Source organism: Lathyrus oleraceus, chromosome 5 (genome assembly GCF_024323335.1).
Source record: "Lathyrus oleraceus cultivar Zhongwan6 chromosome 5, CAAS_Psat_ZW6_1.0, whole genome shotgun sequence".
In the NCBI taxonomy this organism is placed as follows: domain Eukaryota; kingdom Viridiplantae; phylum Streptophyta; class Magnoliopsida; order Fabales; family Fabaceae; genus Lathyrus; species Lathyrus oleraceus.
Window position 1 is genome coordinate 652,787,009 of NC_066583.1, and position 72,089 is coordinate 652,859,097.

Below are 72,089 nucleotides of genomic sequence, written 5' to 3' on the forward strand. Positions count from 1 at the left end.
CAACTAAAACACGCGATCCTTATACCAAATTAAAGCTAGGGTGATATACATCACCCCTGTAACCTTAGTTTTCACTCAAGATCCTTATGGAAGAAGAAATCTGAGGTTGAAAATCTAGGTGTTCAATCTGAAGTTCAACAATTCATGAAATTAAAGCCATCATTGGCTTGCCTCTCACACGAGGACTTCAGAAAACCAAACCAACACAAGCAATGCACAATATATGGTGAGATTCGAAGCAAAACCGTTGAGCTGCAAACCTTTGAAGTGCAGCTTTGATGAGCACGATCCAGCCAAATGCTTGCTTGCAGCTTGATCTTGATGTATGATATGAGAGTTAGGCTTAGGAATTAGTATTGATAATCAACTGATGTTGTTGAAAATCAAACTTGAAAAAGAGAAATTCAAATTCAAATTCCTTTGGTGAGAGGTTGGGAAATGATTTCAGCAGGGATTCAGGCGCCTTCATGTTACCAATCAATGAAGCAAGCATGTCTATTTATAGCTACAACAACAAGGAATGTGTGAGCAAACTCGTGTGCATGAAATTGGGTCCTCCATGCATGGGCCAGTACAGGTGCATGTGAGGCCCAAAAGCTAATGCAAATGCAAGCTGAAATGATAATGGAATGGTTTGGACGTGCAATTTGCATTACAATTGCTTGTGTATGAAGATTTAACATGAAGTGCATAAATGGTCACAAAAGTTCATCTCTTCGAAAGTCCCATTTGGAAAATCCAAACATAGGCATGTGAGTAATGGTTGGAAAGGTCTTTACATGAGGAACAAAATCTATGTTGAACAAAAATCCATTTGGAGATTCGAAATTTATGAAAACTGGCCATGAAGTTCAAAGTACAAAACATGTATTTGAAAAATTTGCCAAAAAGGACCAACTTCAATCCCTTCTGTTTCAATGATGCGAGCCTCAAATGACAAAACCTTCAACGTAAAAGTTGTAGATATTTCCAAGACAATCAATTTGGACTTACATTTTGCATCATTTGGAGTTTTGATGAGAAAGTTATGGGCACTTAAAGTTGGACTTTTTCAAGATTCAATGGCTTTGGTCCAAAGTGACCTATAATATTTTGTATTATCACATGTGTTTCTTTTAGGGTTATGAAATTTTGTCCAACATAAAATTGAAGTAGACATCATAAATTTTCCAATTCACTTGGTCTCACCTCAAAATAATAAACAATGAAGGAGTTAGGTCCTTGGGAAGTTGACCCAAAATTAGGGTTTCAGTCAAAATGACCTATAATGTTCTGAAATGAATGATGAACTTCCAAGTTTCAAATGAAATTTTGATGAACATGAAAGTTGTTCATATGGTTCTTAATAACAGTTTTTCTCTTGGGGTCATCTTCATTTGACAAACACATAAAAAGTTAGGTCTCAGTGGATTTCAAAATAGTCAGATGATTTGACTGATCAACTTCTCAAAGCCAAACTTCAAATCTTGATGAATGAATGATTGAGGATACTCACATAAGCACATATATGCATAAAATTATGAATTAAATAACTTCCCTTGATTTAATTTTATCATAGGTTGAGGTTGCTTCATGAGCAAGGCACAGTCAATGCACAATTGAATTAGGGTTTCCTTGGGAAACAATCCTCAAGCCCTTTGGTTTATCTTGATCAAATTGACAAATTAAGATACTTGGGAGACATATATGATGATTTAGAGCTTTGTGGACCATTGTCATGCTTGCTTTCATCTTCATCTAGCCATTTCTTTGAGTATAGGGGCCTCCTAGGAGCCTTGCATCACCTGACTGCTTGAGCTTCAAAACAAAATAAGTTAGTGACATATTTTTGTGCTTTTGGTTATTAAACAAGATAAGAAAAGAAATAATATACAATTCAAGCATGCTTGGTGGTCTCAAAGCACTCACACAAGTCCCAACACTAGGGTTAAGGAGCCACACATGCTATGATCCTTGAGACAATGCAATGAGCAATGATATGATGCCATGAGGGATCTTATGGTCAAAATTAGGGTCTTGCAATATCAATAAATTTTAAAGTGATTACCCCTTTCTGAACATAGTCTCTAATGAAATTATGTTTTATTTCTATGTGCTTAACTCTGGAATGCAAAATAGGATTCTTACTTAAACATATGGCAGCAGTATTATCATAGAAAATAGGAACGTTACTCTAAAAAATTAGAAGGTTTTCAAGTTGATTCTTCATCCAGAGCATCTGAGTAGTGCATAGTGATGCTGATATATATTCTGCTTCTGCAGTGGACAGAGCTATGGTTGATTGCCTTTTGCTAGCCCAAGATATAAGATTATTTCCTAAGAACTGACAGTTCCCAGATGTACTTTTACGTTTCATTCTGTCCCCTGCGTAATCTGCATCACAATAACTAGAAAGCCTATACTCTGATGGTTTCTCATACATCAGACCCAGGTTAGGGGTTCCTTTCAGATACCTGAGGATTCTTTTAACAACTATTAAATGAGATTCTCTAGGATCTGATTGGAATCTGGAACAGAGACATACACTACACAGAATATCAGGACGTGTAGCAGTCATATAGAGAAGAGAGCCTATCATACCACGATAGAGCTTCTGACAAACCTTCTAGCTAATTTCTTCTTTTTCCAGAATGCAAGTTGGATGCATAGGTGTCTTAGTAGGTTTGCATTCATCCATTTAGAATTTCTTCAGAATGTCTTTTATGTATTTACTTTGATAAACATAGGTAGCTTATGAGGCTTGATTGATTTGAATCCGTAGAAAGAACTTTAGTTCTTGCATTAAGCTCATTTCAAATTCTGCTTGCATTAGCTCAGAGAATTCTTGACATACAGAAGGGTTAGCTGAACCAAAAATAATGTCATCAAAATATATCTGGCATATCATGAGATCATTTCTAATGTTTTTACAGAAAAGTGTGGAGTCAACCTTTCCTCTAATAAAGTCATGTTCCAGAAGGAAGTTACTTAATCTATCATACCAAGCTCTAGGAGCTTGTTTTAAATCGTACAGTGATTTCTTGAGTTTAAAAATGTGTTCTAGACATTTAGAGTTTTCAAAACCTGGAGCTTGATTGACATAAACTTCTTCTGATATATAACCATTAAGAAATGCGCTCTTGACATCCATTTGATATAGTTTGATAGAATGGTTTACAGCAAATGAGACAAGTAAGCAAATGGATTCTAACCTGGCGACTGGGGAAAAAGTTTCGTTGTAGTCAATGCCTTCTTGCTGATTGTACCCTTGTGCCACCAGTCGTGCTTTGTTTCTGACTACTTCTCCCTTTTCATTCAGTTTGTTTCTGAACACCCATCTGGTTCCAATAATATTAGTTCCTTTATGCTTTGGAACAAGATCTCAGACGTCATTCTTTGAGAATTGGTCTAGCTCTTCTTTCATAGCCAGAACCCAGTCATTGTATTGAATTTCCTCATCACAGGAGGTAGGCTCAAACAGAGATACTAGTCTTAGAGGAATTTCTTCGGATACTTTGAATGTTGACCTAGTTCTGACTGGTTCATCCTTGTTTCCCATAATCAAATCTTCAGAGATGTTGGGGTGACTTCTTGATTTCTTCTGGATAGTTGAGGCTTCAATTGTATCTGGACTTTGTTTATCAGATACTCCTGGTGCTTTAGTCTTTTCGTCAGAACCTGCAAGAGTAATCTCCAAATCTGCAAGTTTCTCAACTAGCTTTGACTTTTCAGGGTCAAGCTTATCATCAAATCTAACATGAATTGATTCTTCCACAGTTCTGGTTTTTGTGTTGTATACTCTGTAACCTTTAAAGCGTTCTGAGTATCCTAACATAATACCTTTTTGTGCTTTTAAATCAAACTTGTTCAGATGTTCTTTAGTATTCAGAATAAAGCAAGAGCATCCAAAAGGATGGAAATAAGAAATGTTGGGTTTTCTTCCCTTGCACAGTTCATAGGGAGTCTTTTTCAGAATAGGTCTTATAGAAATTCTATTCTGAATATAACACGTTGTATTTACTGCTTCATCCCAAAAGTGCTTAGCCACATTTGTTTCATTGATCATGGTTCTGGCCATCTCTTGGAGTGTCCTATTCTTACTTTCTACAACTCCATTTTGTTGTGGAGTTCTAGGACAGGAGAAATCATGGGATATTCCATTAGATTCAAATAGTTCCTCAAAAAATTTATTCTCAAATTCTTCACCATGATCACTTCTGACTCTGATGATTTTAGAGTCAAATTCGTTTTGCACTTTAGAACAGAAGCTAGTGAATACAGAGTGAGACTCACTCTTGTGCTTTAGGAATTTTAACCATGTCCAGCGACTAAAGTCATCAACAATAACTAGTCCATATTTCTTTCCATTGACTGACGTTGTCTTAACAGACCCAAACAGGTCAATGTGAAGAAGTTCCAAAGGCTTAGAGGTAGAAACAATATTTTTCTTTTTGAAAGACGTTTTTGAAAATTTACCTTTCTGACATGCCTCACATAGAGCTTCTGAAGAGTACTTCAGTTTAGGTAGGCCTCTGACTAACTCGAGTTTATTTAGCTGAGAGAGTTTTCTCATGCTAATGTGGCCCAAGCGTCTATGCCATACCCATTGCTCTTCATGAACAGACATCAGGTATTTTACATTTTGTTCTTTTAGGTCTGAAAGATTTATCTTGTAAATATTGTTTTTCCTCTTGCCAGTGAATAGGATTGTTCCATTGTTCTGATTAATTGCTTTACATGTTTTTTGATTGAAGATTACATCATAACCGTTATCACTTAATTGACTTATTGATAACAGGTTATACATTAATCCTTCTACATAGAGAACATCAGATATAGGGGGAAGAGTTCCATTACCAATAGTTCTGGAGCCTCTAATTCTTCCTTTCTGATTTCCTCTGAAACCTACGAAGCCAGCATCTTTAAGTTCCAGGCTTTGGAACATATGCTTTCTTCCCGTCATGTGTCGCGAGCATCCAAAGTCCAGGTACCATGATTAGTGTCTTAAATCTGCTGCATAAGATATCTGTAACATAAACAATCTTATCCTTTGGTACCCAGAATCTTTTGGGTCCTTTATGATTAATTTTCCCCAAGTTTCTTAGAACTTTGGGTTTTTTAGCATTATCAAAACGTTATGCTTGTGTATGTGTGTAGTGATAAGAAAAAGGAGATTTAGGTTTGTCATTTGTGGAAGATTTATCTTCACTGGGGACATACCATATTCCTCTTTTATTATTCTAACTTACTCCATAAATCATGGATACCATTCTGCTCCTTTCTATCCCATTTTTCAGAAACTTTTGAAAAGATTTTTCATATTCATATATCATTGTGTTAGAAGTTTATAGGGCTTGAGATAGTGCTTCTTCAAGTTTTAAACATTGTTTATTTGTGGAGTCTCTTTCTTTTATCAAGGTTTGATTTTCATCTTTTAGTTCTGAAGCAGTTATCTCAAGCTTATCACATTCTTTGATAGTTCTTTCAAGAACTCCTCTTAAAGCCTTAAATTTTTGTTTAAGTTTCTGATATTGTAGCGGGGTATTCGTTACCATTAGATTTATTGACTAAATCCAAGGTAAATCATACAAAGTCGAGTCGCCACCGCACTTCTATTTATCCAAAGGAATGGTTAGAAAGCGAACAAAAACCTAAAAGTTTTATCGAATCAAAAACTAGTAAAAATGTCAGAGATCTGGGTAAGGGGGTTGGTTATGCAATGGGAAGGTATTAGGCACCCAAAGCATCCTAGGTACTCCTAGGGAGCCCTTTTCACATTTGTTGTAAGGTTGTTTTTTTTTTTGTGAAAATTTATTTGTGCAAACATGATTGAAGGGATGAGAAAAGAATATACAATTTTATTTACATTTTGTGTTTGAATGGATAAACCCATTGCCTACGTACCATCTTAAAAAAAGATTAGGATCAAAACCTCGTAGTTCGGGGTAAAAAAATTCAAAAAAAAGTTGGTGAATTGATTGGTCCAAAAACCTTAAGGTCTTTTGTTATCAAAGGGAGAAAACTCAACCTAAAACCACAAATCCACCATGTGAGGATAGCTTCAACATGCTAGTGAGGGGTTAACCCTATAATAAGCATGGAAGACTCATTGTCCATCACTAAGGATAAAGGTGAGTATTATATCTACCTCAAGGATAACTCAAACCTAATAGCTAATGGTTATAAAAAAAGGTTTGATTAAGAAGGTGGCCATTGAAACCACAAAAAGTATTTGAATGGGTTGTATTTACCAATTAAAAGTATTTACAAAAATATGGTTAAAGTGGATTAAAAGGTTCAATTCAAAATAAGTGTTATGAAAAATAAGTTTGAAAATCAAAAGCATAAGGCTTAGGTTTCTAATGTTGAAAACAAAAGTTATTGTTTGCACAAAAAGTTTTGGCTTGGGTTAGAATGGGGAGAAAAAAAAGGGTTAAATTCCTAAACATACAAGAGATAAGGGAAAAGAAAAATAAAACCACATTAGGAGTTTCCCTCTTGAGATCATATTGATGATCCAAGTAGCTCCCATCCTTTGGAATAAGCAGTCACAAACAAATATCTCAAGCCATTAAGCACAGGTAATCGGAATAAACCTCCAGGTGGTATCCCACAAATAAAGTGGAACACCAGGCCATCTCTACAAGAGTCATGTGAGCCCTCACAAAAAAAAAACTCAACAAACAGGTTAGAGAAACAAGATAGGGTAATCAAGAGTTGCCCCCAAATCAAAATGTAACCACATGAATCATGCCATTAAAATTCACAAAAAAACTCACAAAAAGCAACCAAGGGTAGGAGGCCTAAACCTCCTGTCAAACACATGCATCAAAAGGGTATCAAATTCACCCATAATACCTCATATGTTCAGAAAATTCAAATTGAAGGCATAAAGATGATGGATATAGGGCAAACCTGATTGGAGAGATCAAATGAAATTGAATTGCATTGTTGGGTTTGCAGAGCAATCTGAGGGTTGATATGAGAGGAAATTGGTTCCTTGCCGATGAGTTCCCTTCAGCCTCTGGAGGTTGCTCTGAACTATGTTAGCTCTTCTCTCACTTTCTTTTTCCTGCCAGGGTAATAGGAATGGAATCTCTTTTGTTTCACTGAAACTCTGAATTTATAACCTGGTTTTTGTGGACCTGTGGGCTCAAATGAGAGAGGCCCAAGTCCAAAAAAATTTTTTGTTATATTTTTTTTATTTATTTATTTTTATTTTATTTTATTTTATTTTATTTCATTTTTTTTTATTATTTTTATTATTTTTATTTTTTTAGTAAACAAAAGTAAGAGAAACAATGATGTATAATTCAAGCATGCTTGGTGATCTCAAACCAATCACAAGGAGTCCCACCCAAAGGCAAAGGGAACCAAGATGCTCATGATCCTTGAGGCTATGCAAATGCAATGTTATGATGCCATGAGGGATCTTAGGGTCAAAATTGGGGTCTTACAGATATGAGTTTAGAGTTTCAGAAAGGCATGATTCAAGGTCAGAGCGAGAAAGATCAGAAAATACCTCTTCAGAGTCAGATTCTCCATCTGATGTATTTCTGGAGGTGGTAGCCATGAGTGCAACATTTGCCTGTTCTTCAGAGTCTGATTCAGATGAATCAGATCCACTATCGTCTCAGGTGGCCATCAGTCCCTTTTTGGTTCTGAATGAACTTTTCTTGAAATCCTCTCTTCTGGAGCTTCCTTTCTTCAGCTTGGGACATTTGTTTCTGTAATGACCTGTTTCCTTACATTCATAGCTTGTTATTTCTTTGTTTGACTTACCTATGAAAGTTGATTCTGAGTGATCTCCCTTGGGTCTTGTTCTTCTGAAGTTATTATTCCTTTTTCTCCAGAGTTGTTTAACTCTTCTAGTCAAAAGGGATAACTCTTCTTCATCGTTAGAGTCTTCCTTTTCAGAGTCATCATTGTCTTCCTCTTCAGCTTGGAAGGCTTTGCTTCTTTCTGGTTTGCGTCTTTCAGATCTGGACTTTAATGCTAGAGACTTGATCTTCTTTTGAGGCTCATCTTCCTCAAGATCTATTTCGTGGCTTCTGAGTGAACTGACGAGTTCCTCAAGGCTGATATTGTTCAGATCTTTGGATAACTTTAAAGTTGTGACCATGGGTCTCCATTTCTTTTGTAAGCTTCTGACTATCTTTTTGACATGATCTGCAGTTGTGTAGCCCTTGTCCAGAACTTTGAGTCCTGCAATTAAAGTTTAAAATCTAGAAAACATTACCTCTACAGCTTCATCGTCCTCCATTTTGAAGGCATCATATTTCTGAATTAGAGCCAGAGCCTTTGTTTCTTTGACTTGAGAATTTCCTTCGTGAGTCATCCTCAGGGAGTCAAGTATTTCTTTAGCAGTTTCCCTATTGGTGATGTTTTCATATTCATTGTAGGAAATGGCACTTAGTAGTATCGTTCTGGCTTTGTGATAGTTTTTGAATTTGCGCTTCTGATCATCTGTCATTTTGCTTCTGGGGATGGCAATGCCAGCGTCAGTCACAGGTGGTGTGTAGCCAATTGTGACTATATCCCATAGATCAGCGTTGTAACCCAGAAAGAAACTTTTAATTCTGTCTTTCAAATAATCAAATTTTTCTCCATCAAAGATTGGAGGTTTAGCATTGTAACTATCTCTTTCATTTGTGTTGGCCATAGTTTTTCTCACGTTGGATCTCTCTACACTGTTAAGTGTTTGATTAGAAAATCAATAACAGAGCCGAAACTCTGATACCAATTGAAGGTAGAGAAAAACAAGAAAGGGGGTTTGAATTGTTTTTAAAATAAAAACTTTTTGAGATATCAGACACACACAGAATAAAAAGGAATATGACACAGAATTTTATACTGGTTCGCTTGAAATTCAAAGCTACTCCAGTTCACCCTGCCAAGGTGATTTTTCCTTCAAAAAGGACTTAATCTACTAATCTTGAAAGATTACACAAACAACCGTCTAAGAGAATAATCCCTTAGCCCTCTCAAGTATTCAAACTGCGCAGAGTCACTTGAGGAAATATCTTAGCAAAAATTATGATTTGTAATGCAATGTGCTTCTAACAAAAGCAAATATTACAAAATTATAAGACCAATGGCTTTTCACGTAAGAGCAGCAGCTCGTGAAAAAATAAGAGAGAATGAATGAGAGTTTTTGTATTCTGTGTGTCTCAGGTGTGTCTTCTTATGAAGTATTCAGTCCTTTATATAGGCGTTGAGAAGAATCGTTGGAGTGATGACATGATCTTGGTCATTAAAGAATGTTTATTGTCATTACTCTCCTTGTTTCTTTCTAAAACAGTTTTGTGTGCGTCATAATTTCCTTCTAGAAATACTTTCTTTCTAAAACTAGATTTCTTCATGGTTACGTGTTCTAAACCGGTGAATTGTATCAGAGTCTTGTTAGTCAGAGTTCAACTTCAGAGCTTGCTTTTATCTGACCACATCAGAGTTTCTCTATGCTCTTGACTTCTTCAGAATCAGAGTCTGGATTCAGTCTTCTTTGCTATAGTTGCGGACTTCTTCCTAATTTATTGGTACCTTTGTCGATCATAGTCAGAACCTTCTGGACGCGTTTTCTCAGAGCAGCATCTGAGAGTTGAATTCTATATCTGATGTTTTTATCTATCTGATTGTTTAATCAGAGTCCTGCACACTTAAGAAATTTTTTGTTAGAGTACCATTTTTGTTTCATCCGTTGTTATCATCAAAATCTTAGAGATACATTGTAGAACCAACTTTGTTCTTACAGTATTCAATGTAACCCCTTTCCATGTAAATTACCATTTTCAACTCTTTGTAAAGATCTATGGAGTCTTATCATTTACAGACCACCATTCTATTAAATAAAGTTGAGCTTTTATCCAATTGTTTCTACTCTTATTTAATTCAGCCAAATAGTTTTAAATTTTATTATGATCATTTTGAAAATTAAATTTTTAATCAAAGCATGTTTCTCTTAAATATAAAAAAGCATTAATCAATCGATTTCATTAAAAGGGAATATCGGCAGTAGTTTGAATGCAGTAAGCCCTAAATGCGGAGCATTATTGGTTCTCCCCAAAGCAGTAGGTGTGATTCCTCTTTCACCCTCGGCAACATGTTTAGTGCCCGGTGTTTGTTGTTTTCCCCCAGACGATTAATTCGTCGTTATCCCTAACAGAGTTTATGATTGTCCCCAGCTGAGTGCGAACATTCGTTGCAGCAGTTTGCATGATTTCGGCAGAGCTCTGGTTTCCCCACCAATCGCCATCAGATTTGCTCCCAGTCAGATTTCTCTCGTTGTTTCTGAGCAGCTATTTATATTTGATCCCCTACAGGGTTGTCTCCCATTTGATATGGTGTTGACCTAGAATTCCCCGCCGAGTTAGTAGAAGTTTCCTCAACAAATATCAGATCTTCTCCCCCAGCTAGGGTCGAGCCTTTTGAGATGTTTGGTCTTTTCTCCAGCAGTTGTTTCCCTCTTTGGTGGATTGGCCGAGAATTGTATCGATGATTCAAATTTGTGACATTTTTGTATCCGTTGTGATTGGTTTGTCAGCATAATCATCATATATACATATACATGTACATATACACTCATATAATTTCATTTTCGCATTATTGCACTTTGAGATTCTTGTAATTCTTATCTCCTGCCATAGTGGTACTTTATCCCCATCCAAAACTGGTGTGTCTGTCCTCTTTCAGTTGTAGAGTGTCATCCCCTTAAGCAAAAAGACTTTAACCTTTCTCCATTCCCCACCGAGTTGTTTCCTCGTGGATGGTTATTATTTCAATTTCCTCCCCAGTTGATTATCTGGATGGAATCACTCCCCTTGAGTTATATCCTCATTGGGTTGAGTCTTAATTAACTGTTTCTTTCTAGATCTTACCTAGATAGATATTTTTTGGTCCCCTAAGAGTCTATTACCCAGTAGCAGGTAGTATTCTTCTTAGTTTGCAGTTTGTTACTTCTCACCCAATACCCAGCAAAAGTAACCTCTTTCCTCCCCAGTGGATTCGTTTTCACGTTTCTCCAGGAAGTATATCCTTGATATGTTCATCCTAACCGATGACAGATATTTATTCCCCTTTCTTCAAGTTTATCCTTGATATGTTCATCCTAACCGATGACGGATATACTCATCTGTGGTGTTCTACCCAGTAAAAAGGTAGTTATTTGTTTCCTAAAATGTAAATCCTTGATATGTTCATCCTAACCGATGACGGATTTCCTTCTCTTTGCGGTCTTCTGCCCAGTAACCGCTAGTTGTAAATCCTTTTTTTCTCCCCTTTGCAGAGTTTATCCTTGATATGTTTATCCTAACCGGTGACGGATTTGCGGTATTCTATCTAGTAACTGATAGATGTAATCCCTATTCTTCCCCTCAGAGTCCATCCTTGATATGTTCATCCTAATCGATGACGGATATTCCTTTTGATGGTATTCTATCCAGCATTCGATAGATGTAATTTCTATTCTTTTTGTTCAGGTGGTTTATCCTTGATATGTTCATCCTAACTGATGACAGGTATCCTCCTTAACATCCCCAGACAAGTCTATACTTGATATGTTCATCTTAACCGGTGACAGATTTTCTTTCCTTTGAGTCTATCCTTGATATGTTCACTTTAACCAGTGATGGATATTCTCTCCTTTTGGTCTTCTGCCCAGTAACTGGTAGTTGTAAATCCTATTTTCAACTCTTCCCCAGTAGGTCTATTCTTACCCAATAATCGATAATGAATTCACCTTCTGGAGGCCCTCAGTGAGTCGTCCTTGATATGTTTACCCTAACCGGTAACAGATGTCCTCCATGTCAGATTTTTATTATCTCCTTACCCAGTGACTGGTAGTGGATAATATATTTCTGCTCCTCCTGTGTTGAAGATTGTTTCTTCCCCAGTTGAGTTGAGTGCGCATTTTCTTAGTGAAATCGTTGTTTCCTGCATGGTTCGAATATTTCAGTTTTATTCTGATCTATCTGTTTCCCCTGCAAATGTTCTTTCCCCCGACTGAGTCTTTCCATTTTCGTGGAATTCCTCATGTCCCCCAGTAGTTTTTTAGTTGTAGCCTAGCCTACGCACAACCCTTTATCCCCCAGAGTCTCTATCTCCCCAGTGAGTTTTCCTTACGGAATGCATAACGCTCCTGCGGATTTTCAGTCTCTCTTAATTCCTTTCCTTTGTGAAAATATTCCCCCACAAAGAGTTTATTTTTAGCATTCATATCATATGCATCATGAGGTATCTTAGGAACCAAAATTTGTTTCTATATGTTGTTATTTAAGCCCATACTACTGAGTCGATATGAAGATTTTAACCTTCACCTCCTCAGTTAGAATGTCCTTAAATAGGGGCAGCTGTAAGACCCTAATTTTGACTCTAATATCCCTCACGCTATCTCATCATATGCATTAGCATTGGGATCATACCTTGGCATCTTCCTTCCCCCCTCATCCATTGGGTTTGTATTGAGAGAGATCACCAAGCACCATGTGATTGCACCATACTTTGTATTTTATCTTTTACTAACCAAAATACCAAAAATATGTCTTTGCATTTGCCTAACTTTTTTGTAGGTAGGACACTTGATCACCTTTGATCTATCAAGTTCATGTATAGGGTTTAAGACCCTCATTGCTAAGAGCTCAACCAAGAATGGTCCACAAAGCCTCTAGGAATCATATATGAGTCCACATAATCTCTACATGTTATTTTGATCAAGATTTCTTCAAGATTTTGGGATTGTTTTGCCTTGGAAACCCTAGTTCATCTGGGTATCTTGTGTAACTTCTTCACCAAGCTTCTTCAACAATTGATCAAATATTTCAAGGGATACTTCATATTTCATCATCTTACGCGTATATGATCTCCCATGAGTCCTAAAAGTCAAAAGAATTGCAAGTTAGCAAGGTGGTTGATGGTGGTTGACTAGAGGAATTCATCTGATCAAAATTGGGGTCCCCTAGACCCTATCTCCTACAATTTTCATCATATGAAAATGATTCCAAGAGCAACGTTACTCCTTATGACATTCCAAACAACTTTCATGTTGAGGTCTAGAGCTAGTTTTTCTTGGAAAGTCGTTTTTTATGTTGAAAGATTATAGGTAATTTTGTGTAAACCCTAATTTGGAGGTCAACTTCCCAAGTCCGTAACTTGCTCAATTTTTATGTGATGAAAGATTTACAAGTTGCTCAATTAAATTCAAGGTGTCTACTTCAACTTTTATGTTTGGAGGAAGAGCTAATTCAACTTTTATGAGCATGTGATATGAGGATACATTATAGGTCATTTTGGACCAATACCATTGAATAAGTGATTTTCCTCAACTTCAAAAATGCATAACTCATTCGTTCCAAATCCAAATAAGGTCATATTGGTAACTATTTTGAAGTACTTTTAAAGAGCTACAACTTTGATGAAGACACTTTTTTCATTTGAAGCACACATAAAACGTTAGCCAAGGTGGAATAATAGAACATATGGCTTGACACTTAGAAAACATTTTGGCATGTTGAAATTTCCAAACTTCCACCTCAAAATTCATCATGATACAAGCTTAAAATGGATAAGTGTTCAACATTAGAGTTGTTCCTCTTGATCTAGCCTTTCCAAAGAGTCCAATTTCATCCATTTTGGACAAGGTTTGAGGGGTCTGTGCATGGTCTGGACATGGCTGCATCATTTGGCAATGATCAAACTTCAAACAGCTGCACACTTTTGCCTTGTATCCCAATCCACTTTCCGACTCAATTGCATGTGATTATGGACTTAATTTAGTAGCTTCATGGGCCTGTACACCATGCAAATATGCATCACTCAATTGTCAAATTTGGAAATATTTTGGAAGGTGAAAATAACACTTGAATTTGCTATAAATAAGAGCCCTTGGCATCAGAAAGAAGGACCCTTGCGCGCCAGCTTTGCCTCCCATACTTGAAACCCTCACATTTGAAAGGAAAACCTGAGAATATTCATTTGAAAAATGAGTTTGAGTCTCATTGTTTGGAGATTCAGAAACTCCAGGATCCAAAGCTTTGTATCAATCCTATGCCACTTCTGCAAGCTTCCTAAGCAAGATCAAGCACGAATTGAAGCAAGAGAGATCAAGTTCTGCACAGCATTGAAGGTACTTTCCAGATTTTTTCTTCTCTTCGATTCTCTCTCATTTCTCATCAATTCTCTTGGATCCTTGGTTGTCTGAAGTCCTACCAATGTAGGCAAGAAGATTGAGTTGCTTTGAGGTCAAATCGAAGCAACTCAGTTCATGTACCTCAAATTTCAACTTCATGTATCTCTCAATATACTTGGAGTTAGGTTGAATTGAGGTCAGATTCGTGATCAGTGCCATTTTCTCTTTAAGATCATGTCCTTCTTTTTCATTTTTGTGATGGTGATGAATGGACCAGTCCGACCAAGGTCGCCTGAGAAGACGATCGACGTTTTGCTCCGGCAATGAGGTGGCGTGGTCCAGAGCCACATGATCAGTTCAATTTGTTTTAATCTTAAGTGTTCCTTTTGAATACCAATTGTGTGGCGCGCTGACTTGAGTGTACCATGGAACGCGTGTTTTCATCCACTTGATCTGCCACCTCAATTAATGAGGGAGATCAAGTGGTCCACGTATTTTCTGATTAATTGATTTTCATTTTATTTGTTTTATTTTCATTAATTCATATTAAATTTAATATTGATCCAAAAAATATGAGAGTTTCACCAAAAAAATTTAAATAAATTCCTCTTTCATTTTCTGAATTAAAATTATTTTTTGGATCATTATTAATATTTTTCATGATTTAATTGATTTTGTGAATATTTTTAATTGTTTAAAAATACTTTTAAGTTTCCAAAAATTCTGAAATTTTTTCTCCAAGGTCCTTTGACCTTGTTTGACCTATGATAAATCTCATGGTCATTTCTTTTGTGTTTTGATGAGGTTTTAGGAAATTGACCAACCATAATTTAATTTAATGCATATTTTTATTATTTTTAATTGCTTAAATATCCAATAAATTATGTAGAGCCATTTTAATTGACTTTGTGAGTTAGACTTGTGTTATTGGACCTTGGTCAAGGTTGATTTGACTTTGCTAGGTTAAGATCATTGGATTTAGGGGATTGATGGAATGTACATTTCATCTCCCAAAATGAATGAATGATCTTAATTTGGTAAAAGTCCTCCTTTGACCAATTTGTGTTTGATCCATTTCTCCTCCTTCTTCATCTCATTCCCCTTCTTTATTCATTCATGTCATGGACCTATAATATCTCTATATCCCAAGGCTAGTTGATTGCAAAATCAATATAAGTATGGATGAGATTAGGTCCCCCACTTTGGATATTCTTTTTGTGTGTGGTATGTTTCATGAGCATAGTCCATTATACTATGTCTCTAACATGCATTAACACCAAAATTCTATTGTTCGGTCTCAAATAGTTGTGACTTCTACATAAGTTCAATTACTATTGCTTAACATAGCGTTAAATTTTGACAGAAAAGGCATATCATTCTAGTTAGTGAGATTGTAAGTCTCCCCTCTTTCATGGTATTGTGTGGAAACTTGACTTTTTTTCCTTCCTTTGGAAGATGTCTTGGTTCAAGGGTTCATGCTTGTGATAAGTGGATTGAGTGTTCTCCAAAGAATGACTCAAACAAAAGCAAAACTAACTTCTAATCAACTAACAACTAACATTTAATTTCAAGTCATTTACTTTTATGCACTTTAAATTTTAAGCTTTATCCATTTTTCATTATTCATACCATTCAAGTTGTTTACTTTAATGTTGTTTTTTCTTTGTCCACTTGGATCATATTTTGTGATATATTGTGTTTGTATATACTTGTTTGTTTGTGTGGTCTTTTGACCTTAATGTACATAATAAGAACAAAAATTCTAAAAAATATTTTGTGTGGATTGTTGGTTTGATCTGAGACTATTGGACCTAGAATTTAGGCAACACTCCTTATGCAAAGGACTTGGCCAATGCCAACTTTCATGAAACCAAGTGCTTGTGAAGTGAACCTTTATCTGATACAGAATGGAAGATCTATTTGAGTTCATCTACAACATGATCATTGTGAAGTTGTTATTTTGAACATGTGTCTTATGCCATCTTTGAAGTCATCTGATACATGGGAAATCTTGAAGAAGATCATGGGGTTACTAAGCTTGAATGTGGATATCTTTATTTGATGTCTTGCTCTTCAATTTGCTATTTGTATATTGATTGTTGCTTGACTCTAAAGTCCAAGGAAACTTTGGGTTTCTATATGACATTCTTGTCTATTGAATTGCAGCCCATTGGTCAGATCTTTTCAACTCTTAACTTTTAAACTTATTCTTAGGATTAGTCTCTTCATCTCCTCCCCACTTCTTTAATTTCAAAATCTCTCCCTCTTTTAAAAATATTCTTTGTTTGTATCTGTTTTTTAAACTTTGACCATATTACAAATTAAAAACCTTGGCCTTATGCTATTGCATTTTCAAACTTTTTCTTAATCAAACTTGTAAATAAACTTAATTATACTTGACTTAAAATTTCAAAAGACAAAAGAACTAAGACTCATTTAAACCATTTTTAGATCTTTTGTGCCTCTTTCAAACTTAAATTTTTATTAAAAGCAATGCACTCACTTTAAAATTAATACCACGAACTACGAGGTTTTGATCCCTCATTTTTATGTTGGTACGTAGGCACAAGTCCGAAGGTATTGTCAAACACAAAAATATAATTAATGAATTCTTTTCTCATCCCTTCACTCTATTTATTGCAAACATCTTTTGTACAAAAACAAATATGCACACAAAAAAGGGCTCCTTAGGAGTACCTGAGACACTTTGGGTGCTAACACCTTCCCTCTATGTAACCAACCCCCTTACCTGTAATCTCTGATATTTTATTAATTTTGATTTGAAAACTTTTTATTTTTGGGTTTTGTTCGTACTTTTCCCTTTTCCCTTGGAAACAATAAAAGCGCGGTGGTGACTCTGGTTTTATTGACGTCTAATTTATCCATAGCTTGATGGTCATGAATTTACCGCTACAAGATGATGTTGAAGACTTGATTAATTTTGTTTCATCGAGAACTATTCTAACTTCAATTATGATGTTCTAGCTTTCTATTCAAGATATGTTATCATGGTTGGGTGTTGATAGTTGTTATTCATGATATTGTGTAACAAGTTGTGATTAATTTTGACTAAGTTGTTGCTAATGGCACTTTTTCAAATTATGGCAAAAAGGGGGGAATAATATGGTGTTGCTGAGGTAACACGTGTATTTGTTTATTAGTGATTATCTGAGTAAATGTTAATGTTGTGCTAATAATAGATAAATTTTAAAGAAATCTCGAAAGATGAAGGCACAAAGAACGTATTTTATAGACTTCCAACAAATTAGAAAATCGTGTCTGAGTAAAGTGTCATCCCTGCAGGAGTTACCACAATAAGTGCAAACCTGACATTTGATAAAATGCCTCAAAATTTTAAAATTTAGCAATGATTAGTCATCATGAGAAATCCAAAAACCACAATAATTTTACATAAGAATTTTAAAATGTCAATTTTAAAAGACATTTGAGAATCAATATTTTAGGAAACATTTATTCTATGTAAAATATAAAATTTCAAGTCAAAGGCAAACTTTTGTGAAAAGCAAAATAAGTTCAAACTCGCTAGAAGAATGTAAAGTTGGAATACAAAATAAGTTCATAGTTTAGCATAGGTTTATGTATTGACATTGTTTTATTGGTAGTTGATTGCACCTAAATTATTCTCCACACAAGAAAAAGGGAGCGTGCAATTTGTTTAATACGCCAAGATGCATGTTAGATGTTGTTTGAGCAGAAAGTTTTGGAGGTGTAATGTATGGCAACAAAATCTTGACCATTGCTTTGAATCATGGGCCTGCTCTGTGGTGTTAGAGAAATGGAAGGAAATTTGTTACAGCAACAGCAACATTTTTGTATAAGCCATTCCAACCTGTTGTTATTGAGGGGAAGGGTTAGTTGGTGTTGTATTGTCATCAGGCATTAAACCCATTTGACTTGACTGGTGAGTGTCTTCAAAAAAGAATGTGATAAACCTTTAACCTACTAGTCAAGAAATTCATTGAAGCAGATAGACATAGATATATGCTTGTGGAGTAAAGAGAAGAGATTGATCATACTTACAAGTCCTTGAGGCATGTACTCTTGGATTCCAATTCTGGAGGATCTTGGAGATCGACTGAAAATACAGATGGCAAATGCAGAAGGGAGAGATTTTCAGGAGACGAGAAAGGTGGTGATAGAGTTGAAGAAGCTGAGAAAGAGTATCTATTGTTTCCTGCTCCATAACTAATAGGGAGTGGAGAGGGAGGTGTAGGAGGTGATGATGATGGATACTCCCACTCTAACTCCAAACTCGTATTATTAATCAACAACATTATTAATATTCATTCACAAACACTCTCCTTTTGCTTCTATTTCAAAGGCATAACCTAACTACCGGTCAAGCCAAATATACCAACCATCACTCCGTCAAACCTTAGTTACTGTTGAGTTTGACTTTCAGCTTGACAACACTTTAGACCGCACTCACCTACACTTTAAATATCTAATTGATGTGAATTCATAACAACCATCTCATCCCGCAGAGTAGTCAGAATTACAATAAACACTCGTAACTAATTGAATTGACGCAATGGATTCAGAAGCTTTTAATTAAGCTTCGTCTACTTAATAGTTTTATATATCAACATGAATATGTACCATATAAGGTAAGTCATAAAGGTTGTTTCTACAGTACCTAATGAAACGTACAAATTTTACATTTTAACAAAACAAACTATTCCATCGCTCTTTAAGGGCTTCATAGGCCTGAGGACAAGGTACAGCCAACAATCCATGTTTTCCATCAATACAGGTTTCAGTTGCTAGGCTCAGCCTTAATAATGTATTGAGTGCCTTGTCAATTGGCATTTCCACCTGGCAATTTCAAACAGTATAAGAATACAAGTTATGCAATGATTATAGTCAGTACTACTGCTGCATAACAGGCTAAAGTATTAACTTCAGATACATTACCTTCACTTTAAAAACTTCATACATAAATCTCTCACATTCCTCTCCAACACTTTGCCGAGAAGTGACCTGACGTAAGGAATGTTACACACGTTTTATGTGTCACGGAGTGAAATATCATTACTAACAAAAAACACTACTTCAAGTTGGGAGAATATTTAACAAACCTGGCCCTTATCTGCTTTGAGCAACACTGCATAAGCCAAAATAGCTTCCTTGTACTGCACATGAAAATTTTGGAAGAAACAAGTTTACGAAGTTCAAATTGTATAGTAATAATAATGAGTTTACGAAAGATTATAAGCTAGACTAAAGAGTTTGGCAATCACAATCAACACAATTTTAACCATAATTCAAATACAGCCTAAGTCCTGGCAGAGAGTTGTCGTCTTTCAACACATAATCAGAATAACTACACAGTAAAATATAAATGTTGTGCAATGGTATAAAATTATACCTTAAAGTTGATAAATAAAATTGTTACTTTGATAATTTCATGAGGAAAAATATTAAGCACCATTGATTTAATCAATTGATTCAGCAGCATTGGTTGCCCCCTTCCCCAAGAACATCAAAATTATAGATGGAAACTGAAAATGTAGATAACGGAAAGCATGAGAGAAAGCTTCTCACTTGCTGCTGTTCAGAAGCATCTAAAAGAAAATGCACTGAACCAAAGCCACTTGCTAATGTCTTTTCATAAAGTGTCTTGTTCACTAATAGCTGCAATATAACAGTTTTGACAATTAAGATAGTTTCATTTCCATAGACTGCTGAATGTAGAACTATATTTTTGTGTAATAGCACAAGAAAATATCATGTTAATCTACCTGATACCGATCCCATGTCTGTTTGTAGCCTAGAGCCACACGACTCCCATATATTATTAGAGCACTTACGGCAACTACGTCAAGTAATACAGCTGATCTGACATAAAAAGGAAAGTAAAATATTGTAAACAAGTGCTCTAACTTCTAAGCAGGAAAGAAGTTTCATAAAGTAGAATACAGAAAAATAATTCGGTTTATGCTCATATGCACCATAATCTGATCTGGTTTATGTATTTCTTACTTTTGCATGCTCATCCTAATCCATGACTTCAAAATTTTAAATCCAAATATCTAAAGCTATATAATCAATATACAGACAATTTGTTAAATACTTGTTATGCTAAACTAAAAGTGCAACAAGATCCAATAAATAAACAATTAACTATTTCTGAATAAAAGAATTAGTCTGCATTGATTGGTATATGGACCTATGGTGTAAATGATGTGTTAAACAAGACATAACACTATCTAGCATCAGATATAATTGAGCCTAACTGAGAGAAAACTAGAACCATACTTAAAATTGAAATTCAAATGTACATACGGGGAAGATAAGACATTCTCAAATTTGTAGTTTATAAAATATGCCAGGAGTCCCAAAATTGTGGCAATATCCAAGCGCACCTATAAGTTTGCAGATAAAAGTTACAACACTAAACAAATAGGATAATTCAAGGTACATTTACAAATTGCATTCTTATTAAATTATTACAGAAAAACAAATGAAGTATGAATTCAATCTAACATTATCAAGAAAGTTGTGTCAACCGTCAAGCATTATTATCATTCATATTTTTTAAAGACTGGATTGCCCAGACAAGTATTGGCTTGTAAACTGGAAAAGGTTCCGACAAAAAAAGTGTTTGCTTTGCTTGGGGAAAATTTAGTAACAAATAGGAGAAAAAGCTCAAATAATATCATGATTCATCATAAATACGAAATAAACATATAGAAACACTTATAGACATAGCATACAACTTTAAAAAAGAATTTAAAACTAAATCAAAAACAAAAGGTGAGAGTTCTAGAAAATTTCTTACGGTGTCAATGATGCGGAATGATAGCTTTTTATGAGGGAAAACCACCTGCAAAGAAATTAAATATCATCCGAAGAATCAAACATATAAAAATCCAAAGTTACAACACCAAGATGAGTCTTCTCATCTGACATCATACGGCCTTTGTAGTGGCAAAATAATTACCGCTAAATCTGGAAAAGGAATTCTCTCATAGATCTTTAACTGCAATGATGGAACCTCAGCTTTATCTTTGCCATTGGTTTCCCCATTTTCCTCAGTATACAATAGAATTAATTCCTCAAAGGCTGGTTCCTATTTCGAACGTATAAGATTTGGATCAATTTTCCAGAATAATTATATCACTCCTAAAAAAAATTGCTCCCAATAAGGAACTCTATCAACTATTGCATTGCAACTATGAACTAGCTAATTCCTTGTCTGAGAATTTGAAAACCTCTCTAAATCGTTATTCATAGGAGAGCATCATATTTTTATAAGTAATAATCTATCTTCGACTTTTCGCCAAAATGCTGAAAAAGGAAGGGAATCTCATTTAGACATGAATGTCACAAAGATAAGACATGTCGTCATAATGGCTTTCCTAAATACATATTTATGTAGCCCTACAAATAATTGTAGATTATGGGTAATACCTGCAGGACTGATTTTGAGAAAAGTATGGAAATGGAAGTTTTTAACATTTTCCAAGGATCATTTCCGCAGTACTTCCTTGTTGCAGGTCTCCATGTATCACTGAGTGATATCCTTGATAAAAAAGTAGGCCTGGATGTAGAATTTCAGTGATTGGTCATGTCAAACCATGATGCTTCAACTAAACTACACTATACTAGTAAAGTAAACATGAAATCAACACATATTTGTAGTTTGGTGATTTTTGATCACTCATGGTGCATCTAATCTATTTCAATTTCAAGTTTTCATTCTTATACATGATTCAAAGTCATCACTACCTACTAAACAGTATAAGACATTAAGAATAAATTATAACCAGTTTTAAAGTGGCACTGACCCTACTACTCCCCTCCCATACCAGTATGCTTTCACTTCCATTGCGCAAAAGAAATGCATAAATGATAATGGAATGAACTTTTAATGTTAATCTCAGAATTTGGATTGGGTCTAACTCATCCCACAAAATCGGCTTGTAAGGTGAGGATTGCTCCCATTTACAAACACAGCAACACAAGCCATATCTCTAAGCGTGGGACTAAATCCACCCCTTCAAAACCAACACAATGAAGGTGTTAGGGCTGCAATGAGGCAAGCCAAAGAGCCGCAATTAAGGCGACTAGGGACGGACCGCAATTAAGGCGGAAAGTCCAACACACCCTTGTAAGGTGAGGATTGCCCCCATTTACAAACACAACAACACAGGCCATATCTCTAAGCGTGGGACTAAATCCACCCCTTCAAAGCTAACACAATGAAGGCGTTAGGGGCTGCAATGAGGTAAGCCAAAGAGCCGCAATTAAGACGACTAGGGACGGACCGCAATTAAGGCGGAAAGTCCAACACACACCGTCACGCTTGGGCCTCAATGAGCCCAAAGCGTGGCCGATGCGGGAAGCCCAAGCCAAAGAGCCGCAATTAAGACGACTAGGGACGGACTGCAATTAAGGCGGAAAGTCCAACACACACTGTCACGCTTGGGCTTCAATGAGCCCAAAACAATAGATCTAGGATAGGTTCTGATACCTCTCAGAATTTGAGTTGGGTCTAACTCATCTCTACAAAACTAGCTTATAAGGTGAGGATTGTCCTCATTTATAAACGCAACACATGCCATATCTCTAAGCAATGTGGGACTAAATCCACCCCTTCAAAGCTAACACAATGAAGGTGTTAGGGGCTGCAATGAGGCAAGCCAAAGAGCCGCAATTAAGGCGACTAGGGGCGGACCGCAATTAAGACGGAAAGTCCAACAGTTAATAATAGAGTTTAAAGCCATTTATAATAATACTGTTTGAGTTTAGCTGCAAGCTATGAAGCACCAAACCTTCAAGAAAGGAGCCATTTCTGTCTCCAAAATGGATCATTGAGAAACTAGACACTCACAACACTCTGATACTTCTGAATAGTGATTTTAGGACAAAATATGTTTGGTTTAAATATTTGAGTTGGCTTGATGCTGTCAACACATTCTTTACATGCGTTGGATGAGCAAGAACATTTCGTAAGAACCTAAAGTATCTCATAAGAAAATGCTATATAGATAGTATTTTGGTATTCAATTATATTTTTAGTAGATATACTATATATGGCGATACTAAATTGCTTAGATTTTTCCATCACACTGTTGCTGCAATCAGAAATATCAGTTTAAAGCTGATTTCTTGGAATCGTGGAAAAAAATCTGTTCCTTTATGATTTAAATAATAGGAGCTTCTAGCAAAGGTAACAGACAGTAATAAAAGAGCTGTTTTGTGGAGCAACCTTAGATAAGGTTCAGGAGAGTCACCATCATTTTCAACCTGAAAAGGTGTTTCTGATTTAAGGGGAATGAGTCCAATCCAAGAAAGCAATCTCCTCAAGAGCCTTTCACGAGGACCAACAGGTGACAAAATCCCTTCATATCGAGCTACTGCCCTCTGAGCTGCCAGCCAAATAGGGAGTTCTTCATTTGGTACTTGGTTTACACCTATTTGCTCATCCAAAGCATGGTCATTGTGGAGCAGTGACTTTTTAAATACTGACAGTTCCTTTAGCCAAAGCCTAAATCTTTCTGTCCAACTGTGCACTTCATGTTTCTGACTGAAATTTTCATAAAGCTGCAGAAGTGAACATGCCATGTTATACCTAATACCTAAGTTGTTAAAATTTGTAGGATAATTTTGACAAGTTAGACATGATCAATGATATCACACATAACTTATAAACCTAACAAATGCCAAACTAGAGTATGCTATGCCTTTATAGATAGATTGTTGTCTATAGATAGATTGACAGCTCAGATGAGTTGATTAAACTCAAAAGGCTGTTTTCTCCAAGAAAAAAAGATGTCAAACAATTGTTTAAGACCATGCATATCCTCCATGTCAGCGTATTCAAATAGACTCTAATCTAGTTAAAACTTGCCTGTGTCATATTCTAGTATTAGAAGATCAAAGATTATCAACCATTGAATGAATAAATATAAAAGACAATGTCAGCAAGGGATCTTCCTGATATAATCCATGTCAAGGGTAAGAAAATAGTTTTAAACTTCACCTTTTGAAAATCGACACTGAATTTCCTTGACATGTGCTAATCATTTGAACATCTAAAGAAAATTAAAGACAGTGGAAGCATTTAAGCAATATTGATGCATCTTTCAAATATAAATGATATTTTGCACGACAATGTACGTCAAGGACTTTCTCTGACATGCCTGGATAATGGGATGACTTTATGTCTCCACTCAGATATCAAGAAAGGTAAATAACAAAACTACCACGCAAAAAGTAACCTCGCTGATCCTGGTGGCAAGTTTTGCTAGTGGTTTTGATATAAGAGAGAAGATTGTTTCTAGAAGCTTGGACTGTAAGTAATCCAGTTTTTCAACAATTAATAGGCCATTCTGCTTCTCAGTTGCATAACCCCGCCTACAACAGAAAAAAGATAATACATTTATCTCAGATAAAAAAGTAGATATGTGCTAAATTATATACTTTGTATCAAAGTAGTCATTCCTGGATAGCCGAGCCGAGCGGCCAACTCTTAAGTGGGATAGCTGGATAGCGAATAGTAAGATGGCCTCTCTATTTGATATTTTTTGGACAAATTACATATAATAATTATAAACATATATTTAATGTAAATTTAAACAAATAACTCAACTTATAAAATACTCATAAATCAAAGCACACATGACTCTTCAAGTGCATAAAGGACTACGAAGGAAGGGTAACGTTGAGACTCAACTCAAATTTGATTAAAAATCCAAAAATACCCTTTAAACATTGTCAATTAAACGGGTCAAAAACCGCTCTGCTCCGCTATCCCGTTATTTATCCTATAGCGGTTGCTACAGTATTCTGCACCGCTAAGGCATTTCCCATAACGGGTTGTAATTAGTCATTATGAATTGTAATTACCTATAATTACAGACACTATTATATATAGTATCAAATGCAATGAAAAAGAAGAAGTCAATTTTTCTGACATGGTATCAAAAGGTTCGATCAAACCAAACCTTTGATGTTACCTTCTCCTTGTTCAGCTACACCCACTAGGTCGCTCTCGAAATTGTCTCTTTTATTCATGCTCATTGTTGGTTCGTACAACCGTGGTTGTTCGCGATTTTGTGCCGTATCTTGATTTTGTCTCGGTGATGTTCAATTTGAAGGACTGAGATCGTGATTCTTGTGTTGTTCTGGATTGTCGTGTAATTCTGAGTTCGGTTTCCGTCTCTTGATTTCGTCTTTGATTCAAGATTGACGGTGTTGCTTTGGGCGTTTGCGATCGATTTTGGTTGTTGCTTGCTCGTGATTCTGTTCATTGCAGCGATTTTGATCAACTTTGGGCGTGTTCTTTGCTCGTGATTCTGTTTCGGATTCCCCAATCACGTTTGTTGGAGATAGCTAATTACAAACAAGGTACTTTATTTATTCAAGAATATTATTCTGGTTTTCTGAATATGTGGACATAACACTCTTCTATTATACATGCTGGTGTTTCCAAGACTTCTCTCGCCGCTATCCAAGAGGTCTATAACACAAGTAGCCGAGATCAATCTCTCATGAAGCTTCGTTCAGAATTTGAAGTTGTCAGAGGTGCCTTGCTAAATAGGAATCTCGTTCCTTCTTTAGATACATGTGTTGGAGAACTTCTAAGGGAGGAACAACGACTTATTACTCAAGGAGCCATGTCTCATGATGTTGTCATTTCCGAACCAGTGACGGTTGCATATGCTGCTCAAAGTAAAGATAAAGGTCGTGATATGAGACAGGTTAAATGCTTCTCTTGCAAACAATTTGGTCATATTGCTCGTAGCTGCAATAAAAAGTTTTGTAATTACTGCAAGAAATAGGGTCATATTATCTCTGAGTATCTCATACGTCCTCCACGACCAACACAACGTTCAGTGCAGGCATTCCATGCAACTACAAATTCTGCAGTTGGTCCTTCCATTAATGCGGCATCAAACAATGGTGCTATACATCCTGAATTTATTCAATAAATAATACTTTCCGCTCTTTCAGCCTTGGGAATTCATGGTAAGTCTTCTAATGTTTCTCGCCCATGGTTTCTTGATTCGGGTGCATCCAATCACATGACAGGTTCTTCAGAATATGTGCACAATTTACAATCTTATCGTGATAATCAAAAAATTGAAATAGCTGATGGTAATACTTTACCTATTACTGATGTTGGCTACATAAATTCTGATTTTCGAAACGTGCTTGTATTACCTGGACTTGTTTCGAATTTATTATCTGTTGGTCAATTGGTAGATAAAAATTATGATGTTAATTTTTCTAGTGCTGGTTGTCTCGTGCAGAAGCAGGTGACGTGAAGGTGATTGCGAAGGGGTCTAAAGTGGGAAGAATGTTTCCACTCCAGTTTATTTCGAGTCATTTATTTCTTGCTTGTATTAATGTTTTGAATTCTTACGAGGATTGACATAGAAAATTGGATCATCCAAACTCTTCTATTTTGTCTCATTTATGTAAAATTGATTTGCTGGGAAATAAAATTGTTATTTCTAATGCCCCTATTTCATATTCTGTTTGCAAATTGGCTAAAAGTAAAACACTTCCTTTTTCGTCTGATGCTTAGCGTGCCTCCACTTGTTTTGAGATGATTCATAGTGATGTATGGGGAATGTCTTTTGTAGTTTCTCATGCTCATTATAAATATTTTGTCACATTTATGATGATTATAGTCGTTTTACTTGGATATATTTTCTCCGTTCTAAATCTGAAGTGTTTTCTATGTTTAAGAAATTTTTGACATATGTTGAAACTCAATTTCAAGCAAGTGTTAAAATTTTTCGATCTGACTCTGGTGGTGAGTACATGTCTCATAAGTTTCAGGAATACCTTCAACAAAAAGGAACATTGTCTCAATTATCTTGTCCCAATACCCCTCAACAAAATGGTATGGCAGAACAGAAGAATCGTCATTTGCTTGATGTAACACGCACCTTACTTCTCCAAGCTTCTGTACCATCCCGATTTTGCGTGGAGGCTCTTTCCACAGCTGTCTTCTTGATCAATCATCTTCCTTCTACGGTTATTGATCTCGATCCTCCTTTCTTTCGTCTTTTTAAAATTCATCCTGATTATAGTGCTTTACATACTTTGGGGTGTGTGTTTTGTTCACTTACCTCCATTTGAAAGACATAAGCTTGGAGCACAGTCCGTTCAATGTGCATTTATGGGATATAGTCACTCTAGGAATTTATGTGTTATGATGTCACTAACCATCGTTTTCGCATTTCTAGGAATGTGATGTTTTTTGATAATCCGTTTATGTTCCCATGTGTTTCTCCTGCGATTAATGATATTGTTACTCTTCCTAAATTTTCTTTTATGCCTCAATCTGTAGAACGTTATAAACCAGGTCATGTATATGTCAGAAAACAAAGACAGCAGGTTCCCACACCCCTTCCCGATGTTGAATCGCCACCTAATCCTGTACCGGTTGAACCACGGCGTTCTGGTCGAATATCTCACGCACCAGATAGATATTCACCAGACAGGTATGATTCCTCACATACTTCTCTACTGCCACACTCTCTAGCATATATATTCCTACTTGTTACTCACAGACTGTTAAAGATGTGCAATGGATAAAAGCAATGAATGAAGAACTTCAAGCTCTTCAAGAGAATTTCGCATGGGATATTATCTCTTGTCCTCCTGATGTTAAACATATAGGTTCCAAATGGGTGTACTATGTGAAATTGAATTCTAATGAATCCATCAACCGTTACAAGGCTCGTTTGGTGGCTTTAGGAAACAAGCAGGAATATGGAATTGATTATGATGAAACATTTGCACCAGTTGCCAAAATGACAATTGTTCGCACAATCATCTCTATAGCTGCTTCTAGTGGGTGGTCTCTTCAACAAATGGATGTGAAGAATGCTTTTCTTCATGGTGACCTGACAGAAGATATTTATATGACTCCACCTCAAGGCTTATTCTTTTCATCTAAAGGCATGTGCAAGCTCAAACGCTCCTTATATGGTTTGAAACAAGCACCTAGAGCATGATACGAGAAATTTCGCTTCACTCTACTTGGACTCTCCTTTACTCAGAGTCAGTATGATTCCTCTTTATTTATTCATAGCACATCTGCAGGTATTGTTCTACTTCTTTTGTATGTTGATGATATGGTTATTACTGGTTCTGATCATGCTTCCATTCAGCGACTTAAGCAACAGTTACATGCCTCATTTCACATGAAAGATCTGGGTAATCTATATTATTTATTGGTTGGTGCATGTTTCTTGGTTCTTCATTGATCACATGGAAAAGTAAGAAGCAAGCAAGAATTTCTAAATCTTCTACTAAATCAGAGTATCGTGCCATATTTGTTGCTTGTTCAGAAATACTTTGGGCTGAACTTGGATTTCCCCAAACAGAGTCAACTTCACTTTTGCTGACAATACAAGTGTCATTCAGATTGTTGCAAATCATGTTTTTCATGAACGCACCAAGTCTACGATGATCGAATGATATCACTTCCTCACGTCAGTACTCAGTTGCAGTTTGCAGATATTCTTATCAAGGTTGTTCCACGCCCACGACATCAGTTTCTTGCTAGCAAATTGATGCTCCTTGACCAACCGCATTGAGGGGATGTTAATCAGGAAATAACCTTTGTATTTATTGTGAATAATTTACTTTCATAGAATAGGAAATTAGTCATTACGAGTTGTAATTAGTCATTATAAATTATAATTACCTGTAATTACTGACACTATTATATATAATATCAAATGCAATGAAAAAGACAGGAAACCAATTTTCCTAACACGGTCGGTCTCCGCTCTGCTGCACTATAGCGGGATGGCACCGCTATTGACTACTAAGAATTAACAACACACAAATATAACAAAATAAAACGGTACCGGAAAGTTTCAAACAAACAAAGAAACACTCATTACAATTAACCGTAAAAACAGGTGCATTGATAAACCATTGCTACATCCAATGACGAACCTGACCAAAAAAAAGAGGGAAACTATGCAACAAGTACAAAAGAAAGAGCGAAAGAAATGGTAATTGATCGAATCCAAAACACCAGTCCTGGGCAATTATGCAGCAAATAGCTCCACAATGAAAAGGAAATATGAGAATTGTTTATGGAATAAGGGAAATAGAGTATAAGCTGATTGTTTGAAGCTTTGATACTGAAACTATACCTTTCAAAAGTTCCTAGCATGCCATATAAATATTTCAGTTATGGTATTTCAAATCTAAAAAGATTAATTTTTTAAATTTGATTTAAAATTTTGAATTGAAGAACAGACATGCAAAAAATATGTATATGAAACTACCTTACCTAAATATTATGGCATTAGACTGATATGCTTTCTCCCAATCAACATATATTGGTAAGGTAAGGAGATAGTCTGTATTCAATGCAGATGTCAACATTAGATCCCGAGCTGATAGTTCTTCGAATTGTGCATCGGAAAGAAGTTGCATGAAAGAACGTTGGAAACGAGTAGCAATGGTAACTCTGTCAATAAGGTTGGAAAAATGAGTTCATGAAAGCATTATTTTGTAAATACATTGATACAAAATTAGAAAGAAAAAATGGAAAGATAAGAAGGACATGGTTGAATAGACAGGTGACAGTGGCCAATTGCAGTGACCTCATCTGAACTCTCGAATCAGAGTTTTTCCTTTATTAATATAAAGAATTGAATTGAAAGGAAGAAAGAAACCTGGAGGCCCTGTGATAATCATTGTTGGGAGTAGGGTCGAGAGAACGCAAAAGAGTCCCAAGGTTGAGAGCATAATCAGAAAGCATAGAGTTTTGTGGTTGAAGCTGCTGCATGTCCTCCTGATAGACATTCCCGTTCCCATTATTGGCATAGTCTGAAGTGTGTTGATTGGTTACAAGAGTTTGGGGTGAATTGGAGAGGTGATAATCTGAACGCATCTCCTCCAAGATGGTTTTGTGTTCAGCATGAAGTATAGTGTCGAGACATCTGTGGGTGATAAAAGAAGAGTTTGAAATGAATATAGGAAAGTGTGAATTGAAAATGAGAGTACTTACGAGGTGAGAAGGCGAAAGTGATGAGCAGCATCTTGATGAAGCATGATAGAGAGGATGGCCTCTAGAAGTTGGGACTTGGAAACGGGGATGTGTTTTTGTCTGGGCACTTGTATTTTAGAAGTGCTTTTGACCTCCTTGTTGTTGTTGTTGTTGTTGTTGGGGTGTTGGTGCCCATGCGATGACTCTGAGGCAACAGATATTTGTTGAAGCCTTGAACATGAAAGCCTTTTATGTGAGTAGTGCTGATGGCGGTGGTGTGGCTGCCAAATTGGAAGAGGTTTGGTGGTGGGGAATGGAAGACATCTGGAAGGTGAAGGAACGACAAACACCACCACCATATCAAAAAACACACCCGGCTTTTGGTAATGCTATGAGTGCATGGTTTCTAAAACAAACAGACCAAAACTCATTTTATTATTAATATTTATTTATAAAAAAAGTGGGTGGAAAGAAAGCAGTCCACGTGGAGGCAGGGAAGAGTGAAAATCTTTTATTCTAGAGATATCCAAACATAATGGTCATCTGAAAATCTTTTATTTGAGAGATATCCAAACCGAATCTCGTTGCGAAGGTGGGCGTGGTCATCAAAGCTAATTTGGTTATGGTCATCATGTATCCGTTATTGCAGCATCATGTTATGTTTAGGAATACTTGTTGCATGAAGCAAAATCAACAGCGGCAGTATGCATCGTTGAGAAGCAATGAAAAGCAGCAGCAGCGGCAGTATGCATCGGCGGCGGCGAGAGACAGAGTAATAGATTTCGGTAAATATAAGGGGAAGATGCTGGGAAGCCTTCCATCAAGCTATCTGAAATGGGTTTCAAAAAACTTACGTGCACGGGATTTTGAGAAATGGGCAATTCTTGCCGATCAAGTCCTTGTGGACCCAATCTACAAAGACCGCATCGAGTGGGAGTTTGCTCTCAATGTGTTAGAAAGAAACAGATCCGGTGAGCCCGCAGTTTCTCAACTCCAGGACATAAGCGACAGGTTTGGTTGGGATTATCTTGACAAACTTGGTTGGAGCAAAGTTGATTTCGACCTTCTAGGCACTTCTAATGGAGGGAGAATTCCGAGAGTAGACAATCGAAGGGACGCCGACGCCGACGCCAGTCAACCCAGTCTCCCACCTGCTACTACTAGTAACAATAGACCCAATCTCCGACCTGCTACTACTAGTAGGAGGATGGAGAGAAGAGAGAAACTGAAAATGAGATCGAGGACGACACATGAAGAAGAAGAAGAAGAAGCGCAGCAGCAGCACAAGGACAAGGACGATACTGTGCCTGCTGCTGATATTAAACAAATTGCCAACCCATTCCCTGGACGTCAGGCTCTCCTCCGAAAAGCCATCAACTATCGCGCACAATCCTAAACAACTTTCTATCATCCATCTACTCTAATTAACTAATTCCATTTTTTCTTTTTTTCTTTAATTAAGATTCTTGTAAACACGCATTTTGTTATCCGTTTACTCTTATGAATATGTGACTTAGATGTTTAAAATCAAGCACCTAGTTTTTTTTTTCAACACAACTAGAATGAAATCTTTTTAAATTTTGTCGGATAATTAGGGTGATTTTTGCAAGTTTGCGAAGCAATTACAACACGATTCGATATGTATACCTTGTTCAGGAGGAGCTTTCATGTATTAGAATACAAGGACAATGGGAAAGTAATGTACTCTAGGTTGGTGCTAACATTTATCGACCTTTAATTTAATTTTATTTATAACCAACCTATACAATCAAAAGAAATCGATTGGAATAGCTTAATGTACTCTAGGATTTATTGATTCATCATATATGTTTTTTTAAGCATCACTTGAATTTTAATTTAATTTATTCGTTCTTTAAGTCAAACTTCAATTTTATGAATAAAATTATTTCAGAAATACATTTCCAGAAAAATTTATTACTCTAATTTATATTATTTCATGTTTATTGAGTTGCCAAATGGTCGGGTTTCCGGCCCGTTTTAGTCCAATAAGCTAAAATGTATTAGGGAATTTTTGGGATTTCTTAATGCATCATATGAATATTACTAGTATGTCACGTGAAAATATTAAAATATTCTCAGATTTCGGATATTCATCTCCAAACGCACCTAATACACATACAACATTGGTTATTCTCTCTGGCGCCCTAGAAGTTTTTTTTAACCCAAAGATGCATATTTGAAATTTGTCTATGGATGCATTTCCGTAACATATGTGTAGCAGTATCGGAGACAGAAACTAGAAACTTGTATTTTGACAAAATAAAATGACCATTCATAACATATAATCAATATAATCAGCATTAAATAGGTGATTTCAACATAAAATGAACATTACATTTCAATATTCAGGTGAACGCTACAAAATCTTCACAATATCTTCAACCGATCTTGAAATCGTCGTTTCCAACTCGAGCGAATCTTTTATTTTAAAATGGGAAAATGTATTTCACATAGTCCTTACATCTGCATCTGTTTTGTGCTCAGACTTGATGAACTCAATATTTCATTCATTGCCAATCAACGGTGAATAATAATTGAGCTTAACAATTTTTCGATTGTCTTCGTAAGGTAGGAGATTATGGACTTTGTATTTCAGATATGCAAAAGCAGTGTACTTGTTGAGGTTAAACTTTCGCGCAGGTGTCGTGGTGAAGAATGAAACATTTGCGACATACCAGATGATATTTATTTGTGACATTTGATATATTTTCTGTTTGTGTGAAAGTATAAACAAGAATCCCTTGATTTATAGAAGTTGCAGACAAATGTGGACCTAAAAAACTCTATCATGTATTGGTGTTAGTTTCTAAGATATATCTCTGATACATGTTTACTATGAAATTTGGTAAACAAAGATAAGTTTTATTTCACTTAAGGGATTAAACTTGAAAAATCTTAGGACATATTGTGTAAAAATTATGAGTTTGAAACAAATTTAACATTAAAGTCGAAAATAAAGAAAAACTTGAAAATAACTTGCAATGCAGTAAATGACTTGAAATAGAAATTTAATTCATGAAGTGAAACACAAATACATACATTTTCAGATCACTTTTTTTCTCATTAAAGACTTTTTTTCTCACTAAACACTCATAGAATTTGTGTGAAAATACGGACCCCCAAAACTATAAACTAACATTTCTTATATACTAGTCCTAACATAACCGTCTACAACGTCCGACTCAGCAAAACTTGTCATATCTCAAACTTTATTATAAAATTAATCATTAATTTAAAATTATTATGAATCTCCCTCTTTCACCAAACAAAATATCAAAATGCTTCTTATAAATATTTGTTTTATTCTTTAAAGTTATATTTTTCATTTTTTATTTTTTTGTAATTGAAAATTTTTTCTTCAAATAATTATCCCTAAAATATATTTTGTGAATAATTGTTTTAGAGCGATTAAAAATAAAATAAAATATATTTGTAGGATTCAAACATTTATTTCATCATTAAAAAAAAGATGAAATGCACCTAAATTCCGAGATAGTAACATAAATACATTCCAATACAAAAATGAAAAGAAAAATAATAAAAGATTCCACCTAGAATTGAACTCGGGTTACTAGATTCAGAGTCTAATGTCCTAACTGCTAGACCATAGGATCTTAATATTAGCACTTGTACGATCAATCCTATCATCCAAAAATTCAAATTCAGGGGGAGACAATACCACCAACAACCCAACCGTATTTAATAAACTTCAAAATTTTGAACTTATAGTCAGTAAAATGTTTCATACCATTCCAACTAACTACAATGCACCAGAACCAACACCAAAAAACACAATAGCCCAAGAAAAGAACTATTTTAACTCTAAGTAGAACCGTAATCCTACTATTACAAAAGAACAATGGAGAATGTTTACATTAGGAAAATGGGGAAAACTAGAAGGCGATATAATCAAGCACAATCCAAATGTTAAGCCATGAGTCCAACGAGGACCCAAAACCTAAAATTCCCTTATGTAATTTTACTCGTATATTTAAACCAATATGTACTTATGATGTTAATCCTAATATTCCCATTGCTTTAATTAAATGGGTGAGAAAATATTCTCATCATTATTTAGAGAGATATATGTGTTATGAAAAATTATCTCAAGGATATAAGTCTCTTTTAATATCCATGGACAACACTCATATCCCAACAAATATTTAGATATCATGTCATCAACATGAATGGACAAGATTTATAAACCACGAGATACAACACATGCCTAAATAACACTTGGTTGACTACTACTCTACCAAAAGAAAATAATTTTGATTCATTTCAAACTTATTAGCTATGAACTCTCCAATAAGAGTTTTATTTCACTTAAGGGATTAAACTCAAAAAATCTTAGGACAGATTGTGTAAATATTATGAGTTTGAAACAAGTTTAACATTAAAGTCGAAAATAAAGAAAAACTTAGGGTTTAGGGTTTAGGATTTTAGGGTTTGGGGTATAGGGTATAGGGTATAAGGTATGGGGTTTAGGGTTTAGGGTTTAGGGTATAGGGTTAACGATTAACGGTTAAGGGTTTAGGGTTAAGGGTATAGGTGTAGCGGTAAATTCATGATCATCAAGATATGGAAAAGTTAGAGATCAAATAACAAGAGTCGCCACTGCGCTTTTATTGTTTCCAAGGGAAAAGGGAAAAAAGTATGAACAAAACTCAAAAGTAAGAAGTTTTCAAATCAAAACTAATAAAATGTCAGAGATTACAGGTAAGGGGGTTGGTTACACAGAGGGAATGTGTTAGCATCCAAAGTGTCCTAGGTACTCCTAGGGAGCCCTTTTTGTGTGCATCTGTATTTGGTACAAAATGATGTTTAGAAACAGAATAGAATGGGGGGGATGAGAAAAGAATTTATTAATTATATTTTTGTGTTTGGCAAGACCTTCGGTCTTGTGCCTACGTACCAACATAAAAATGAGGGATAAAAACATCGTAGTTCGTGATACAAATTTCAAACTGGATGCATTGCTTTTAACAAAAAATTAAGTTTGAAAGGCACAAAGGCCTAAAAATGGTTTGAATGAGTAAGTTCTTTTTTTGGCTTTTTAAATGTTTAAGTCAAGTATAGTTAAGTTTATTTATAAATTTGATTTAAGAAAATAAGTTTAAAAATGCAATGGCATAAGACCAAAGTTTCTATCTTTTTTTTTTTGCAAAAGTGGTCAAAGTTTAGAACAAAAATAGTTCACACAAAGAAGATTTTGAAAAAAATGGAGGGAGAGATTTTGAAATTAAAGAAATGGGGAGAAGATGAAGAGACTACCCTATGTACAAAATTAAAAGTTTAGAGTTGAAAAGATCTGACCAAGTGGGTAGCAATCCAATAGATAAGAATGTCAATAGAAACCCATAATTCCCTTGGACTTTTAGAATCAAGCAACACACAAATGCACAATTATATTATCTTGAATAGCAAGGCATCAACTAAAAATGGCCATATCCAAGCTTATTCATTCCATGATCTTCTTCAAAGTAGCCCATGTAATAGATGAATTCTACAAGTCTCAGGTTCAAAATAACAGCTTCACAATGATCATGTTGCAGATGAACTTGGAGAGATCTTGAATGATGTATCAGATGAAGTTTCAAATTGCAAGCACTTGGTTTCTCAATAAGTTGGCATTGTCCAAGTCCTTTAGCATAGGAAGGTTGCCTAGATTCTAAGTCTATTTGTCTAAGATCAAGCCAACAGTCCACACAAAAGTTTTTTAGGGTTTTTCTTGTTATTATATACATTAATGGTCAAAGACCACACAAACAAACAAAGTATACACAAATAAAATATATCACACAATATGGTCCAAGTGGACAAAGTGAAAATTGCATTAACATAAATAATTAGAATGATATGAACAATGATAAATGTAATAAAGCTAGAATTAAATGACATTAAAGTAAAGGGCTTGAAATTAAAAGTTAGTAGTTAATAGGTTAGAAGTTAGTATTGTTTTTCTTTTCATTTTAAGACATTCTTTGGAGAACACTCAACCCACTTATCACAAGCATGGATCCTTGAACCAAGACATCTTCCAAAGGAAGGGAAAAAAATCAAGTTTCCACACAATACCATGAAAGAGGGGAGACTTACAATCTCACTAACTAGAATGCTTATGCCTTTTGTGTCACAAATTTAGCGCTATCTTAAGCAATCGTAATTGGACTTATGTAGAAGTCATAACTATTTGAGGTCGGGCAATAGAATTTTGGTGTTAATGCATGTTAGAGACATAGTATTATGAACTATGCTCATGAAACATACCACACACAAAAAGAATATGCAAAAGGTGTGGCCTAATCTCATCCATACTCATGTTAATTTTACAATCAACTAGCCTTAGGATTTTGAGATATCATAGACCAAATGGAATGAATGCATAAAGAAGGGAAATGAGATGAAGGGGGAGGGGAATGGATCAAAATACAAATTGGTCAAATGAGGACTTTTAGCAAATTAATATCATCCCTTCATTTTGGGAGATGGAATGTACATTTCATCAATCCCTAAATCCAATGATATTAACTCAATAAAGTCAAATCAATCTTGACCAAGGCCCAACAACAATAGTCAAACACAAACAAGTCATCACAATTGGTCAACAAATTTATTTGGCATTTAATCAAATTAAAAATACTAAAATAAGGCATTTAAATTAAATATGGTTTGTCCAATTCCTAAAACCTCATCAAAACACCAAATAAATGGCCATGAGATTTATCATAGGTAAGGTCAAAGGATCTTGGAGAAATTTTTTCATAATTTTTGGACATTTAAAAATATTTTTAAACCATTAAAAACAAATGCAAAATCAATTAAATCATGAAAATATTAATAATGATCCAAAAAATAATTTTAATTCAGAATATGAAAGAGGAAAATATTTGAAATCTTTTGGTGAAACTCTCATGTTTTTTGGATCAATATTAAATTTAATATGAATTAATGAAAATAATGCAATTAAAATGAAAATTAAAATATCAGAAAAAACGTGGACCACTTGATCTCCCTCATTAATTGAGGTGGCAGATCAAGTGGTCACAAACGCGCTATCCACGATGGACTCTAGTCAGCGCGCCATAACTTTGGTAATTCAAACAAACGCACGAGATTATTTTATTTCAAAAGGATCATGTGGCTCAGAACCATCCAGCTCACAACCGGCGTCCGAAGGCCGGTCGTCTTCTCCGGCGACCCTGGCCAGACTGGTTCAGTCATAACCATCACCAAAATTAAAAAGAAGGACATGATTTCAAAGTAAAAATGGCACTAAGCACGAATCTGACCTCAATTCATCCTAACTCCAAGTATATTGAGAGATACATGGAGTTGAAATTTGAGGTACATGAACTGAGTTGCTTCGATTTGGCCTCAAAGCAACTCAATCTTCTTGCCTACGTTGGTAGGACTTCAGACAACCAAAGAATCAATAGAATTGAGCAAGATTGAGAGAGAATCTAAGAGATCAAAATTTCTAGAAAATACTTTCAATGTAGGTCTGGATCCAACTGTTCTTGCCTTGGCTCGTGCTTGATCTCACTCCAAATGCTTGCAGAAGAAGAATTGAACACACAAGAGGTCTTGGATCCCTGGAGTTTTGAATTTCAAAACAGTGAAAGTTCAAACTCAAATTCAAGTGAATTTATCAGGATTATCCTTTGGAATATGAGGGTTAGAGGTTGGGGATCAAAGCTGGCGCCGATCTCCTTCAATGTTGAGCATATGAGGCTCTATTTATAGCTGAAAACATTGATATTTACACACTTGAAATCACTTTCCAAATTTGGTCATTGATGATGCATGGGTGCATGGGCGCGTACAGGCCCATGAAATCATTGCCTTAGGTCCACAAATGAGTGTGAGAAGGTCTAAAAACAACTTGGATTGCAAGGCAAGTGTGTGTGAAGATTTGAAGTTTGATCTTTGCCAAGTGATGATACCATGTTCATGCCATGCGCATCCTATGCATTTCTTGTCCAAAATGAAAAACTTTGGGCTCTTTGGAAAGCTGAGGTCAAGAGGAACAACTTTCATGTTCAACACTTTTTCATTTGGAGTTTGTATCATGAAGAAATTTGAGGTGGAAGTTTGGAAATTTTTGACATATCAAATTTTTTCTAAGTGTCAAGCCATATGTCTCAATATTCCACCTTGCTTAACTTTTTATGTGAGATTCAAATGAGAAAAGTGTATTCATAAAGGTTGTATCTCTTTCAAAGACCTTTAAAATAGTCACCAATTTCATGTCATTTGGATTTGAACTGATAGAGTTATGAATTTTTGAAGTTTGGAAAAATCACTTGATCAATGGTATAGGTCAAAAGTGACCTATAATGTAGCCTCATATCACATGCTCATAAAAGTTGAATTAGCTCTCACTCCAAACATGAAAGGTTAATTAGACACATTGAATTTGATTGTGAGACTTGTAAATCTTTCATCTCATAAAAATTGAGCAAGTTATGGCCTTGGGAAGTTGACTTTCAAATTAGGGTTTAGACAAAATGACCTATAATGTTTCAACATAGAAAATGATTTTCCAAGAAAAACTAGCTCTAGGTATCAACATGAAAGTTGTTTGGAATGTCATTTAGAGTAAGTTTTCTCTTGTAATTATTTTCATATGTGTAACACCTCAAAATTTGCCCTCCTCTCTTGGGACTAGCTTAGCATATTGCATTTCATTTATAGGTCATTAGTCATTGCATCTTTGCATGTCATATGGAGACAATAAGCAAGTCATCCTCCCAAGTCTTGCTCAGAAGATAAAGAGGTTAAGATGCAAGCTAGAGGGTCTCAAGAATTGATCACTAATCATCTGAGGGTTTGTGCTTCAATTAGGGTTTCTTGGTTCCTCAAGGAGATTGATCATTATCTTGGTTGAAAAGGTACATCACCATCATCTTTGGTCTTATTATCACCAAGAGGTTCATTGGGCTTGATCATTTTTCTTGGGATTAGGGTTTTGACCTCTGGTCAACCCTAATCATCTGCATTGTGCCAATCAGGGTTTGTCAAGGAAATGAGGTTTTCATGGAAATGGGGATCATCACATGGTTTTATTGAGCTTGTGGAAGTTAGGGTTTCATTGTGGAGCCATGTCATCAGGAGGTTGAGGCTCAAGCTCAACAGTCAAGCTGAAATTCATCTATCAGTCAACAAAAGTCAACCACAAGTCAACTGATGGATTTGGAGGTGGGAGAGGGTTAGAAATACTTCATTCATGTCCAAACGAGTTTCATTTGACATTTCAAACATCAACATTGAAGAAAATACAGTCAGATGAAAACTTTCCAAAAATAGAAAGTGACTTGTAATTCAAAATTGCCAAAAATGGAAAGGTCTTCTCCTCAAGATTACATGTCCAAAAATGCTTCAAATGAAATTTTGTCCAACATGAAAGTTGTAGATATTGTTCTCCCATTTCCAAAAAGTCCAATAACATGAATTTCTCATGTGTGGTTGGCAAGTTATGGATCAATCTTGGTCAAGATAGTTTGAACTTCAAAAGTGCATAATTTTTGAACCAAAAGGCCAAATGGAGTTGGATTTTTTGCCACATTCTTCTTTTGTCATGCTCTATCCAATTCAAGCATCATAATCCATGAATTTTGATCACAAAATTTTTGGCATTTCCATTTGAATTTTGGAGGGAAAAATACAATTTGAAAAATATGAATTGTTTTCACATGGTATCACTTGCCTTGTCTTAGAAACGTCATTTCAAGTGGATTTAACTCAGAAATTGTGCACTGTTACATTGCTTTAGCTTACATGAGGTGAATTGACAAATTGTGCATAACACTTGTTTCCACTAATTACTTTGGTTTGGCTTAATCATGATTAGCAAGAATCATTAGCAGACCATATATATTGCAAATCATAACAGAAAATGTGATTAACATTTCATTTGGTTCAGATCTAGATCTAGATTCATCAAACTCTTCATTTTTTCTCTCTCACTTTTCTCCAATTTTTTGCATAAACTTTGTTTGGTTCTTAATCCAATCATCATTTACTAGCATAATTGGAGTTGTTTGAAGCAAGATCCAAGGGATTTCTTCAAGATTCGAGGACTGTTGAAGCATGTGTTCATCAATGGCAATTTGATTTTTCAGCTAGATCGTGCACAATTAACACTTCAGCCTTCATCCAAATCATCATATGAGAGCTAAGGAACTTCTGTTTGTGCCTTGCGAAGCTTGAATCCACGTATTCCACTTTTGTTGCATCTTGAAGGTCAGTTTTCAATGCTCATGATTCATAAAATTGATGTATGATTCTGGTAGATCTTTGAACATAGGTCACATTGATCTTTGAATCGTGTTAAACCGTGCCAAGATGAGTGAGAACCGATCGATTTAAGTTTGGTGGATGATTTTTGTTTTGATCGATTCATGCGTGTTATAGTGTTTTTTGATGTGTTTGTGGTTGATTCTTGATGCTTGATGATGGATCTATATAATGCAATGCATGATTTGTGTTTCTGGAAACTTTCAATTTTTCTGGAAAAATCGTTGATGAAGATCATGAAGATCTTCATCATGTTCTTGTTGGCTGGAAATTTCCTACGGATTTACATGCGACCTTCATAGCATTTGCTGCGTTTTTTCCTGCAGATTCATGAGCTTTTCCTGCGGATTTACGCTTCCCAGCATGCATGCATGTGGCTAGGGTTTCGGTCTAAACGACCGTGTTTTGATAAGGCGCGCTTGGACATTTAAAATGGCGCACGGTTCGAATCCGGATGTTGAGCATTTCCATTTAGGCCTTAGCATTTTATTTCATTTCACTTGTCCATGTTCATATACTTCATCATGCATTTTTTTATTTTTTCCTCTTCATTCAAAAATTCATATCTCCCTGAATATTAATCCAATTGAGATGAGGTTTTTTGCATAATGTTCATCATGATCTCTACTGTTTTTTGATGATTTTTACAGAAATTGTGCACACCTGGATTTTTATTTTGCCTAGAGAATGTTCATACATGTGTTTTCTTGATATGTTTTGCCATTTTGATTGTGAAATGATGGATATTGATCCTATGATTTTGAAATTTTGCATGCTTAAAATAGACATCCTAATGGTCATTTTGGTATAGAGTTTGCATTTTTCTCATTTCTGGTTGTGGAGATATGATATGATTAATGTAGGTGTGACAATGTGCGTCACACCTTTGCTTTCTTGACTTGCTGATTTTATTTACCATGCCAATTCAATTCCAATTGATGTGAATTTTTGCATGATGCTACCTCTGGATGTTAGGATTGCTTGTGAATTGTTATGGAATTTTTGGATGCAATTTGGATTTGTTTGAGATTTTCTTTGCTGGTTGGTCATATTTGGACTTTTGATGAGTGATGAACTTAGATGATTTGTGAAATGCTTGATGTTTATCATATGGACTTGAAATTTTGCACATTGATTCTAGACACTTTGAAGTTTATCTTGGCTTTGATTGGATGCATTTATCATGTGTGGATTCTGTTTTAGGCTTGTGTAAAGTTGATGTATGAAATTGTGCCTCATTTGAGCTTGTTTTGCCTTACCTTGCCTTATGGAATTTAATTGCCTGGCTTCCACTTGTCCAAATGCCTTGATTTTTGGTATGATGATCATGTGATATGTGCTGTTTAGCTATGATTTTTCTTGAGATTTATTGATTTATTTTTGAGTTAGTTTGGATTGGTTCATTCTGTTTGCTTCAATGAGCTTTCAAATTGCATGCCTTGCCTTAAGTGCTTTGTGAAATGAAATTGGTTGATGATATGGACATGAGACCACTTGGATTTTGTTATTAATTGATTAAGCTTGATTTGTGTCAATTTTCATGTTCTGTTTTGAATTATTTCTCCCTCTTTGACCCTAGGCCTTGTCCTAGTGGTTAGTGCTTATGTTTGAGTTGTGTTTTCAGGACAAGAAGCATATGGCCTTGAGGAGTTTGATTCATTTGCTCATTTGGATTGACATTTGGTTGATGTTGATTAACATTAAGTTGTTTTGTAGGTGGATTAGCTCCTTTGAGTTGAGCTTGTGCTTTGCCTTGATGCATTGCTTGTTGTCTGTTTGTACAGTTAACTGTTGACTTTTAGATTGTCTGTTTGACTGTTTGAGTTGTGTACTGACTGAGTTAGATTGTTTTCAGGTACCTTAGTTGCTATAGTTCTTTTGAAATTGCTTTTGTTGTTGCTTGGTTGCTTAACCAATTTGAGGTATAATGTCTCTGACTCCATGTAGTCTGGAAGACCTGGCCTGTTATTTGGTCAGGCACCTGTCTGAAGTCCTCCTTAAGAGGCAATGCTTGTGATTGTTTATCTTTGTGCCAAGCAGGAAAAGACCTTTGATAAGGCAATTGGCAGATACAAGAGATGTGCAATCCATCTCCTGCTATTCAGTTGAGTCATCCATTTGCTCACACAACTGGTGTTGATGCATTGTGGATATTAACCCAAGATCTATGTTGAGTCAGTCATAAGTGTAGAAGGGTTCCCACTTTCTGAACCCACACTTCCCTTTGTCTGAAGCTCTCTCTGGCCAGGGATAAGAGCTGTGAGGCACACCCCTCACTTCCTATTTCATCTGCTTCACCCTAACTCTCAATGTTAGGGTTAAGAGCTAACATCACCCTGATACAGTTGGCTTGTGTTTCACAGCCTAACCCTTGTGTGAGCCCACTTTGTTTGTATATAGTGTGTGCTAATTGTGTGTATGTTTGCTTTGCTGTGCTTATATGCTTTGCTTTGCCTGTTTAAGATAGCTTGGTTCCTGTGCAAGTTAGATAGAAAACTCAACCTAGGACCATTGTGGAATGCATGATAACTATTAGGCTCGAGTCAGTCTCTCTTCTAGTTTGTCATTTCCCAGTCTCTGGTTAGGAGAAAGTTTCTACCCTGTTAAGGGGAACTACGTTGCCCTGATCCTCATACCAGATGAGGTATGTAGGCAGGAGGTCGTACGAGATTTCTCCGGGCATCCTTTTTTTCTTTTTGTGTGTGTTTGCTTGACAGTTACTAGGCTCGAGTGCCAGACTCCTTAGTAACCTGTTTGTTTGATTTCCTTCTCGTGTGTTATGATATGGATGTAAGACCAGCGATTGGCTGTCCGTATCCTATCGGTGTTTGTTGTGTGGAGTCTGACGTAAGTCCAGCGATTGGCAGTTGGTTTCCAGTGTGGGTTTGTTTGGTTCGGAGTCTGATGTAAGTCCAGCGATTGGCATTCGGTTTCCATGTTTGCCTCTGTTTGCGTTTTGTTTTGTTTGGCATGCGTGAGCCGAACTACGGTAGCTCTGATTCTCATTCCAGATGAGATACGTAGGCATAGGATGCGATATCCTAGCGAGCCCTTTCCCCTCTTTTCCACCTGTGTTGTTTCCAGTGTGTGTGTGTGTGTGTGTGCATTCTTTTGAGCAGTTTTAGCAACCTTTTTCTATCTTTCTGAGCGTGGATCCCGTCGAGTACGACGGATGCGTAGGGGTGCTAATACCTTCCCTTCGCATAACCGACTCCCGATCCCATCTCTCTTTGGTCGCGAGACCATGTCTTTTCCAGGTTTACTTCGAGCGTTTCCTTTCCCTCTTTGGGATAAATAACGCACGGTGGTGGCTCTGTTTGTTTTGTTTTAGCCCGCCGTATGTTTTTCGCGGATGCGACAACTGGCGACTCCACTGGGGATATAAGAAGTTGACCTCTTGCTGGTCCATCTTCTCTAAGCGAGTCTCTCCTAGCGCTCTAGGATAGTTTAGGTTGCTTGTGCTGCTATTTATTTATCATTATTCTGTTGTGTATATATTTGCATAAATATTTGCATGCATCATACTATCATGTTGTTGTCCTCTGTACAGGTGGTTCCTCTGTTTTGGGGTGGGTGTTCTGAGTGGGGCTAAAACCCAGGCCCGAGTATACACCTAGGATTAGCGTGGTCTCATGTGCCTTTCATGTTAGGTCAACATGTTTTGGGCAACGTGACATACCACAAGCCGGACGAGGTTCATTTGAGAGTGTTCTTCCTTTGTGGGGTATTCCACTCTGGTTGAGTCACCTCATCTGAGCTATTGACTTCGGTAACCGATCTTTCCTGGATCTTTGGTTTAGATGATCTTAAGAGAGCTACAACGGCACACCCGAAAGGGCAAACCCGTTGAGTATCTTTGCCCGATTGTCGAGACAATTATCCGCCTTAGGATAACCTGATTAGAATTTACCTGTGAGGGGAGGGTGATTCGTACAGATGCATGTTCTGGTGGTGACTTTGATGGTGACTATTTATTCCGTTGATCAGAGTCCTGTTTATAAGTCGGATTTATGGACATTTATTTCTGAGACGCCGGAGTGATGTCCGTGTTATTTATCAGTGGGGATCCATTTATTTCAGGATTCCCTGGGCCGGTTCAGATGATTTTATGGTTATCAGGTCAGTGAATCTCTGGTGATGATGGTGATGTATCATTCCGTTCCGTTTATTTCGGAACCCCAAGTCGGATTTGTGGTTACATATTCCTTCATATGGTTGTGATCAGTTCAGAGATCAGGCTTCAGTGCAGCAGAGGATCAGATGACTTGGAGGATGGCACAATGCATTGCATTCATACATCAGCATCATTCACATTTTGCATTTATCTGCATCTAACACATGTTTATCCATATGCAGGGACATTTTTTATTGAGATCCTGGTTGAGAGACTTCTTTGCTCCAGACATGAGGACCGGTTTGAAACATGACGTCGTCTACAGTTTCTTCGACCCAGAGATTGGTGTGTTGAGAGATATGATAGCATTGATCACACCTGACCATGTGGGGATGTTCAGGGAGGCATACGGTGGTATTCTGAAGTTGGTTTTCAGGCTCACAGACAGTGATAGGAGCGCCATCTATACTCTTCTCCAGTTTTATGACCCGGGCTTGAGGTGCTTTGTCTTTCCAGATTACTTGTTGGGGCCCTTGATGGAGGATTATGCCAGTATCCTGGGTATGCAGATCCGAGATCAGATTCCTTTCTTCGCCACTAAGGGGGAGCCTGATGTTATGGAGATTTCTCGTGCTCTTTATTTGAGCCCGGAGGTGACAAAGGGGGGTTTGAAGGAAAAGTGAAAGTTACCTGGTTTTCATCTGAGTTTCTTGGAGGCTAAAGTCAAGGAACATGCTGCTGTGGGTAATTGGAAGACTGTCTGTGCCTTGATCGCTGTGAGCATTTATGGGATCATCATGTTCCCTAACCAGAAGAACTTTGTGGACATTAATGCCATCAGATTGTTCATACAGAGGAACCCTATCCCTACTTTGATTGGAGATGTCTATTACTCGGTCCATAATCGGAACGAGAAGCGGCGTGGGGGACTGATCAGATGTTGTGCTCAGCTGCTGTATAAATGGTTCATGGGGTATTTGCCATCCAGGGGTGCCTTTGCCTTTCTTGATCCTACTGTCAAGTGGTCATTCAGGATGATGGGTTTGCGGGCCAAGGACATAGCTTGGACTCACAACGGTATGGCGGGATGAGATTTCATATACAGTTGTGGGAGTCTTCCCAATGTACCTCTTATAGGAGTTCAAGGTTGCATTAATTACAACCCGGTGCTTCTTAGGAGACAGATGGGGTTTTCTGTAGAGGGTCCTCCTCTCGGGCGAGAGATTCAGGAGTCCTTCTACTTCCCAATTGAGGGCAATCAGGCCAAGTTGAGGCAAGTGTTGGATGAATGGCGTGATATTCAGAGAAAGGGCAAGGTTCCTTTTGGCAAGGTCAACAGCATGTCTTTTCCTCCCTTTGATGATTGGCTTAGAAAGAGGATTGAGCTCACATATCTACCATTTCCGGGAGGTGATCCTTGGTGTCCTTTGATTGAGGGGCCGCGTTCTTCTGTCAGTATGGATGAGTTCCTTGAAATGAAGAAGGCCAGAGATCAGTTGCAAGCGGAGAAGACTGAATTGGAGATGAGTGTTGCTCGGATTCAGACGGCTAATCAGGAGATCAGAGTTAGGATGGAGGATCAGGATAAGCGACATGCCCTGGAAGTGAAGCGCTTTGAGATGGATATCGCTTACTATGGCAAGGTCAGGCAAGCATTGGAGTCGTCTACAAGGGAGCACGACATTACCAAGGAGAAGCTAGCCAGAGCTTCAAAGGTCATTGAAGATGAGAAGAGGAGGCAAATCCTCGTGAGGGATCAGAGGGAAGACAGAGTCAGAATCCTCGTCGCTGAGTGGGAGGCAAAGCTGAAGATTAAGGAAACAGAGAATGTGAAGACTATTGCTGAGAGAGATCATTATATCGCCGAGAGAGATTACTGCATTGCTGAGAGAGATCATTACTTCAGGCAGATGAAAATTCACCAAAAGGAGGTGGGGAGATTGCAGTAGGAGAACACCGAGCTCAGGTTCGTCGCAGAGTTTGCTAGGATGGTTGATGATGTAGGGCCTTCTGTGGGACCCTCGTCAGGCTAGACCTTTATCATTTGTGTGGATTACCGTTAGGCTTATTGACGGAATTCACTTGCTTGTATTTCTTTTCTGATTTTGGAGAATTGTATTTGATTTGTATTAGACTTGGATGTATGACTATGGCATTTATTGTGCAGTTTTGATATGTGATGGTTATTTTCATTCAGCGATCGATCTTTAAGCTTTATTTGCTTTCCTGTATGCACTCACATAGCACACACATGGTTGGGTGGTATTTTGCTAAATCATATATCTCTGATCTGTATGATGAAATCAAATGATGGATGTCAGAATATTGCCGCCGGATTATTATTTGTCTCGATGAAGCCAGGATTGAGAGACAAAGTGTTCCTCATGTGGATAGACACTGCATTCATGCATGATCATAATAACTTGTTTTCTATTTTGCAGGTATCAGTTCTAACGTGCTTGATTGTTTCAGGAATCATTGCTCGTGCTCGTAGAGTTGTACCTTTGCACTCAACATGTCCTCACAGATATTTTACCAAACGCAACACTCCGAGACTGATGGATCTACCAAATACAGATGTTCTCGAGCTGAAAGAGAAGATGAATGAGCTGATTAACATCATGCAGGGATTTGCTGTCGGGCAGAAGGCACTTGCCGATAAAGTTGAGAAGCTCGAGCGGGCTTCAGCTGCCAACAGTGTGTCGCATCGCGCGAAAAACCGGCGGGAAAAGAAAGAAACAACAGAGCCGCCACCGTGCGTTATTTATCCCAAAAGAGGGAAAGGAAACGCTCGAAGTAAACCTAGGAAAGAACATGGTCTCGCGACCAAAGAGGATGGGTTCGGGAGTCGGTTATGCGAAGGGAAGGTGTTAGGCACCCTACGCATCCGTAGTACTCTACGGGATCCACGCACAAAAGGAAGGATAAATGGTTGCTAAAACACTGCTCAAACACACACACACACTGGCTGAAAGAGACGAAAGAAACTGACTGAAACTGACTCGGCAGGATGTCGCATCCTGGGCCTACTTAGTCTATCAGACATAGACATCAGAGTCGAAGTAGTTCGGACTGGGGAAACGACACATGCTCGCTAGGATATCGTATCCTATGCATACGTATCTTCTCGGACGAGAGAAGAATCAGAGCATTCGTAGCTCGGCTGACACGCAAATAAACAAAACAAGACACAGGCAAACGTGGAGCCCGAATGCCAATCACTGGACTTACATCAGCATCCGAACCTAAACGCACACAGGAAACCAACTGCCAATCGCTGGACTTATGTCGGACTCCAACCAGAACACACACAAGGGTGGTTAAGACACAAAGGGTTGAAAAAGAAAAAGGGCGCCCGGAGAGATCAGCTCAATCTCCTGCCTACATACTTCATCTGGCGTGAAGATCAGGGCGATGTAGTTCCCCTACGCAGGGACAAGGATCTAGCCTAACCAGATAACAGAGGGAGACACAACTCTAGGGAGACTACGACTCGAGCCTAGATGTTGTCATGCAAAGTCAACCCTAAGTTAAGGTTTCTAGCTAAATGGCACAAGGGCCAACCTATCCTAGACAAGGCTTGCACAGGAAGCAAGGGTCTCGATTGCAACTAGGGCAAGAGAAAGGGAGAGTCTCGATCGCAACGAGGGCGAGAGAAAGGAGAAGGCTCGATCGCAACGAGGGCGAGAGAAAGGAAAAGGCTCGATCGCAACGAGGGCGAGAGAAAGGAAACGTCTCGATCGCAACGAGGGCGAGAGAAAGGAAAAGGCTCGATCGCAACGAGGGCGAGAGAAAGGATCGCAACGAGGGCGAAAGCAAACAAGGATTAGTCTAAACTAAACCTATCTTGCACAAGCAGCAAGTCTAAGCTAAACCTAAGAGGCAAAGCAAGCAAATACAATCACAGGAAGCACACTCTATATGCATACAAGAGGCTCATACAAGGGTTAGGCACTAGGGCCAACTGGAATAGGGTAAGTGTGCTCTTAACCTTGCCATTGAGAGGCTAAGGTGAAGCAGATGAAAGGATGAGGTGAGGATGAGACCTCACAGCTCTTATCCCTGGCCAGGGAGAGCTAATAGACAAATGAGCATGGGTCCAGAAAGTGGGAACCCTTCTATACTCGAAGACTCTGACACTGTACACTTTGTACAAGATCTTGGGTTTGTACCCCAATGCATCAACACACAGCAGTGTGAGCAGAGGGATGACACAACAAGAGTAGTGGGGGATAGATTGCATATCCCTACCTTCCACCAATTGCCTTTTTGAAGGACTTTCAATATGTACAGGGACAATCTTAAACATACACAAGCATGGCCTCTTAAGGAGGACTTCAGACAGTTTGCCCGGCCAAATAACGGACCGGGTCTCCAGACTACATGAAGTAAAAGAGATTATACCTCAAGCAAGTTGCTAAAAAGCAAAGCAAAGCAAGTTCAGAGAACTTAAGCAACTAAAGTACCTGAAAAAGTCAAAACAATCAGCAAACAGTTCAAAAGTTTAAATCAAAAGGAATTGGTAAACAGTCAACACAGATGGTCAACTGTGCAAGGCATAAGACTCAAACACATGAATCAAACCTACAAAACAAAGGTTAGCATATGATAAAACAATCAAGTTCAAACAAGTTTGAATGATCTTTGAGGCATTGGTGCTTAACCTGAAACAGGAACTCAATTGTAAGCTCAAAAGACCACTAGGACTAGCCTAGGGTCAAGGATGAAAGAAAAAGTCAAAACAGCAAAGGAAAGTCAACCAAAGTCAAGGTCAAACATTTAAGAAGCTATCTCAATTAGACCCACATTCAAATCATGCATTATTATCATTTCATGAACATTTGAAGTCAAAGTAAGGCAAATGAAAGCTCAAAGAAGTCAACAGAATGACTTGCATCAAAAGTCAACCAAAACATTTTCAAAAATCATCAAATAAATCACACTCAATCCTAACATCTAGCATGGTAAGCATGTCAAATTTCATGGCATTTGGATGAGAGGAAGGCAGTCAATGAAAATCATGAAGTCAACATAATTTCAAGTAAGCACAATGAAAGTCAACAAACATGGGTCAACTTCAAAAAATCATATCAAATTGAAAACAGAAGAGAAATGAATGGGATTAACACCAATGCAAAGCTCAGGGTGTCTAGTATGCATATATGAAATTTCATGGTCATACAATATGGTATGAGAATTTCACAAAGGATTTGGCAACATGTAGCACAAAAAGTCAACAATTGACTAGGCAGGGAAGAAAAATCTCAAATAAATGGAAAACAGCACAATTAATTCCAAGAAAATTCACACATGAACTAGACATGTAAGGGAGGGATCATGCAAAATTTGGGGTCATTTGGATGCAAGGAAGCATGTCTACCAAAATTGGGAAAATGCATGTTCATGTTGTGACACCAAATGTAACCTCTAACTTCAAAAATTCATATCCAGCAAACCACAAATGGGAAATCCCCAAACTTTATATGGAAACAAAGGTCAATGGGTCTAGTTTCACCACAAAAAGTTTCAAAGGCATTGGATACAACATGAGTATTTCACAAAAGGAATGGCACAATGTATCAATTTGGCATACAAGTCAAGAAACCAATTACCATTTAAAATCCAGCCAATGAAAAATTAATTAAAAATCACAATAAAATAGAGGACATTCTTGTGAAGATGATGGAAAAAATCTCATGATTTTTGGATGAACATTGAGAGAGAAATTAATTGTGCAAGATGAGGAATAAATTGGAGTAAGCATGAACAAGATAGCATGAACAAAGGGGTCAAACTAAGGTCAACCAATGGCAAACTTGTAATATTGGGTTTACTAATCAAAGCTATGCGTTTTGGGCAAGGCAAAGGAAATGTTCCTATTGGCTCTCAGCCAATGGAACAGTGCACGGGCCAATCAACTCAAATTCTGGGTTTAACAAAACCCTAGGGCTTCTAACAGCAGCAATGCATCACTCAATGTTCATCATCATCAAACCAAACAAAACAAACAACAGCATGGCATTAACACTCAAGTGGCATCCTAACACAAACAAACAGAACATGAATCAATGTGGATTTCTGGGCATGGCATAAGTTTGAACAGCAGCAGCATAAATTCATCATCATCATGCATCGAAATTTTCACATGCCCAGAACTTAAAATTAAACATGCTAATATCATCATCAAACATCAAACAACATAAATCCAGCAATGATCTTCACTGAATCAACAAAAAATAAGCAAATCGATGGAACAAAGGTTTGAGCATGCAAAATAAAATCCAGATTTCTCCCTCATGTCACAACCATTTCAAGCAAGCTTTAGTTTGTTGGAATCAGCAAGATGTACACTATCTAAGGCATGGCATCATTTGAAAAAATAAGTGAATCGAAATTTTACCAAAAATGAAGTTCAGTTGAGTAGCAGTGATTATTTGGTGCTGTCGTGTTGAAACAGGTGCTCACAATGGTGTATAACGATGAAGGCTCGATGCCCTTTGCTCAGCTACGCATGAACAGGTCCAAAACTTGAGTTGCCATGGTTGAGCTTTGGAGAAAACAGAACGAGGAAGAGCTAGCACAGATGATGAATAATGTTTGCAAAAGGTTCTAAATCATGGTTGGATGATGAAGGATGCAAGAGTTGCTTGAGTCTTTGAATGGTTTATGCAGAAATTCACCTTTTGCCAAAATGCACAATGAGAGAGTGAGGGGTTTTCTGTGATGGCTGCGATTGTCTAGGGTTGGGAAAATGTCAGAAAAGTTGATCTTATACCTCTGTTTAGCAATGCCTAATCCATGTGCTAAGCTGGTTTGGTTTAAAATGAATCATTTGCCATTTTGCTAAGTGTGAGCCAATGGTTTAAGGAGGGTGTAAGCTTGCACGATTTGGGCTTTGGGATAGGTCTCAAATGACATTTGTTTATGCTGTTTTTGGTCTGCTGAAGAATGGCTAAGCTGTGCTCTCACTTATGAAGACATTTGCCAAATTTTCAAATTATGCACCTTGGTCCAAAATGATGGTGTAATGGTGAAATGAACATGATTTTAAGCTCTATACAAATCACAAATGATGTTTCCAAGCATTTCCAATTGGCCAAAGTGAGAAAAAGTCAAAGAATCAAAAAGTCAACTTTGGGTCAAACTTTGATTTTTAATGAAATAGGTCAAAAAATGCCATTTTGATTGGCAAGGTTTTGGTACATGATGTTTACATTTTTGGAAAGAGGAGGAAAAATGTGGTTTGTAGGAAAAAAACCCCACCAAATTTGGCCTTATGGTTCATGAGTTATGGCTTGTTGAAGTTCACAAATTTTTTGAAATTGAATTGATCATATCTTGACAACCATACATGGGATTTTGATGTTCTTGGACTTTTTGAAAATGGGAGAACAAGATCTTCAACTTTCATGTTGGGCAAAAATTCATTTGAAGCTTGTATCATGATGCAAGTTGAGGATCAAGAAGTTTCCATTTTTGGCAGTTGAAATTACAGGTCCACTTTCTATTTTGGGAAATTTCCTGTTTGGCTTCAAATTCTTCAATGATGTTGATTGCCATGATATATGAGGCCTATTAGGACATGAATAAGCTCTCTCAAACCATTTCCATCCATCAAAACCATGAAATCAACCACAGTTGACCAACTTTGACTTTTCTAGGGTTTTGGACTGACTGTGCACTTCTGATGAATTCCAAACCCTAATTCCTTGAGAACTTGACTTCAAATGATGTCCCAAGATATATGAGCTCTTGATTATTGACCATGGTGCCCAGATTCCACAAGAATGGCCACCATCCACTGCTTTGACTGACTGTTGACTTTCTAGGGTTTTTGCCTGGCTATGCATTGACTGATGACCTCTGAGCCTTCAACCCTTGACTTGAACACTTCAAATGGTCCCCCAAGTCATGTGAACTTGTTGGACAAACCCTAGGGCTTTGATTCCTTGAGAAACACCCTTGCTTGATTGGTTGACTGGTCTCCTGATCAGTTTGACCTAATTTCTTGCTTGCTTGCTCTTGAGGCAACTGGGGACAATGCAAATGTTATGCAATGTATCATGATATGCTATGACCTAATATGAGATGGTATGTACAATGATAGGTGCAAATTTGAGGTGCTACACAGTGGTGTCAACCTGGATGGTGTCTCCAACCAGGGGCTTGGTGGTTCTAAGGAAGGCGGAAAGAGAACGACTGTGGGCGTAGTGAACAATGCTGGTGGTTTTGGTGCTGCCGCAGGTGGTGGGCCCGGTCAGATGGGTAATAACATGAAGGATAGTCTGTTTCCTCCGTTCTTTGGGGTCGAGGATGATAGGGAGGAAGACAGAGAAGCTGATCAATTCTCCATGCATAACGAACCGTTCGGTCAGTATGGTGTCCAACCACCGAATAAAGAAATTCAGTTGCTGGCAGAGAAGATCAGGGCTCTAGAGAGCTATGCCACTCCCGGGGTTGTGAATATGTCGAATATGGGGCTGGTCGAGGGGATTGTGATCCCACAGAAGTTCAAGGCGCCCGCATTTGATAAATATAATGGGAGTTCTTGCCCGGAGACTCACCTTCAAGCTTTTGTCCGCAAGATTTCTGCTTACACTATGGATCAGAAGCTGTGGATGTACTTCTTTCAGGACAGTTTGTCTGGAGGATCCTTGGAATGGTACACCAAGCTGAAGTCTTCTGACATCAAAAGCTGGCAGGATCTTGGTGATGCATTCTTTAAGCAGTACCAGTTCAACGCTGATATGGCTCCTAGTCGTACCCAACTGCAGGGTATGTCTCAGAAGCCCGGTGAGGGGTTTAAAGAGTATGCGCAAAGGTGGAGGGAGTTGGGTGCCAGAGTTCAACCTCCATTGGTGGACCGGGAAATGTCTGACTTGTTTATGGGTACCCTTCAGGGGGCATTTGCTGAGAGAATGGTCAGATGTCCGGTTACCAATTTCGCAGATATTGTGGTGGCCGGTGAAAGAATAGAAAGTTGGGTAAAGTTGGGAAAAATCCAGGGTGGTAACGCTTCTTCATCTGGTTCGAAGAAGCCCTTCGGAAATGGCCAGAGGAAGAAAGAGGGTGATACCAGTGCCGTGTATACTCAAAGAGGATCAAGTAGGGATCGTTACTACCAGCACACTGCTACGGTAACTATTCATGCTAACGATCAGCCTGCACAACAGCAACAGCAACAACAACAACTGCAACAACAACGTCAACCGTTTCAACAGAGGCCACAGAGGGCTGGGTATCAAGTCAGGGGGAGAATGAATGATCAACAGTTTGATAGGCCACCTGTGACCTATTCTTTCTTGTTGAAAAAGCTGAAAGACTTGGGGCTGGTACAATTGAGAACTCTGGCACCTTTGAGACCTGATCAGAGGCCAGCCAGTTTTGATGAGAATGCTAAGTGTGAATTTCATTCAGGTGCTCCTGGGCATAATGTGGAAGACTGCAAAGCTTTTAAGCATGTGGTTCAAGACCTGGTGGATTAAAAAGCAATCAACTTTGCTCCGTCTCCCAATGTGAATGCTAATCCCATGCCCGCGCATGGTCAAATGGGGGTGAATGCTATCTCTGAGGAAAGTAGATTCGGGCTGTTGAGTGTTGATCAGTTGAAGACTCCGTTGGCTGAGGTTAAGCGGCAGTTGTTGTTGAATGGGGTCTTTTCGGGCTGTGGTGTTGGTTGTGCTGCATGCACTATTGCTGTTAATGGGTGTGTACCCTTGAGGGAGACTGTCCAGAGGCTGATGGACGATGGAAGTCTCAGGTTTGAGAAGGTTGGTTTAGGGAAGGAAGATGTCTCCACCATAACTATTTACTTCGACCCGGTTGATTTGTCAACTCTGGCTGAGGCGGCTCCAGTTACTATCACGGTACCTGGGCCAATTCCCTATGACAAAGATGATGCCGTGCCGTGGCATTATGGTGGGGAAGTGTATTGCAATGGAGAGAAAGTGGAGGACCAAACTACAAGTGAAGCCACCGTTTCAAAGGTGGATAATGTCGGACCTAGTGGTTTCACTCGTAGTGGAAGGTTGTTTGCTCCTGATACCTTGAGAGGTGGGGAGGGAGAAAAAGAAAAGAAATAAAAGGCTGAGGCTTTAGCCAGGGCAAAAGGAAAACAAGCAGTAATCAATGAAGGTACTCCTGTGGTGACACCGGCGCCTGTGGGGTCGGAGAAAGAACTTGATGATGAAGCGGAAGAATTCTTAAGAATCATCAAGAAGTCAGAGTACAAACTTGTTGACCATCTGCAGCAAACTCCATCCAAGATCTCAATTCTATCTTTGTTGTTGAGCTCCGAGGGGCATAGAGAGGCTTTGCTGAAAATTCTGAAGAGAGCCTATGTTCCTCAAGAGATCACGATCAACCAGTTGGAGACGGTGGTGTCTAATGTCCATGCCAACCATGGGTTGGGTTTCACCGATATGGATCTGACTGTGGATGGGAGGAATCATAACCGGGCTTTACACATTGCTATGGAATGTAAAGGGGCTGTGCTTTCGCCCGTGCTGGTAGATACCGGCTCCTCATTAAATGTGTTGCCGAAGAAAGCCTTGGCAAAGTTGAACTGTGAAGGGTTGATCCTGACTCCCACTGATTTGATAGTGAGGGCTTTTGATGGGTCGAAGCGGGCTGTGTTTGGAGAGGTTGAGCTACCGGTGAAGATAGGACCTGAGGTGTTCAAGTCGGTTTTCTATGTCATGGATATTCAGCCGGCATACAGTTGCCTGTTGGGTCGACCGTGGATCCATGCTGCTGGGGCAGTGACTTCGACTTTGCACCAGAAATTGAAGTATATCTGGGAAGGGCAGGTCGTCACCGTCTGTGGAGAGGAGGATATCTTTGTCAGCCACCTTTCATCGTTCAAGTACGTGGAAATGGACGGTGAAATATGGGAAACGCCGAGTCAAGCATTCGAAACCGTCAAGGTAGAGAATGCTCTTTTTGCCAAGGAAGAGGAGAAACCGTCCATCTCTTCATACAAGCAGGCCGCTGAGGTGGTGAAGAGTGGAGAAGCTCCAGGTTGGGGGAAGATGATGGACATCGCCGCCAAGAAAGACCGATTTGGAGTGGGTTATCAGCCGGGCCGAGGCTCGTCTGGACAAGGAAGAGGACGTCGTCCGTCATTCACATTCACCAGTGCTGGAATGCTGGATCCAGATCACATCTGCATGATGGATGAAGAAGTCGACAGTGACTGCGAAATCGATCGGTGGATAAAGCCGTGCGCACCAGGGATGGGAGTCCAGAACTGGAAGGCTGAAAAGATCATCACGGTCGCTCTGCTCGAAGAGTAATGATTCCTGTTTTCAGTTTTATTTGCATGAAAGCCATACGTGTTGCCCGACACGTAATGGTTCATTGTAAGGGCCACCTCATGTTTAATTTTGCAAATTTGCATCATAAATAAAAGGATGTTTTTCAGTTAAAAGCGGTGTTCCCTGTTTTTCATTTATTTTTGCAGTTTAAAAATAAAACAAAATAAAAATGGCAATGTTTTCATTTTTCTTTTCAATTTGTCTCACTCCGGTTCTAAAGCAATGCATGAATCAACATTCATGCAGATGCGATCTCTCTCCGGATCTCATTGATAACAATCCTGTTACACCCTCATATGACTTCGACAATCCGATCTATCATGCCGAAGAAGAAGGCGAAGAAGATTGTGAACTGCCAGGGTGTAACACCTCAAAATTTGCCCTCCTCTCTTGGGACTAGCTTAGCATATTGCATTTCATTTTTAGGTCATTAGGCATTGCATCTTTGCATATCATGTGGCTACATTGAGCAAGTCATCCTCCTAAGTCTTGATCAGAAGATAAAGAGGTTAAGGTGCAAGCTAGGGTTTCATTGGATTGATCATTAATCATCTGAGGATTGCGCTTCAAATTAGGGTTTCTTGGTTCTCAAGGAGATTGATCATCATCTTGGTTGAAATGGTACATCATCATCATCATGGTCTTGTCATCATCCAAGAGATTCATTATGCTTGATCAGATACCTTGATATTAGGGTTTTGACCTCTGGTCAACCCTAATCAGTTGTATTGAGCCAATCAGGGCTTGTCAAGGAGATGAGGTTTTCATTGAGATGGGAGATCATTTATTGATTATATTGAGCTTATGGAAGCTAGGGTTTCATGGTTGAGCCATTTCATCAGGAGTTTGAGGCTCAAGATCATCAATGCATGGCCAATTCATCTATCAGTCAGAAAAAGTCAACTGTGGTTAACTGTGCCTGAATTCATGGATTTGGAGGTGGGAGAGAGTTAGAGACACTTCATTCATGTCCAAAAAAGTTTCATTTGACATTTCAAACATCAAGAATGAAGAAAATAAAGTCAGATGAAAACTTTCCAAAAATAGAAAGTGACTTGTAATTCAAAATTGCCAAAAATGGAAAGGTTTTCTCCTTAAAATTACATGTCCAAAAATGCTTCAAATGAAATTTTGTCCAACATGAAAGTTGAAGATCTTGCTCTCACCTTTCCAAAAAGTCCAAGAACTTTAATTTCTCATATGTGGTTGGCAAGTTATGAATTGATTATTGTCAAGAAAAGTTGGATTTCAAAGGTGTATAACTTTTGATTCACAAGGCCAAATGGAGTGAGACCTTTTTGAGCAAATTTCTTTTTATGTCCTCTATCCAAAACAAGCATTACATTTCATTGAAACTCATCACATAAAAAGTCCATTTTTCAAGTGAACCAATTTTGAAAAGTGGAGGGAAAAAGTGCATTTTGCAAAATATTCATTGTTTCACATAATTCCACTTGCATCAGCTCAGAAACATGTTTTAAAACTTGCTCCAAAACAGAAATTCTACTGTTGCATTGGTTTTGCACAAGGGAGGGTGGATTGGCTAATTGGCATTTAGCATGAAAACTTGATTTTCACTAATCACTTGCATTAGCACTAATCATGATTACTAACATGTTTAACAATGCATATATAAACTAAATTGTAACTGTTTTCTGATTAGCAATAACAGAATCAAGATCTAGATCTGAAAATCACAAAATTCTTCATCTTCTTCTCTCATTTTTTTGCAATTTTCTTCACAAACCTTGCCAAGATCTTCATCAATCCATGATCCATGAACATTTTGGAAGCTAATTGAATCAAGATTTCATCATTTCCAAGCCAATTCGTGGACTGTTGCATCAAGCTTCAACAATGGCAAATTGAGATTTCAGCAAAATCGTGCACAATCAACACACAAACCTTGCTTCATTCACTCCTACAAGCATCATAGAAGTTCTGTTTTGCACTTTCAAAGCTTGATACACGCGATTCAACACCTGTGCTTCAAAGAAGGTCAGATTTCGAGTTTGATAATTCATGAAATTGTTTGATGCTTCTTGTAGATCTTTCTTAGTAGGTCATTCTGCACTTTGTTCCATTAAATTTGGTTGAGAAACGAACAAGTTATGTTGATTTGAAATTTCATGCTCAAAGATGTTTGCATTCGATTCTCTTAAATTAGGATGAATTAGGTCAAATCAATTTGTGATTCATGATGTACGTTGTGAGACCTTTCTATTGATATAAAATTTGTTGAATTTGGTGGAAATTTGTTCATGCTGGAAATTTGTTGATGAACACTATGAATGTGTTCAAGAACATTGGATAAATTTTCCAGAAATAGGCTTTGATCCTCATTTCCGCGTTTGGCCTGGTATTTGGTGTTTGCGCGCGCTCCCATTTTGAAAACCTCCTGGCTTCGATTCCGTGCTGAGGCAATTTCACTTTGCCTTTTTGACATTTATTTCAACCATGCCTTACCTATTTCACATGCTTCCATTTCGTTTTTTTTCTTCTTTCCTCATTCAATAATTCATAATTTCATAACCACAAATCCAAATTGCATGAAATTTTTTGTGGAATGGTCCTTGTAATCTCTAGAATTTAATGATGATTTTTGCAAAAATTGTGCATGTGTGGATTTCTGTTTTGCCTAGGGTTTGTATGAACATGTGTTTGCTTGCACCTTGCTGGATGTTTTGATCATGAAATGATGATGCTTAATTGGAAATGCTTGAAATTTTGCATGCTTATTCTAGAGACCTTAATGGACATTTTGGCTGTGAGATATGACCTGATCATTAGAGGTGTGACAATTTATGTCACACCATTTCTTGTCTAACTTCCTGATTTTATTTGACATGCCATATGAATTTGAAATGAGCTGAAATTTTGCATGTTGATACTTCTGGATGTTAGGTTCACATGTGAATATTTGTAGAATTTTTGAATGCATTTCCAATTTGTTTGAGAATTCCCTTTCTGTTTGACCAAATGTGGACCTTTTGTGAGTCATAATCTTAAATGTTTTGTGAAATTCTGGATATGTATTGGATGGACTTGAAATTTTGTGGAATGATTATAGACATCTTAAAGTTTGCCATGGTTTTGGTTTGGTGCATTTATCATGTTCCTACTCTGTTTTGTGCTTGCTTGAAGTTGATGCATGATTTAGTGCCTTGTATGAGCTTGTTTGAACATGCTTTGACTTAGGGAATTTAATTGACTTGCTTCCACTTATCCAAATGACCTGAAAATTGGTATGATTATCATGTTATGAATGATGTTTAGCCATGAATTTTCCTGGGATTTATTGAATTATTTTTGATTGAGTTTGGATTGAATCATTCTGTTTGGTCCTATGAGGTTCTAAATTGCATGCTTTGTACTCTTTGCCGCATGAAATGATAATGATTGATGATATGAACATGAGACCAATTGGATTTGTTTCTAGTTTGATTGAACTTGATTTTTGCCAATTTTCATGTTCTGTTTTGAAATTTTTCTCCTTTGTTGACCCTAGGCTTTGTCCTAGGGTTTGCTTCTCATGATTGAGTTATGTTTTCAGGACAAAAGGCATATGGCATGGAGGAATTAATTCACTTGGCTTGAGTTGCTTGTTTTGATTGATGTTGATTAACATTAAGTTTGTTTTGTAGGTGGCTTATAAGTCATTTGTGTTGAGCATTGGCTTGTGCTTTGCTTGATGCATTGCTTATGTACAGTTAACTGTTGACTTTTAGTTTGTCTGTTTGACTGTTTGAGCTGAGTACTGATTATGTTAGATTAATTTCAGGTACCTTAGTTGCTATAGTTCATTGTGAACTTGCTTGTGCTGCTGCTTGGTTGTGTTAACCAATTGAGGTAGAATCACTAACTCCATGTAGTCTGGAAGACCTGGCCTGTTACTTGGCCAGGCACCTGTCTGAAGTCCTCCTTAAGAGGCAATGCTTGTGCTTGTTTATTTTTGTCCCCAAGCAGGAAAAGACCTTTGTTAAGGCAATTGGCAGACACAAGAGGTGTGTAGTCCACCTCCTGCTAATCTGTTGAGTCGTCCTTTGGCTCACATTACATGTTAATGCCTTGTGGATCCTAACCCAAGATCCATGTACAGTTGTACAGTTGAGTCAGTGTCATAAGTGTAGAAGGGTTCCCACTTTCTGAACCCACACTTCTTTGTCTGAAGCTCTCCCTGGCCAGGGATAAGAGCTGTGAGGCACACCCCTCACTTCCATTTCATCTGGCTTCACCCTAACTCTCAATGTTAGGGTTAAGAGCTAACACCACCCTGATACAGTTGGCTTGCTCTTGCAGCCTAACCTTTGTTTGAGCCCCACTTGGTGTGTATATAATGTTTTCTATTTGTGATTGTTTGCTTTGATTGCTTTGATTGTTTTGCCTGTTTAGGATTAGCTTGCTGCCAGTGCAAGTTAGGATAGAAACCATAACTTAGGGATGATATACATGATAACTATTAGGCTCGAGTCAGTCTCCCTTCTAGTTGGTCGTTTCCCAGTCTCTGGTTAGGAGAAAGTATCTCCCCTGTTAAGGGGAACTACGTTGCCCTGATCCTCATACCAGATGAGGTACGTAGGCAGGAGGTCGCACGAGACCTCTCCGGGCACCCTTTTTGTTTTTCACCCTTTTTCTTTTTGTGTGTGTTTGCTTGACAGTTGCTAGGCTCGAGTTCCCGACTCCTTAGTAACTTGTTGTTTGTTTCTTCTTGTGTGTGTAGGAGATGGATGTAAGCCCAGCAATTGGCATTTCGTATCCTCTTGCTGTGTGTTTGGAGTCCGGTATAAGTCCATCAAGTGGCATCTGGTTTCCAGTGTGGGTTTGTTTGGTTCGGAAGCTGATGTAAGTCCAGCGATTGGCGTTCGGGTTCCATGTTTGCCTGTGTGCGTGTGTTTTGTTTCGGCATGCGTGAGCCGAACTACGGTAGCTCTGATTCTCGTTCCAGACGAGATACGTAGGCATAGGATGCGATATCCTAGCGAGCCCTCTCCCTTTTCCTCCACCTGTGTTGTTTTCGGTGTGTGTGTGTGATGTTTGTTTTAGCAACTTTTTCTTTCTTTTAGAGCGTGGATCCCGTCGAGTACGACGGACGTGAGGGGTGCTAATACCTTCCCTTTGCGTAACCGACTCCCGATCCCATTCTCTTTGGTCGCGAAACCATGCTTTTCCCAGGTTTACTTCGAGCGTTTCCTTTCCCTCTTTTGGGATAAATAACGCACGGTGGCGGCTCTGTGTTGTTTTTGTTTTAGCCCGCCGGTTGTTTTTCGCGGATGCGACAGCTGGCGACTCTGCTGGGGAATAAGAAGTTGACCTGTTGCTGGTCCATCTTCCCTAAGCGAGTCTCTCCTAGCGTTCTGGGATAGTTTAGGTTGCTTGTGCCACTTTATTTATTGCATTTATTATTCTGTTGTGTATATATTTGCATAAATGTTTGCATGCATCATACTATCATATTACTGTCCTCTGTACAGGTGGTTCCTCTGTTTTAGGGTGGGTGTTCTGAGTGGGGCTAAAACCCAGGCCCGAGTATACACCTAGGATTAGTGTGGTCTCACGTTCCTCATTTGCTTTATCAGCATATTGTTGCAACGTGACATACCACAAGCCGGACGAGGTTCATCTGAGAGTGCTCTTCCTCAGTGGGGTTTTCCACTTTGGTTGAGTCACCTCTTTTGAGCTATTGACTTCGGTGGCCGATCTTTCCCGGATCTTCGGTTTAGACGATCTTAAGAGAGCTGCAACGGCAGACCCGAAAGGGCAAACCCGTGGAGTATCTTTGCCCGATTGTCGAGACTATTATCCGCCTTAGGATGACCTGATTAGAATTTACCTGTGAGGGGAGGGTTGATTCTTACAGATGCATGTTCAGTTGGTGACTTTGATGGTGACTTTTGGTTCCGTTGATCAGAGTCCTATTTATAAGTCGGATTTATGGACATTTCTTTCTGAGACGCCGGAGTGCTGTCCGTGTTATTTATCAGTGGGGATCCGTTTATTTCAGGATTCCCCGGGCCGATTCAGAGATTGTTGTGATTATCTGCTCAGAGATTGTCTGATGATGATGGTGATGTACCTTTCAGTTCCGTTTATTTCGGAACCCCCAAGTCGGATTTGTGGTTACAGTACCTCAGATGGTTGTGATCAGTTCAGAGGCCGTAACTCAGTACAGTAAATGATCAGATGACTTGGAGGATGGCACAGTGCATTGCATTCACGCATCAGCATCATCCATATTTTGCATTCATCTGCATCGAACCTATGTCTAGCCATACGGGGAGAATTATTGATTGAGATTCTGGTTGAGAGACATCATGTGGATGTCAAAATATTATCTGTCTCGATGAAACCAGGATCGAAGACAGAAGCTTCTTCGTATGGATAGACGTTGCATTCATGCATATTAACCTGTTTGCTGTTTTGCAGGTGTCGGGTTTTAACGTGCTTGATTGTTTCAGGAATCATTGCTCGTGCTCGTAGAGTTGTACCTTTGCACTCAACACGTCCTCACAGATATTTCACTCGACGCAATACTCCCAGACTGATGAATCCGCCCAACACAGACATTCTCGAGCTGAAAGAGAAGATGGGAGAGCTGATCAATGTCATGCAAGAGTTCTCCTTGGGGCAGAAAGCAATTGCCGAGAAGGTGGGGAGGATTGAAGACTGGCTGAAGAAAGGGGAAACACAAGGAAACGCTTCGTCGTCTGGACCGAAGAAATCCTTTGGTAATGACCAGCGCAAGAATGAGGGTGAATCGAGTGCTGTGTATGCCCAGAGAGGACGCGGTAGGGATCATTACTACCAGCACGCTGCTGCGGTGACCACCCCTGCTGGTAATCAGTCAGTCCGACAACAACATCAGCCAACTCCACAGAGAGCACAGAGAGCTGGGAACCAAGTGAGAGGAAAGGGGGTTGATCGTCAATTTGATAGGCCACCCACCCATGACGTATGCTCTTCTGTTGAAGAAGTTGAAAGATCTCGGAATGGTACAATTGAGGACATTAGCTCCATTGAGATCAGATCAGAGGCCACCTAATTATGATGAGAACGCCAAGTGTGAATTCCATTCTGGTGCATCTGGGCATAACATTGAGGGTTGTAGAGCCTTTAAGCATGCTGTCCAAGACCTAGTGGATTCCAAGGCCCTCAATTTTACATTGTCATTGAATGTTAATGTCGATCCCGTGCCGGTGCAGGGTCAGGTGATGGTGGGTGTAATCGCTGAAAATTCAGATCGCGTCTGTGCGGTGGGGGAAGAGACTGACAGTGACTGTGAACTGGAGTCGTGGATAAAATCGTGCGTACCAGGGAACTGGAAGGCCTAAAAAAGATCATCACTATCATTCATCTGGAAGAGTAATACTTTCTGTTTTCAGTTTTATTTGCATGAAAGCCATACGTTTTGCCCGAAACGTATTGGTCCATTGTAAGGGCCACCTCATGTTTCATTTTGCAACATTTTGCATCTTAAATAAATGGATGTTTTTCAATTAAAAACGGTGTTCCCTGTTTTTCATTTATTTTTGCAGTTTAAAAACAAATAAAAATGGCAATGTTTGTTTGCATTTTCTTTCTTTTTGATTTGTCTTGTTCCGACTTCGAAAAGTGACAATTCTCCGGATCTCAGTGATAACAATTTGGTTACACCTCATATGACTTCGACAATTCGATCTATCATGCCGAAGAAGAAGGCGGAGAAGATTGTGATCTGCTGGAACTAGCCAGGGTGTTGAAACAAGAGGAGAAGGTGATTCAGCTGCACGAAGAGCAAGTTGAGCCTGTTAACCTGTATACTGCCGAAGTCAGAAAGGAGGTAAAAATCGGGGCTGCTTTGGAGGCGAGTGTCAAGAGCAGAATGGTGGCGTTGTTGAAAGAGTATGTCGACATCTTTGCCTGGTCTTATCAAGATATGCCAGGGTTGGATACCGATATCGTTGTGCACAAGCTACCGTTGAGAGTAGATTGTCCTCCAGTAAAGTAGAAGTTGCGCAGAACTCGACCTGACATGGCGATGAAAATTAAAGAGGAAGTGCAGAAGCAGTGGGATGCTGGTTTCCTAGCTGTCACTAATTATCCGCCTTGGGTCGCAAACATTGTGCCAGTCCCGAAGAAAGATGGGAAGGTGAGAATGTGTGTGGATTACCGGGATCTGAACAGAGCTAGTCCGAAGGATGATTTTCCGTTACCTCACATTGATGTGTTGGTAGATAATACAGCTCAATTCTCGGTGTTTTCCTTCATGGATGGCTTTTCTGGCTATAATCAAATCAAAATGTCGTTAGATGATATGGAGAAAACAACGTTCATCACACCGTGGGGCACTTTTTGCTACAAGGTGATGCCGTTTGGTCTCAAGAACGCCGGTGCTACTTATCAGAGAGCCATGGTGACTTTGTTTCATGATATGATTCATCATGAAATTGAATGTTATGTTGATGACATGATAGCAAAGTCCCAGACAGAAGAGGGGCATTTGGTAGATCTGGCCAAGCTGTTTGACCGGCTGAGACAGTTCAGACTGAGGTTGAATCCGAACAAGTGCACTTTTGGGGTGCGGTCCGGTAAATTGTTGGGGTTCATTGTAAGTGAGAAAGGAATCGAGGTTGATCCTGCTAAAGTAAAAGCAATAAGAGAAATGCCTGAACCGAGAACAGAGAAAGAGGTTCGTGGTTTCTTAGGTAGATTGAACTACATTTCGCGGTTCATATCTCATTTAACAGCCACGTGCGAACCTATATTCAAGTTATTGAGAAAAGATCAAACGGTCAGGTGGAATAATGATTGCCAAGCGGCATTTGAAAAGATAAAAGAGTATTTGCAGGAGCCTCCGATTCTGATGCCTCCTGTGGAGGGACGATCGTTAATTCTGTACTTGACGGTCCTCGAGGGATCTATGGGGTGTGTATTGGGGCGGCATGACGAGTCTGGTCAAAAAGAGCATGCCATATACTACCTTAGCAAAAAGTTTACCGACTGTGAAACAAGATATTCACTGCTCGAGAAAACTTGTTGTGCTTTGGTCTGGGCTGCTCGCCGACTGAGACAGTATATGATGGTTCATACCACTTTATTGATTTCCAAGATGGATCCAATCAAGTACATTTTTGAAAAGCCAGCATTGACCGGACGGGTTGCAAGGTGGCAAATGATTTTGACTGAATATGATATCCAGTATACCTCTCAGAAAGCAATCAAGGGGAGTGTACTGTCTGATTACCTCGCCCAGCAACCTATTGAGGATTATCAACCGACGAAGTTTGAATTCCCTGATGAGGACATCATGTTTCTCAAATCGAAAGATTGCGAGGAACCGATCCCGGAGGAGGGGCCTGACCCTGAATCCGAATGGATTCTGATGTTTGATGGGGCCGTTAACGTGAATGGTAGCGGTGTTGGTGCTGTTTTGGTTACGCCGAAAGGATCCCACATTCCTTTTGCTGCCCGGCTAACATTTGAGTGCACCAACAACGTGGCTGAATACGAAGCTTGTATATTGGGGATTGAAGAGGCGATTGATTTGAGAATCAAAAACCTTGTCATATATGGAGATTCAGCTCTGGTTGTGAATCAGGTTAACGGGAAATGGTATACGCATTAATCTCATTTAGTTCCATACCGGGATTATACGAGGAGATTGTTGACGTTTTTCACCAAGGTATTACATCATGTGCCTAGAGAAGAAAACCCGTTGGCAGATGCTTTGGCTACTCTGGCTGCCTTGATTAAGGTGCAATGGTGGAATCAATTCCCCAATGTTGAGGTGGGACGTCTGGATAGACCGGCTTATGTGTTTGCTGTTGACACTGCGCCTGATGATGAGAAGCCGTGGTATTACGATATCAAGCGCTATCTAGAAACCCAAGAGTATCCTGAGGGAGCATCCAAGAAGGACCGAAAGACTCTGCGGAGGTTGGCCATGGTGTTCTACTTGAATAAGGATGGGGTTTTGTACAAGAGGAATTTCGATTGGGTCTTGCTCAGATGTGTTGATGATAAAGAAGCAAGCCAATTGATGAAAGAGGTTCATGAGGGATCATTCGGTACCCATGCGAGTGGGAATGCAATGGTGAAGAAGCTGCTGAGAGCAGGTTATTACTGGATGACAATGGAGGCCCAATGTTTCAGTTTCGTGCGGAAGTGTCATAAATGCCAGATTTATGCTGATAAGGTGCACGTGCCTCCAAATCCGTTGAGTTTGATGTCGTCTCCGTGGCCGTTTGCTATGTGGGGCATTGATATGATTGGGAAGATTGAGCCTACGGCTTCGAATGGGCACCGGTTCATATTAGTGGCTATTGATTACTTCACCAAGTGGGTGGAGGTAGCCTCTTATACGAACGTGACAAAGCAGGTCGTTGCCAGATTTCTCAAGAGAGACATCATTTGCAGATATGGGGTTCCCGGAAGAATCATTACTGATAATGGTTCTAATTTGAATAATAAGATGATGGCAGAACTGTGCCGGGAATTCAAGATCGAGCATCACAATTCTTCTCCTTATCGTCCGAAGATGAATGGGGCGGTTGAGGTAGCCAATAAGAATATAAAGAAGATTGTGCAGAAGATGGTTGTGACCTATAAAGACTGGCATGAGATGTTGCCGTTTGCATTGCATGGGTATCGAACTTCGGTGCGTACTTCTACTGGGGCAACACCTTTCTCCTTGGTATATGGGATGGAAGTCGTGCTACCGGTTGAGGTCCAGATTCCCTCTTTAAGAGTCCTGATGGACGTGAAATTGCAAGAGGCTGAATGGGTAAGGACCCGGTATGAAGAGTTGAGCCTGATTGAGAAAAAGAGGCTGGCAGCCATCTGTCATGGGCAATTATACCAGTAGAGGATGAAACGTGCTTTTGACCGAAAGGTGCGACCTCGTGTGTATCACGTGGGTGATATGGTGCTGAAAAGGATCCTTCCTCCTCAAAACGATCGTAGGGGCAAATGGACACCCAATTATGAAGGTCCGTTCGTGGTCAAGAAGGTTTTCTCTGGCGGAGCCTTGTTGCTAACAACCATGGATGGCGAAGATTTTCCATCCCCTGTGAATGCGGACGCAGTTAAAAAATACTTCGTGTAAAGAGACCCGCTGGACGAAAAGAATAAAATAGTCCAGGCAAAAAAGGGCATCCCGGCGAACCAAAAAACAGAAGGAAAAGGTTCGGGCAAAAATTAGGGATAAAAAGGAAAAAATGTACACCCGGCAAGTCGGAAACCTGAAAAGGCGACTTGGGCAAAAAAGGGTATCCCGGTGGACTGAAAACCCGAAAGGGCGGTCCAGGCAAAAGAGGGATTGAAACGAACAACTGCGTCTGGTATGTGTCGCATCACGCGAAAAACCGGCGGGAAAAGAAGAAACAACAGAGCCGCCACCGTGCGTTATTTATCCCAAAAGAGGGAAAGGAAACGCTCAGAGTAAACCTGGGAAAAGACATGGTCTCGCGACCAAAGAGGATGGGTTCGGGAGTCGGTTATGCGAAGGGAAGGTATTAGCACCCCTACGCATCCGTAGTACTCTACGGGATCCACGCACACTAGAAAGGAAAATGGTTGCTAAAACACTGCTCAAACTCACACACACTGGCTGAAAGAGACACAAGAAAACAAAAGAGACTGACTCGGCAGGACATCGTATCCTGGGCCTACTTAGTCTATCAGGCATAGACATCAGAGTCGAAGTAGTTCGGACTGGGGAAACGACACATGCTCGCTAGGATATCGCATCCTATGCATACGTATCTTCTTGGACGAAGAAGAATCAGAGCATTCGTAGCTCGGCTGACACGCACACAAACAAACACAGGCAAAGGCAAACGTGGAGCCTGAATGCCAATCACTGGGCTTACATCAGCATCCGAACCAAAACACACACAAGAAGGCAAACATGGAGCCTGAATGCCAATCACTGGACTTACATCAGCATCCGAACCAAACACACGCACACTGGAACCCAAATGCCACTCGATGGACTTATATCGGCTTCTAAGCACACAACAACATAACAAGTTAATAGGGAGTCGGGGACTCGAGCCTATAACTGTCAAGCACACACTCAGAACAAACAGACAACAAATTTCTAAGGAGTCAGGCACTCGAGCCTAGCAACTGTCAAACAACACACACAAAAAAGAAAAAGGGCGCCCGGAGAGATCAGCTCAATCTCCTGCCTACATACTTCATCTGGTATGAAGATCAGGGCGATGTAGTTCCCCTACAGAGGGATAAAGGACTAGCCTAACCAGATAACAGAGGGAGACACAACACTAGGGAGACTACGACTCGAGCCTAGATGTTATCATGCAAAATCATCCCTAAGTTAAGGTTTCTAGCTAACTGGCACAGGGAGCCAGCCTATCCTAATCATGACTTGCACAGGAAGCAAGCCACACACACACTTAACTTGCACAGGAAGCAAGCCAAGCAAAACCTAACTTGCACAGGAAGCAAGTCTAAACTAACCCTAACTTGCACAGGAAGCAAGTCAAACAAACATACAAGCACAGATAGCACACACTATACACAAGCAAGTGGCTCAAACAAGGGTTAGGTTTTAGTCGAGGGGTCATATCAACCTCAACAAACAAACCTCTGGAACTGGGTGAATGTGCTCTTAACCTTGCCATTGAGGGGCTAAGGTGAAGCAGATGAAAGGTGAGTGAAGATAAGACTTCACAGCTCTTATCCCTGGCCTGGGAGAGCTTAAGACAAGAATGTGTGGGTTCAGAAAGTGGGAACCCTTCTACACATTTAAAACTGACTCAACTGTACAATTGTACAAGATCTTGGGTTTGTATCTGCAATGCATCAACACAGTGGTGTGAGCAAAGCAAATGACACACAGAATAGCAGGGGATAAGTTGCATATCCCTTGGGTTCTGCCAATTGCCTCTTCACTTAGGAGGACTTTGACTCTATACAAGGACAAATGTAAACAGTCACAAACATTGCCTCTTAAGGAGGACTTCAGACAATTGCCTGGCCAAGTAACAGGCCAGGTCTTCCAGACTACATGAAGATAGAAAGGTATACCTCAATGCAAATTGCTTATCAAGCAAAGCAAAGCAAAGTTCACAAGGAACTAAAAGCAACTAAAGTACCTGAAATCAGTCAAGCACAGTTAGTATACAAGTCAAAGTTAAATCAGAATGAAACAGAGGTTAACAGTCAGCACAAACAGATAAATGTGCAATGCACAAAGTTCAAGGCATGTGAGCCAAGCAACCTACAAAACAAGCATGTTAGTCAGGATAAACAAGCACACTCAATCAATTTGTATTGGTCTCATTGAAGCATTTGTGGCTTAACCTGAAAACATGAGCTCAAAGGTGAGTAACAGGACCACTAGGACAAGCCTAGGGTCAAAAGGGAATGAAAAAGTCAAAACAGCAAAGGGCAAGTATCCAAAATCATGTTCAAACAATCAAGAAACAAAACCAATTGGGTTCACATTCATATCAATCATCATCATCATTTCATGATCAAATTAGGTCAAGGTATAGCAAACAGAAGCTCATAGAAGTCAACAGCAAGACTTGCATCAAAACCAAACTTAAACATTTTCAAAAATCACCAAATAAATCATGATCAATCACAACCCACAGCAAGGTAAGCATGTCAAATTTCATCACATTTGGACAAGTGGAAGGCAGTCAATGAAAATCAGAAAGTCAAAGCAATTTTTGAACATGCTCAAAGAAGTCAACCAAACATGCATCAACTTGAAAAATTCATAAATCAGTGATAGAATATGAGAAATGAATGGGACTAAAACCATGGCAAAGATGAGGGTGTCTAGTTATCTCATGTAAAATTTCATGTCCATCTAATAAAGTATGAGAATTTCACAAATGAAATGGGAACATGTGTCACAAAAAGTCAACATTTGACTAAACAGGGAAGAAAAATCTCAAACAAATAGGAAATGCCACAAATAAATCCAAGAAAATTCACATGTAAACTAGACATTCAAGAGTAGGTTCATGCAAAAATTCAAACCAATTTGAGTTCAGGAAGCATGGTAATGAAAATCATGAAGTTGGACATCAATGGTGTGACACAAATTGTCACACCCTAATTCAAAAAATCATAACTCACAAACCAGCAATGATAAATTCACAAACTCTACACCAAAATCACCATGAGTGTGTCTAGTTTAAGCACAAAAAATTTGGGAGCCATTGGATAAAGTATCACCATTTCACAAATGTTTTGGCAAAGTGTACAAAAATTGGGTACATGAACAAAACCCTAATGCCATTTAAAATTCACTCATCCAAAAATCAGCAAAAATCATGATAAAATAATAGACATCAAACAGGACATGATGCAAAAATTCCCACTGAATTTGGAATTAAAATGAACAAGTTATGAATTTTCAAAGATTGATGATCAAATGAAATAATTATTGAAAATTAAATGAATTAATTTGCATTATTTAAATGACCGGATGGCAATTGTGTAAATATGGCTTTCACTAATTCAAACGGTGTCGTTTTGCTCCATGAAACGGAATGTTCCTATTGGTCAGTATGAATGAAACAAGGAACGGTTCATGCAAAACCCCAACACGCGAAATCCGCAGGAAACTCATGTGTTTTCGCAGGTAATGTCGCAGCAAGGCGATGAAGGTTGCGGATAAATCCGCAGGTAATGTGCAGCAAGCAAAACGCGATTCTGGCAATGGCTTCCTAGGGTTTCGCTGTACCATTCACAATTCAAATTTCCAGCAAGAATTTTTGTCAACCAAACTCAACAAACAACATATCAATGCGTTCCTCTTGCCTTGCACATCAATATTATAACAACTATTAAACTTAAATCATGCAAGAATGGAAGGAACAAGCAAGATAACATTTAGACATCAAAGTTCATTTCACCATATCTCTCTAAATACTCAACCAATCATCACGATTCAAAGAGCAGAATAATCAGCAAGGCAAGCTCTACACAAAGCATAGCATCATTTCAAGAAATGAGAGATTCGAATCCTTACTTATTTTTGAAGAAAAAAGTGAAACAGTATTGTTTTGGTGGTTTAATGGTGAAACAGATGCTTTATGGTCCTCCAAATGATGGTTGGTGAAGGTTGTTTGGCTTGAAACAACTTGCAATAGCTTTAACCAAACTCTGCCATTGATGATATGTGAAGAAAAAACAGCCGTGTAAGTGAGCTTCCAGGTGGGGAATGGTGGTGAAAACAGGTTCAAAATGATGAATGGATGTTGTAGCAACAGTGGTATGGTCGTGTTCTTTGAAAGTTTTTTACAGATTTTGGAAAATGCAAGCAATGAGGTTTTTGAGAATGAGTTTTTTTTCTGAGTTAGATGGCTGCAACTAAGGTTCACAATGACAGAAAATCATGTTTAGATCTGCTGTTTGATGTTGCTTGTGGTTCTGAATCAAAGGCCATGAAAATGTGGAGTATAGTTGGTGAGAAGTGTACTTTTTCCAATTTTCAAGCAACTAGGGCATGGCTGTATGTACTTGCACGAATTTGACTTTGAACATGCTGCAAATAACACTCCAAGCAAGTTCCAATTGGCCAAAATGATGGAAAAGGTTTATTTTAAAAAGTCAAAATTTCACTTCACTTGAAATTAATTAAGGCAAGTTCAAAAATGCCATTTTGATTGGTGAAGTTTTGGTGCATGAGGATGACATATTTGGAAAGATGAGGTCAAATGTGACTTGTAGGAAAAAACCCCACCAAAATTGGCCAAATGGTTTGAGAGATATGGCCTTTTGAAGTTCAAGAATTTCTGAAAATGATTCGATCATAACTTGCCAACCATACATGGGAATTGAGAGTTCTTGGACTTTTTGGAAATGGGAGAACAAGATCTTCAACTTTCATGTTGGGCAAAAATTCATTTGAAGCTTGTATCATGATGTAAGTTTGAGGATCAAGACTTTCCATTTTTGGTAAGTTTCAGTTACAGGTCCAGTTTCCATTTTTGGAAATTTCTGATCTGGCTTCAAATTCTTCCATGATGGTGTTTGACAGGATACATGAGGCCTATTTGGACATGAATGAGACCACTCAAACCAATTTCCATCACCAAATCACTGATTAAATGGACAGTTGACCAACAGTTGACTTTTAGGGTTTCTGACTGACTGTGCATTGACTGCTGACTTCTGAACATCCAATCTTTGACCTAAACACTTCAAATGGATCCCCAAGTCATGTGAACATGTTGGACCAACCCTAGGGCCTTGGCTCCTTGAGAAATGCACTTGCTTGCT

At 38.5% G+C, this 72,089-nt stretch overlaps 2 protein-coding genes across 5 annotated transcripts; one reads left to right on the forward strand and one right to left on the reverse strand.

Annotated features, from left to right (window-relative positions):
- Positions 1-18,642: 18,642 nt before the first annotated feature.
- On the reverse strand, positions 18,643-30,509 carry LOC127087673 (uncharacterized). Of its 4 annotated transcripts, none has more exons than XM_051028609.1 (14): positions 30,117-30,509; positions 29,782-30,048; positions 29,394-29,573; positions 24,346-24,481; positions 23,334-23,668; positions 21,533-21,662; positions 21,063-21,191; positions 20,901-20,945; positions 20,405-20,484; positions 19,861-19,957; positions 19,664-19,753; positions 19,198-19,251; positions 19,034-19,099; positions 18,643-18,934 (listed from the first exon to the last, which is right to left on the reverse strand). In XM_051028609.1, exons 1-14 carry the CDS (start codon positions 30,452-30,454, stop codon positions 18,782-18,784), a joined length of 2,100 nt encoding a protein of 699 aa, XP_050884566.1. In that variant the 5' UTR covers positions 30,455-30,509; the 3' UTR covers positions 18,643-18,781. The 4 variants fall into 4 exon arrangements, with proteins under 4 accessions (XP_050884566.1, XP_050884565.1, XP_050884564.1 ...); XM_051028608.1 differs by having other exon boundaries at positions 24,334-24,481; XM_051028607.1 differs by having other exon boundaries at positions 24,331-24,481.
- A 208-nt stretch (positions 30,510-30,717) lies between these two features.
- Positions 30,718-31,626, forward strand: LOC127087674 (uncharacterized). Its single transcript, XM_051028611.1, has one exon. It carries the CDS (start codon positions 30,718-30,720, stop codon positions 31,489-31,491), a length of 774 nt encoding a protein of 257 aa, XP_050884568.1. The 3' UTR covers positions 31,492-31,626.
- Positions 31,627-72,089: the final 40,463 nt, after the last annotated feature.

Bases quoted from the DNA above. Each gene is read 5' to 3' on its own strand.
- LOC127087673 (XM_051028607.1), bottom strand. From the start codon at position 30,454: ATGGTGGTGGTGTTTGTCGTTCCTTCACCTTCCAGATGTCTTCCATTC. The intron at 20,485-20,900 runs GTAAGAAATTTT...GCAAACTTATAG, and splicing joins CATTCCGCATCATTGACACC to GTGCGCTTGGATATTGCCAC. The intron at 19,100-19,197 runs GTTTGTTAAATA...TCCTTACGTCAG, and splicing joins TCAAAGCAGATAAGGGCCAG to GTCACTTCTCGGCAAAGTGT.
- LOC127087674 (XM_051028611.1), top strand. From the start codon at position 30,718: ATGGTCATCATGTATCCGTTATTGCAGCATCATGTTATGTTTAGGAAT.